Source organism: Macrobrachium rosenbergii, chromosome 2 (assembly GCF_040412425.1).
Source record: "Macrobrachium rosenbergii isolate ZJJX-2024 chromosome 2, ASM4041242v1, whole genome shotgun sequence".
Classification (NCBI taxonomy): Eukaryota; Metazoa; Arthropoda; class Malacostraca; order Decapoda; family Palaemonidae; genus Macrobrachium; species Macrobrachium rosenbergii.
Window position 1 is genome coordinate 22,385,819 of NC_089742.1, and position 65,000 is coordinate 22,450,818.

General features: G+C 36.8%; 4 protein-coding genes across 4 annotated transcripts; 2 read left to right on the forward strand and 2 right to left on the reverse strand.

Annotated features, from left to right (window-relative positions):
* The first annotated feature begins 7,174 nt into the window (after positions 1 to 7,174).
* On the forward strand, positions 7,175 to 13,210 carry LOC136849602 (zinc finger protein PLAG1-like). Its single transcript, XM_067122918.1, has 2 exons — positions 7,175 to 8,500; positions 12,119 to 13,210. Exons 1-2 carry the CDS (start codon positions 7,447 to 7,449, stop codon positions 13,096 to 13,098), a joined length of 2,034 nt encoding a protein of 677 aa, XP_066979019.1. The 5' UTR covers positions 7,175 to 7,446; the 3' UTR covers positions 13,099 to 13,210.
* Positions 13,211 to 17,040: 3,830 nt separating this feature from the next.
* LOC136844041 (uncharacterized) lies at positions 17,041 to 28,470 on the reverse strand. The gene is made up of 2 exons (XM_067113058.1): positions 28,322 to 28,470; positions 17,041 to 18,197 (listed from the first exon to the last, which is right to left on the reverse strand). Exon 2 carries the CDS (start codon positions 18,174 to 18,176, stop codon positions 17,304 to 17,306), a length of 873 nt encoding a protein of 290 aa, XP_066969159.1. The 5' UTR covers positions 18,177 to 18,197; positions 28,322 to 28,470; the 3' UTR covers positions 17,041 to 17,303.
* Positions 28,471 to 30,814: 2,344 nt separating this feature from the next.
* LOC136844048 (E3 ubiquitin-protein ligase MARCHF5-like) lies at positions 30,815 to 50,785 on the reverse strand. Its single transcript, XM_067113066.1, has 7 exons — positions 50,258 to 50,785; positions 45,667 to 45,760; positions 44,873 to 44,987; positions 40,557 to 40,687; positions 38,651 to 38,841; positions 37,788 to 37,947; positions 30,815 to 33,088 (listed from the first exon to the last, which is right to left on the reverse strand). The coding sequence occupies exons 1-7, from the start codon at positions 50,311 to 50,313 to the stop codon at positions 32,759 to 32,761; spliced, it is 1,077 nt and encodes a 358-aa protein (XP_066969167.1). The 5' UTR covers positions 50,314 to 50,785; the 3' UTR covers positions 30,815 to 32,758.
* A 3,372-nt stretch (positions 50,786 to 54,157) lies between these two features.
* LOC136842581 (uncharacterized) lies at positions 54,158 to 56,342 on the forward strand. Its single transcript, XM_067110125.1, has 3 exons — positions 54,158 to 54,975; positions 55,184 to 55,804; positions 56,063 to 56,342. Exons 1-3 carry the CDS (start codon positions 54,158 to 54,160, stop codon positions 56,340 to 56,342), a joined length of 1,719 nt encoding a protein of 572 aa, XP_066966226.1.
* The last annotated feature ends 8,658 nt before the right edge of the window (positions 56,343 to 65,000 follow it).

The window sequence follows — 65,000 nt, forward strand, 5'->3', positions numbered from 1 at the left end:
TTTCGTTCCACGTGCTTACTGAAAGTCGATGTCTTTGGGAGAAAATGAAAATAGAATCAGAGGAAGATCCTCGAAATTCTATAAGGGAGTTATCCCGACGCTTTTGCCTATCCCAAACTCTGTCCCACCCCGACACTTCCACGGAATACTATTTATTTGGTTTCAACACCTGATAAATCTTCGACCATAGCATGCGATAGTCTAGCTAATTGGGCGAGTGGCTTGGGCGGTGGTATTCCGCTAGGGGATAATGGTAGCTTGCTTTGTTTCTGTGACTGTGGGAAACACAGCGTTGGTTTATGGAATATTTCCAGCAGCTCTCAATATAATTACAACAAATGAAATTCTCACGTTTCACTGAGAGAATTAGTCATGTATTGCAAATATATTGGCAATAATTCAACAAGTTGATGTAATATATCCTCCATAATTTAAATGCAAAACAATCACATATTCTCTCCCATTGACTAAAACGAGGCCACACTCTGCCTCTCCCGACATCAGCAGTAAAACTTTGAAATATACAAAGATACCATTTCATATATGGAGATTCACTTACTGGTTGCAATACAAGGCAAGTATGAGTGTGTGTGTGTGTGTGTGTGTATGTTTTATTCAGGTCGTCGTTGTACCCAACATTTCTAAATATAATGGGGGGGGGATACATCAGATTTGTCTTCGTGTTATATGTTGTTAACAAAAAGATTCTGGGAACCATTTTGTAAATTTTTAAGTCCAGTACCCTTGCTATTTCAGTGATCGATCCACCTCTGAACACGTCAAAGAGAAACCTTTTAAAATGACTAGACAACTGCTTCATATGCTCAGCCACCTCAGGAGAACTGAAAAGCCACTACCGGTTTTCATTTATAGTCCTCTCTTTACACCTTTCCCCAAAGGGCACCCTTGATACCCACATCTCTTTGGTGTTGTGGTTCCTCGAACGAGCACATATTTCTGGAGCCACACGGTGCCTAAAATTCTTCTCAAGGGCGAGATTCCTAATCTTAGCACAAGACCTATCTTGCGTCTTCTTTCCTTGGAAAGTCTTCCTATTGTCAGCGTGAAATATCAAAGCTATTCGTGAATTTGACACTAGTTCTTTTATCTGACTATCATCTTAAGACTTTGGTTTTCCATAAAGAAAGAAAGAAAGAACATATTACTAGTTTCTTATTGACTTTTCTAACATATTATCAACAGGGCAACATTTCTCTTTCTTCGTATTCTTCTCATTATTATTGACTATACACACTTGCTTTTGTCAACTATTTATTGGTCAGCACCAGCTTTATTTTCGCTTTACAGTCGATCTCCATCCCATATGGTTCGCTTGCTTCTGAAAATACACTTTCTTCGCGTATTAGATTTAGTTTAAAGTGCATTTCCAAATGGCTTCTCTAATCCGGTATTTTCTGTGGTTCAGTACAGTGTACTTTTCTACTTCTGTTCCTTATCACTTTCCATGATTTGTTTAACATTAATGATGCTTACTTAATATGTTATAGAATGATTATTTTATTCCTTTTGATTAATCAACTATGATAAATGGGTAATATTAATTTAAAGCCATGGTTTTTTTTTTTTCTATGGATAGTTTAGATTTTTCATTGATTGTATCTTTTACTTTCATGTCTACAAAGCCTGATTTTATTTTTTCCTAATAGAATTGAATACGCGCCTAAGCATTAGCCCTGCTCTCACTTTGAATTCTTCCTGAGAAGCCACAAGATGGCATTACAGTAGTTTTCCTGCAGATACTAATTCATTCATGTTTTGTTTTGACATTCCTTCCCTCTCTAACGGTCTGCTAACATTTGCCATATCACTGTAGTTATTTGCAAAAGGGTTTTCATACTCTCTTCACAACAAGACCCGAGTTCATTTCCACGGAGAAAAACAACTTGGGCTCATTTCCTGAAAAATTACCCCACAGTTGAACTATGTCTCAGGTGGTTCGTCGACAGTGATGGTCTCAACCAAAGTGGAGAAGTGCGTTGGGCTAGCAACCGAATTCTAAAAGTATTGCTAGGAAACAGAAAGTTAACCAACACTCTCTGGAGCCAACCTTACTGGGGAAAAGTGTATCGTGCACCCACATACATATATGCATACATGCACACACACACACACACACACACACACATATATATATATATATATATATATATATATATATATATATATATAAATATATATATATATATAAAACTCACACTCTAATGTCAATGAGTTAAGGATGAATCCACAGTGTAAACAACTTCCCAGCATTGGTTTGTTTCATTTATCTATAAATAGGTTTTATCAGCAGTGTTGTCAGTTCCCAGTCACACGCTGAATTATAGATCCTTTTTCACCAGCCTATTATCCTCCATTCTCTGCACGTGACCAGACCACCTAAAAAAACTTAAATAGGTTTTCCCATTTGATATCAATTTTACCATATATATACATATATGTACACACACACATATAAATACATATACATATGTGTGTGTATGTATACATACACGCCTGAAAAAACCACCAACCATTAAAAAGACGAAGGGGAGAAAAGGAAGGAATAAAGTAGCGCCTACGGAAGCCATAGCTCAGTGCTTAAAAGGATTATCGAGCCAGCTGGCCTTCGTGGAAGTGGATGCTGAATGTGAGGTGAGGAAAAATAAAGGACTGAAGCTGCTTTAATGAGTTCTTTGGCAGTATCTCTTAAACAAGAGGGATTGAAATGATGAGAAATGTATATTTATATACACGTATATACACATATATTCATACATACGTGTATATAAATATAAATATACAAATATGTATATATATACTGTATATATACAGTATATATGTACATATATAATTACATATATATCAATACACACACATTATATATACAGTATATATATACATACACACATATATATATATATATATATATATATATATATATATATATATATATACATATGTATATATATATATACAGTATATATATATATATATATATATATATATATATATATATATATATAGTTCCTCATATATATATATATATATATCTATATATGCTATTATATACAGTATATATACTGTATGATATATACAATGAAGAATTAGAGAAATATATTTATATGATAGAAATTAATATATCGTCATAATATATCGGATTATACAATAAATTTATTTATATAAATATGGTTATAGCCATGTAATATAAATGTGTATTGATATATATGCTCCTAGAGAGCTGTATAATCATAGTGGTATATATAAACAAAGATATATATATATATATCAATACACATATACACACATATAATGTGTATATATTGATATATATATATATATATATATATATATATATATATATATATATATATATATATACATATATTTCCATGGTACCCATACATACTCCTCAGACCCACAACATCATCCTGAAAGGTGTATCAATTTTACTCTGCTTCCGTGTACACTAATGGCTCCAGGTAAGGATAAAAACAAGCTAATTACTCATTGCCTATTTGTGGCCAAACAAGCAGCAATTAGCTTCCTGTTATGCGGATGTTTTGAGGATGGGGATATTGACCTCAACAGCAGATAGGTTAGGGTCACGACCAATGAAGCATTTCATATTGACGTTTCTGAGAATTTATTTTCATGAATTAGATTCTTGGATGGGCCTCCAACAGTACTAACAAATACTAACAAATAGATTATCCGTAATGCAAAAAGTTATAATAGACTGGATGTATTTTTGCCTGCTAAATATTTCATAGGCTTACGCCCGAGTCATGTTTCTGCGTTCTGAATAATTAATCGTAGAAATTCGACCTGCAAATAATGAATGTCGATTATGAATGAGTGTCACTAGGGTCTAAATTAATACAATTGAGTTCATGGAACACAGTCTATCACGAGAAATTGGGAATTTTCTGGCGTTACAACTATCTAGGTCACTGATGTTTGTAATAAAGATGCGAGAGACATTTTTATAAGACTGTAGTCAGCCTTTAACCAAAGAAATAAACCTAGTTTTATTAAAGGAGAAAAATTAGAAACAAAAACATTGTTAGCCTGCTCTTAATTCCAAGAAAGTTATAACATCAATTCTAGATATATAGTACATTATTCTTATTTTTCTTCCCATTTATTTCCTCTCAAAGAGAGAGAGAGAGAGAGAGAGAGAGAGAGAGAGAGAGAGAGAGAGAGAGAGAGAATGTGAAAGTCGTGAGAGAATGATACAGGAAGAAACATTAGTGAGTAAATAGCTAAGCAACCATGACAGTCATCGCAAGTACGAACTTCCGGAAGCAGCAAGAGGTTGATAGTACTACTCCAAAGCCACAGAGACGGACCACTGTAACCGTTCAGTGCGAACTGGCCAAGGCACACAGGATTTGCCAAGCTTATCCAAACATATATAACCCGATAACCTGTAAAATTAAAGAAAAAAACTTCGACTCTCGAAAACCGTAAGGTCCGACGTCACGACTTATCTGCCTGACATTCCCACACTTTGGGCGTTTTCAGCGCGAATCGTAATGCCGCTGATCACTACCGGAGGGAAGCGCAACCGCTTATTTTCAGATTAGCTCTTAAAATACTACAGAAATCCCGCTCTGTCCCGAGGGATTGATAGGTGTGAGAAAGTCGGCGGTAGGAGCACGGGCTTAGAGATATGTATATAATTTTTTTCATATCTGTGGGAGAGCCATTAGTGAGTTGCAAAAGGCGTTAGCATCTTTATTTTTTTTTTTTATATCCGTTAGTACGAGGTCTGTCACGTTCGTTTCATTTTGCGCAAGTAAACGAAAATAAACCATTGGATGAAAAGCGGCTTGTGACTGTGTTCCACGAATCGTTGTGCTTTAAGAAATGCCATTAAAATGCTTTTAACTTATTTCAGTACATTCATTCAAAATAAAGAAAATAAGTGCAAAGAAATGATGCGGTTATATACATACATTTATTATTTATGCGCGAACGTATTATTATTATTATTATTATTATTATTATTATTATTATTATTATTATTATTATTATTATTATTTATTAATTATTATATATAAATATATATATACATATATATATATATATATATATATATATATATATATATATATATATACAAGCATACACACATATATATATACGAGTATATATATTATTTAAATAAGACAAAATCCACGAAGGGAAGGGAAACAATGGAGCACTGCAAGGCCTTTCGACTTCTTGTCCTTTACTTAGCAGACTGAAGAAATATAAAAATAAGTTTACAAAGACAGCTCGTATAAATGACAGATGGGGATTACGAAGGAAAAAATACGTTTACCTGGAATCCAACACAACTGAAGAATTAGTAGACATGCCAAAACAGGGTTAAAAATTTCAGAGGTTTTACAAAGGATTAGGATCAACAGCTCGGAAGCATAGACAGGACAATTAAAAGATTATACAATGATGGTGACTGACCACCAAAAAATGGTATGAAAATGCAACGCAGTAATTCTCCTTTTGGTAAACAATAAAAATTTTTGCAAGGTGAAAATTTTTCCAAAAAAATATTAAACCTGCGAATACACAGAAAATATGTATAAAGTAATTAATTTTTAATTAAGTCCGTGAGAGAGAGAGAGAGAGAGAGAGAGAGAGAGAGAGAGAGAGAGAGAGAGAGAGAGAGAGGGTGTTTAACACCGAGTAATTAATTAACATTTATGAATTTTGGTTACGGTCAAAGATTTTGCCGACGGAGGTCAACTGGCGTGTCAGGTCGAAGGGAACTTCAAAGAGAGAACAGATGAGGTCACGAAGCGTCCAAACAAAAGCCAATGATGTGTGGTGAATGAGGAGCCGACGGTGGTAACAAAGCATCCATGCAGGGCATAGGATTACTCTTCTTCCGAATTACGGTTGCTTGCTGTTTAGAGATTTCGTTATTCTTACTAAGCACACGCGCACACAAACGTGTATATATATATATATATATATATATATATATATATATATATATATATATATATATATATATATATATATATAAATAAACACACACTCACATATATATACACACAGATATCTATATATATGTATATATATATATATATATATATATACTGTATATATATATATATATATATATATATATATATATATATATATATATATATATATATATATATAAATATATATATATATATATATATATATATATATATATATATATATATATATAGTATATATATATATATTCTTCAGAGCTAAATGCCAAAGAAAAACAAGACAATAGATTTTGATGTATTCACCTTTCAAATACATACACACATACATAATACATTCAAATACATACACACATACATAATACATACATATATATATATATATATATATATATATATATATGTATATATATATATATATATATATATATATATATATATATATATATATATATATATATATATATATATATATATATATATATATATATATATATATATATATACGTGTGGCGTTTCATTGTGACATATTTTGGCATTATCCAAAGCATTACATTTATTTCTAGGGAGCAGTTTTGTCGTGTTTATAGCTATAATGATAAAATAGAAATTTTCACTTCTGTCAAGCAGCGATTTTGGCGAGCCGGTCAACGAAAAGCTTTTAGTTTTTATATGCCACTAATGATCATTTTTTTCTCATGACCATCATCATGAGATTCGAAAATGGGTTTGAAGCGCAGCTAATTTCCATCAAACTCAAACGCATAAGGCAACCCAATAATTTGCTTTTGGGTGCACGCATCACGACGTAATTGGCTGTGTGCCTCCCTCGCAGGACAGCCAATCACGATGGCTCGGTTTCGACATGAAGCGTTGACCAAATGGCTCCTTTGCCATCAGGAGAGGATAATTGGCGTTCATGCAAACTGCACTGCAATGGATGGGCTCTAGCAAAAGCTCATTGTTGTGCTGTGTAGACATGGCATGCGCGTGCAACATTTCTGTGTGTACGTATGGCTTCGTGTACGCGCAGTTGCGTGCGACCCATGTAAGTTTAGCTTTGTGCATCTCCCGGTGAGCGTGTGCCTGAGAGCAATGGCGTGTGACTCGGAAATCTGTGACGGTGTGTGACGGATCCCGCAGGACACACGCGCGCGCGCCCCAGGACACTCACTACGGAACAGCCTTCGCTCTAGGACACTACCCCGGCCTCGCTCGCGTACACACTCCATCAAATCAGTGACTGGGGCCTCCCCCGCCGGTCTCGAGCTCTCATTGCGCACTTCGACTCGCAAGCGTGCTTGAGGTTTACTCGTAAGAGGCCCGAGGTCCTGAATACTGGATCGAAGTACTAATCTAGCGGGTGCCAATGGCATGAAGAGAACTGTACGTGCATAGAGTATATACTGAAGGACATATGACATCTCCTTGGGGTAGTCTGCCATAAGATTTCCACATGAAGTCTGTGTTTGAAATCAGTGACGTCATCGAAGTGCCATACAAGCGCCGTCGAATAGATACTGTGAAGCAAAGCTCTGTCATTAGTGCCTTCGTCATGAGTACCTCCGAAGAAGGTGACAAGTCCTCCGAAGTGCCTCAGAGGGGGAGTATGTCTCCAGAGTCATGCAGTGAAGGGGAAGATGGAAAATCAAAAGTTTTCTCCTGCTCAATGTGTTCTTACCGCACAGATCGCAAAAACAACTTGAAGCGTCACACCTTGACGATGCACGAGTTATCGCAGGCCCTTCTCGAGTGCTGTAACCTACGGTTTCTCAACAAAGCCGAGCTTAGGATGCACACGCAGAAGTATCACGCCGATGGTTACTACTGTGAGGTCTGCGACAGGAACTTTTGCAGGAAAGCACTGTTGAAACGCCACTTTTCCGTTCACTCAGGGTACAAGGAGTTCTCCTGCCATTTTTGTGGTTACGAAACCAGTCACAAAAGTAACCTGGAACGCCACATGAGGGTGCACAGAAAAACCTCTATGCCCACAGCCGGGACTTTAAGTCACGGAGGGTTCCTCCCAAAACTACCAACTACCTGTGCAAGCCATTTACCTCCTTCAGTTGCTTTCCGAGCTAGTCTTATGTCCAGTCAATCTCATCCGATTCTGCCGTCAACTCAAAGTCACCCAACGGTTTTCCCTCTAGTGGTAGGACAGCATCCACATTTACACCCACCCCTCGGGAGCTCATGGCCCGTCCTCCACCATCCTCCTCTTGTACCAGGAAGGCCTCTCGCATTACCGATGTCAGACGACTCGCTCGGCGAAAACCCGTTCCTGAAGGCGCAGCAACCTGTCAAGAGCCTCACCGCGACAGACGACCTGAAAGAGGATGCCTCGTCTACGTCGATTGCCCCGAAGAAGAAGAAGGGCGGGCCACGAAGAGATTTTAGCGTTTCGGCTCTGTTGGGGGAAGATTTTCCGATAGGAGAGCCGGAAGAGACGGAAGGAGGGAATTCAGCCACAATATCATCGACTCACCTTCAGTATAATACGCTAAAGGGTTAGTTTTCTCTGTGTACAGGTCTCAAAATAAAAATTTGGCCCGTCTCTAAATATGGAATATTATCATTAATACAATGGTTTGCTATATATTTTATCCATATTTTGCTTCTCTCTCTCTCTCTCTCTCTCTCTCTCTCTCTCTCTCTCTCTCTCTCTCTCTCTCTCTCTCTCTCCAACTTCGAAATTACTTTCGGTTCTCTGATTAATTATTATATGTTCTCAATTTTTTTAGATTTTTATAATATTTGATATTTTCATACTCATCATTAATAAATATTCATATTCATGTATTTATTCATCAACTTGTTTATTATATGAACAGTTCTCTTTTTTCATTTAGTCATCAGCTTTAAAAGGCAAATTTTGTTGATAATGATGCCTTTCTGATTATTAAAATTTTAGTGCACACCGCATCAAAGGTTAATTCCGTCTTTTAGATAATCAAAATCTTCATTATTTTTAATTAAAACAATCAAGAAAGACATAACATGAAGATCACTACATCATTTTGTTATCTTTAGATAAACCCTCTGGTTCTCTTAGAAAATGCCATTACTAAAATTATTTCTCCCATTCTGAATGTCAGCTATTTATAACGTGTTTATTTTCGAATTAAAACACACAAAAAGGTATCAGCTTAGCCAGAAAGTGAAGAGCAGAAGGAAAAAATAAAAGAAGGATAAAGGACAGCGAAATATTAACAGCTTTCCATATAAGTTCAAGTTCTTAATAATTTCCCAGGTTCATTGGTCATGAGATCATAAATAAGTTTTAACAATGGGTAGACATTTACAAAACCTGGAAGTGAGACCTAGAAAGTTATTTAGCAACGGAACGGCAGCCCAGTGTCCATAAAATCAAATACTAAACTTCGGTTAGCGGTGCAGCGGTCATAAAACCGAAAAATATGCTTTGGACAGTAATTCATTGCAGTCTTAAAATCATGAAATAAGTTTGATGTAGCGGGATGGGATCAGAGAGCAGTGAGTAGTCTGGCAGTCACGACGTTGAGTACTGGTGGCGATTAATATTAAAATAGTCCACTATTTTCATTTATTGTTATTATCTATTAACAGATGAAATCTAAATTTTTGACCACCTTACATGTTTATGGAAAGTCAGGAATTTTCTCTCTCTCTCTCTCTCTCTCTCTCTCTCTCTCTCTCTCTTAGAGGGCTTGTTAGTCCGAAGTAGAACAGAACAGTGATACTACACTAGCATTAGTGACAATTTGGGCAAGCAACATTGCAACGCCACCGTGGAATATAATATTAACAGACCTCAAGTCAATCTTATTGCAATAGTTCCGTCTTTCAGCTTCTAATTCAAAAGTTTATTTAGACGAATAAGCGGAACAGTGACAATAAATGTCCTGTCGCACGATGCTATTTAAAATGCATTATCATTCACCCATACTTACGCCATTTTCCTGATGAACAGCTATGCGGTCTTATTGCTTCAGTTTATTTAGAAACAACTGTACGCTAGCTTTGAAAATGCAGAGAACATCCGTTTAAAAGATAAGGCCACTTTTCCGAGGTCTTGATATTGTTTCTTGAGCGTTTTATTTTTCAGATTAGCGTTCATTGAGGGAAAAATGTACCGGTAGGTAATTTTGCTTTTACGTAAAAATGAAACCAGGTTTTTGAAGTACCTTCAGAAACTTCCGCGATCAGCGACGTAACATCAATAGTTTGTGGAGTTTTCCTTTCTTTTCTCGGTGACAATTCACAACCCATTATATGCAATAACATATGCCATATAACCATGGATAAATATACATTACAAATGCAATGATATTTTAATTTTTTTCTGCTATTCAGTCTTTAGGTGTTTGGTTATCTCAACATTTGTTTAGTTTGAAAAAAACTGTTCCTCTCTAGCGATGGAATTTAGCGGCTAATTTTTTTTGGAAGATTATATACTTAAAACATTGTTGTCTGGAAGAAAGTAGGTATGTATATATATATATATATATATATATATATATATATATATATATATATATATATATACATACATAGTATATACACAGTAAATATATATATATATATATATATATATATATATATGTATGTATACAATTGTTTGCTTACTTTATCCCTCCATTTTAAAAAAGATTATACTTCTTTTACTTTTCTAAAAAAAAAAAAAAAAGTTATGAATATCATTCACTTCCCTAATGTGTAGCATTTGACATAATTACTTTAATTTGAACAGTTTTATGGGTTTGAAGTTTCTATATATATTATATATATATATATATATATATATATATATATATAGTATATATATATATATATATATATATATATATATATATATATACTGTATATATATATATATATATATTTATATATATATATAATGCATATAAATTTTATTATAAATACTCCACCCCACAGTATAAAGAAATAAACAATTATCTGGATGTGCATTAAAGTGCGTCTTCTTCTTTGATTATTCAAAGAGCACAGTTGAAGAAAATTGATAATAGTAATCACCTCGAATAACTGTTGTTTTAGAAGTCTCTTAATTATAGTCCTAGATTCCTTTTTTTATTCCGTTACCGGTCACTACGCGCAGGCACGCAAATACCAGGCCAGATGTGCCGGTTGCAAAGGGGGGAAAAAATGGCGACCTTTCCGCCATTTTCTTTGCCTCCCAGTTCGTGTTGCGCAGATAATATATGCATGGCAGACGACGCTTAAACCGATGTCCTCCCTTTCTCCTCTACTTACTTTCTTTCTATGCTTGAGGTACTTTTCTCAATGAGGTTACTTTCACGAGAAATTTGCTTTAGCCTCAGTCTTCGTATTGTTGGGGAACCGAATGAATGGAATACCAGTTGCTTCATTTATTCGGTATTTTTGAGTTATTTCGGTCTACATCTTTGACATCCGTTCAGCTTGCGTTCATAATTATCATATTTTTGGCCCATCCGTGGCATTAAATTTACTACGGTTCATCCTTTCAGATATTGTACAACATTACAAAGTTCCATTAATGCACTACATGTTGTTGTTTCAGATTTAGCTGGCCTTGTGCCAGCACGGGCTCTTGCTCCTAGAGCAGCCCGTAATGTAATACATGCATATGTGATACAGGCTTCACTCAGTTACACTTGTTATTTTTCATAGTGACTTATGTTTCCTATTTTTCATTATTTTTCATTTTACATCTACAGTATGCTCAATTTTTATTTGTATTAAAGTTTGTATTATTCTTTCTCATTTTGAATATGAAATTATTTTAGCTCGCCGTTCGTTTGGAATCAGTTTTTGTATTTATCAGTTCCCATTAACAAAATCGGAAGGTGAATTACTCAATAGACATCTTCCATTTCAGAAATCCCACACTAATTTGACAGTTTTGAAAGTTACTGAATATCATATATTTCATCATGAAGTCCTGACTTTAAGAGAACAGGTTTTCTATCATTCTCGCTGTTTAGTTAATCATTCCACGCCTGATATCCCGCCTTATTTTACGGACTATTCATCTGTAAGTTAGGTTATGGTAGACTATTTAATTTTAATATGAGATTAAACTTTATCATTTTTGTTGTGATTTGTTTTTTCTGTCTATTTACGTATTTATTGTTTTCTGTTCACAGATTCTCATGCTGATTTGGGACTCCCGAAGTCCTCCTTGGCATCGTCAATTAATCACACCCCGGCCAAAATTCAGAGACCCACGCCCATTCACCCAAGGCCCTTCCCCTATTCGAGTGCCATGACCTACGCCTCCTCCTACATAGCGGGATCTCTTCAGACCCCAACTTACCCACAACCAACTCTTTCCATCCCGAGAAACAGTCAGGTTATGGAAAAGGGATCTCAAGGTTCCTCCAGCGTTCCATCACCTACTAATGCGCCATCTCTTCCAGCTGTTCCTCAACCCTCGAGGGCGTTCGCCAGTTTCCACGCCCCTGCAGTGCCGCCTGAAAGTGAGCGCCCAGCCGAAGAGGACATCCATTTGTCCCTGTCTACCAGTCGCCTTTGTAATCAAGCCCTCGACGCAACCAGCACTTCAAAATTACCAGGCAGTCGTATGGGCGACAGTGGCCCTTCCCAAAATTATTTCGTTGAAGCTTCCATAACGATGCCCACTATTGGGTCTCTGGGCGTTACTCTCTCGCCTCCAACTAATCAGCTTCAACGCATATGGGTCTTCCCCTTCTTACTCATCCTTATCCTTTTCATCCTGCCATGCATGCCCCTATCCGACCTCACACCCCGAAGAACGACATTCACGATTCCGGTGCTTCGTCTGGGTACGGGTCACCGGGTTTGGAAGACTCTCCGAGATTTAAAGGGCAAAGCGTTGCCAATGGTTCAAGAAAGCAGATTATACAAGAAGAATACGAGGACTTCCCAAGCCAGTCGGCCATCGCCAGCATTCTTTGCCAAAGGGAAGAGAGCGGGGAAGAACGAGAGGTTGACCAGTGCCCCGAACTTATGGAGACTGATCAAGAAGAGTATATCCCGAAAAAGCTACGGGCCTCCAAGAAATTTCAGGCCACCCAGTGACACCAAGCATGTTACTGTTCTTCTTCTTCTCTTGTCACGTGTGACGCGTACTGCATTTCCATGAAAGTCCTATGTACTCAATTTTATCATTTGTAAATATGTATGAAAGAGCGTGTATTGTTGTTGCTGAAAAATCAAATAAAGATTTTCGTATTTTTGAACAACGTCGTCCACAGTAATCCATTACAAAACGAATCAATGGGCATTTTTGTACCATACGAAACCTCAAATCTTAAAAAATTCTTTATCTGATAACAAAGAGCGGTTCAAACAACACATAAATATTTTTTTATTTTCAAAGAAGTCCGAACAGGTAAAATAAAATGGAAGATAAAAAATTAAGGGTTTACATCGAACATATAAAAAAATATATTATAACACGCAGTTGGTGTAGGAAAAAATGACTTAGGATATGTAGAAGGAAAAGTGCATAACACAGACAAAAGTCTGTTTTGCTCTTTTTTTCTTCGTAAGTTTATGGTTATCAGCTTCTATTTTATGATTTAGAAAAGCGGGGGCAGCTGTCAGAGCAACAGGAGGTCAACAAAATCCATCTGAGGTTAAAAGTGGAGTGTGACCAAAAGGATTTTAGTTTTCTGTAAAAGAAGGCTATTGAGATGGCTTTGTCTGTCCGTCCGCACTTTTTCTGTCCGCCCTCAGATCTTAAAAACTACTGAGGCAAGAGGGCTGCAAATTGGTATGTTGATCATCCACCCCCCAATTATCAAAAACAACAAATTGCAGCCTTGTAGCCTCAGTAGTTTTTATTTTATTTAAGGTTAAAGTTAGCCATGATCGTGCGTCTGGCAACGCTATAGGACTGGCCACCACCGGTGAAAGTTTCATGGGCCGCGGCTCATACAGCATTATGCGTTGTACAGAAAACTCGATTGCGCCGAAGAAACTTCGGTGCATTTTTTTACTAGTTTAAAATTGTTTTCATAAGCAGTGAAAAAATAGGGAAGCTTTAAAAAAAGTTGAAGGAACCATAATAACGTAACATGGATTACAAAATGCCATAAAAGAAATGGCCAACCACATCAGATAAAATCTAAAAAATAATGAACCGGGAATAGGGATGGCATATTAATGATTTAGCTTACAGTAAAATAACTTCAGTTAAATCAGAGAAAAGATAAAAGTCAAGTATTAGTGACTTGGACATTTAAAATACGTGATATCCTGAATGAAGAAAATAAAAGCCGGTTTCGAAAGATTAAAATAGAAGGCACTCTTGAGATAATAGATAAATAGCCTGGAGATAGAAAAATAGATAATAAGATAACAGTCAAACACAATAAACAGAAGAATAAGATTAACTCTTACCAATAAACATCATCTGTATTTCCTCTTGAAGAGCGAAGTGGTCATTTACCACACAAAGGGTTAATTTTTAGTTACACGTTGCAGCAAAAGTATAATCATATATAGACAGTAAAATATGATTCATCCCATAATAAGAGAAACAGCTGTGATGAAAAGCCATTAAAAGATAAGCAGCAAAGAAAATAACATTAAAAATAGTGAAGTTACAACTCAGAAAGCTGCGATGACACAGAAGGCTGCCATGGTTCTAGGAAAAAACACCGGGTACCATCAATGAGATTCTAAATTCATAGGCCTAATCCTTTGCTGTCTTTGGTCGAAAACTAGTTAGAAAAAGTGCACCTGAAACTCAAAATGTATCGAGTTTAAGCTGGACCTACATAAGACAGCTTATTGACTGAATATATTTATATTGTCATCGTCAGGATCGGATCGACAAAAAAGTAGCTTATTGATTAAACATATTTAACCGATGCTCCAAAGCAGGCTTGCAACGCTCGAATGACTGCACCGCTGGTGACGTCACACATTCAGCTCGGGATCTGATTGGCTGTTGAGAGTCACAGTGAAAACATCCCCAGCAAATTATGCGCTGACCATAGCTTCCCGAGAGGCTTAATTGGCTGTTTGTCCAAGGACTCGACCGAGAGGTAAGTTGTGATTGGTTGACGTAAAACTCGGTCAACGGAGCGCAATTGGTTGATGACTCCAGCGTCACGTCTTCGTGGTCATCAGCGACAGCTGACGATGAATAAATTACTGTTCTTTTTATTCTGTTACCGGGAGGGTATTGGCACATGTCTAGACTGTTTACTTATCAACATTGTTAGATTATCAATATAACCGGATGAGCCAAAATTAAATTAACGTTAATTATTATTGGTTTCCCCAAACCGCCAAAAATCACTGTGCTATAAAAGAGGATAAAGCCGGATAAGGCTACCCGTGGCCGACCCGAGGTTAGTGGTGGAAATGACACAAGAAAAATAATATTTGGATACAGATTGCAGTTTATATGGAAGTTGGAGAAAACATTAAGACATTAACTTGCAAAACAAACTTCCAGTGGATGTATTAAAACGAGCAGGAGGGAAATGAAAAAGAAATAGATAATTACATCTAAGAGATTGTATGCCTCATTCAAATTCAGCAGCAGTTATATATATATATATATATATATATATATATATATATATATATATATATATATATATATATATATATATATATATATATACAGTATATATATATACACATATATATATATACATATATATGTATCTGTATATGTATATATACAGTATATATATATATATAAACCCAGTTCCCTTTTCCTTTCAGAGGTGTGGCTCTGGGAAATGTTACCTTTCCCACTCTCTGCTGAATTAAGGATAAAAATCAGGGCAAAAAACTTCCTTGGCATCATCTGCCCCACCATCCTTGCACGAAAGGCCAACAACAGCACGTCGATTGCTCCTCCACTAGTCCAAGTGTAAGTGGTCGGGTAGACGTAGCTTACTGTTGACAGATAGTAGATAGCCCCTTTGAACATTATTTATCCAATGCTTTGTAGTTTACTTCAACAAAACTAGCCACACAGAGTTTAGAAGTTTTAAAGGTACAATTAATTTCCTGTGTATAAGCATCCAATTGCCAATCCCATTAAATGCTTCTCCTTACTTTCTCTTCTATCTTTTACGGTTTAACAGCAAAAGTCTCTAATGGTCGTGAAATGTTCTTTTTTATCGCTAAAAAAGAGAAAACACTTCGCTTACTTTCCTTGCCAATACTCCATCCTAAATGGTACTAGAGTTAATCATCTTAAATGATACTATAATTTATCATCTTAAATAGTACTAGAATTTATAATCTTAAATGGTACTAGATTTTATCATCTTAAATAGTACTAGAATTTATCTTAATCTTAAATAGTACTAGAATTTATCATCTTAAATGGTACCAGAATTTATCATCTTAAATAGTACTAGAATTTATCATCTTAAATGATACTAGAATTTATCATTCCATCCTCTACTTTTTCCAATTTATTATGATGGAGAACGTAACGCCCAAAGGGGTTTTTAACCCTACTGGCCTTCCAACCTTCCCCCCCTTTTTTTGTTGATAACCACCCAGTTATCTTTCCCATGAAAAAAATAATCACTTACAGCCGGCTCGAATGAGCAAACGACAACAACAACAACAACAACAGCAAAATGTTGGTTCTTCTGGGTTGTTCGTCTGGACAAGATCCCGCGCTCTCAAAAGATCCAGTTAATATAATAACGTAAACTCTGGTTGCACTTCCTTCCCGAAATAGCCCGAAGTGTTTAGACAAAGCAATTGTCTGAATGGCTTAGCGGCAGAAAAACAGTTTACCTGAACTTCTGAAGTCTAGGATTTTATTGCCAGTTTAAAAAAAGAAAGTCAGTTACGCAGAATTAATGCCAAATTCCGAGGCACTCTGGATATATATATATATATATATATATATGTATGTATATATATATCATTTATTTATATAAACAAATATATATATGTATTTAAAGTTATATTTATATATACTGGAAACTAATAAACTATTGTAAACGTTATTCATTTTCATTTATTTATATAAACAAAGACTTATAATATGCAAAAAGTTATCTTTCGGATCTACGGAAACTAATGAAACTATTAGTAAACTTTATTCATTTTTCTTTATTTATAAAACATAATGACTTATAATATCGCAAAACAGTCATAAAATATCCACAAATAATTCTTAACAAACAACTGAACTGAAACTCTCTTTATCAGTTATATATACATACATACATACATACATACATACATACATATATATATATACACACACATATATATATATATATATATGTGTGTGTGTGTGTGTGTGTGTTATTGAATGTGTTCGTTTGTATATGTATCAGGTAGACTTGTACTTCACTTGGACGAATAAGCATCAACAACATCTTGCTTCATCTTCTTCATTAGTTTGAGAACGACTTTGTTACTTTCGTAGTGGTGACAATGCTGACATAGCATCCGAATGATGCAATACATTGGACCTTGGAACGGTGACCCTATGAACTTCACTTTAATGTAATATTTTTCAGCATTTTCGTGCAGTCTCAGATGCAGATCGTAAAGTAAATAGCATCCTAACTCAAGGTAATTATTGTAGAGACAGCACGACAGGAAATACACGGAGAAGAACAGAATGTACAGTATCAAATCGACGACAGGCTTCGGCAAGAGATTTGCGAGGAATGGCCTGGCCCACTCGCAGCCTCCGTGAGTGATTGGGGTGGAACTTTTCACATTAAGTACTGACGACCCGTATCTGAATTCCTCCCAAATATTGACGAGGACTTCCCTGTCGAGTTTTTGATGTTGCCGCCCATCGAAGTTCTCTTCGGGTCCCGGCAGTGAATCAGTATTATTCCTGCACGCTTCTGCAGCAGCCAGAGGGATTTTTGCACTTCCCCTACCCTTTTTGCCAAAGTTTTTTGGACCCTTAGTGAAATGACCGTAAAGTTTTGCTAAACGTAAAGCTTCTTTGATTCGGAAATGTCTGTGGAGACGATGCTCTTGAATGAGAGGCGGTGGTATCCTTCTCTCATGCAGGGAATGGTGTTCAAAATTTATAGTAGGGGCTTTGGGAGACATTTTCCTAAGAATAACCACAGGATTGCCCAGTGTCTCTCCACTCTCAGTGTCTCTTTGAAGTCTGCCATCTTCCCCTTGCTGTTCAGAGTCAGACATAAATCCCAGCTGACTTTCCCTCTGATGCCATCCTCTGCTTATCATCGCCATCTTATGGACTCATCGAACAAACTGAAAAAACAAAAGATGAACTTGTAAGTAAAAGTCTTTATTTTTTTACTTAATATCTAAATTTCACTGTTACTCCTGTCAACTCTCATCTAATTTTCTGATATTTTTCTCAAAGCTTCTTTTATCACAAAGTAATGCAAACAAGGAAACAATTGTTTTTGTCAACATTAAGTTCTATTAAAAAGCGAAGCATATTTCGTATATCAAAGTAGAATCAACTGGTTTGGTGCAAAAAAGAACATGAGAGAGAGAGAGAGAGAGAGAGAGAGAGAGAGAGAGAGAGAGAGAGAGAGAGAGAGAGAGATATGAATGATCATGATTATTAATAAAGAATTCTAGAACTGTCATTTTAAAAACAAACTGTTTGGAATTCCTGATTATTAGTTGATCTGAAAAAAGAAATTACAAGAAATTTCAAAATTCAAAGGTTTATCCCATCAGCTAAGGCCTGACAGCATCTGGCAATTAGTTATGCAAGTGATTTATTTCCTTGGTAATAAAGTACTGAGCAACTCAGCGTAAAGAGGGAAGCAAAATTGCAAACAAATTTTTAGATCAGGAGATCATGTCTTTAACCTTGCACAATTCGATCGAGTTGTCATAAGTTCAGAACTTGAAAGCAGACGGTACTTTATTGTAAAATAAACTTGAATGTACTAAGAATTTTAGCAAACCCGTTCCTTTTGTTTTCTTATTAACTAGCAAGATTTCAGGCGATAAATACTTATAATTGCCATATTTATTAATACAAAAAAAAAAAATCAAATTAATTCTGAGAAACAATACTGGTATATTAGAATTCAATAATCAGCTCATAAAAATTTTTCATGTTTTTAAATAAATAAGTAACGTTCCATGCCCTCTCGTAATCACACGTTTGTAGCAGACAACTGAGAACAGAATTTATGAATGAAGTTAGAACGAGAGGAGAAATGAATTAAAACAGATAAAGTAAGGAAAATAATGAGGAGTGTGCAATAAATGGGAAAATTTGAAGAGTCTGTTGAGCCCACTCTTTTTCAAGAGCTTGGCCAGTCTTTCAGCAACACACACACACACACACACACACGCAACAAATTAGTAAAACAGCAACGCAAAACACCAAGTAACCGGTAGTTCAGGAGAAAATATACAGTGCGTTTCGGTTGACTGATAACAACTGTAACTCGAATTCTGATTGGTAGTCGTATACGGGTTACCATGGCAACCTGATGTTTACACAGAGCACTGAAATAAAAAACTATCTAATTTTTAAAAAAGTATAAAAAATAATAAACTTTTCAAAATATATATATATAGAAACGATATAAAACTATTCTTTTTTATATTAAAAGATGAGAGGAGATTTCATGAATACCATCACCAAAATATTTCTTCAATAGTTTACTTTTAGCATACTGGCGATACTGCTAAGTTTCGTCTGTTTTTTGTACACATTGCCTCAAGCTATGGAAACAATGGTCTCTCTTGTAAACAAACTTCCTTTAATGCTTTTCTACTTATGTAAAGGAAACTATGACTCACCTGAAAGCATCAAAATTGTAAGCTACTTCGATAGTTTTATAAATTTAATTTGTGGACGGATAAATTTAGTGGATAATTGCAGAAGAAAGTTGCAAGATAGTGACATCTGACAACTATTTCGTAGTAGTAAAATGCCACTAGCCCTTTGATTTACTACTCACAGCAGGAGTAAATAATAAAAGGCAGACAACGACCTGTCGTGTTTAACATAATGGCAACGTGAAATTAAGCCAACTATATAACATTGCATACAGTAATAATGACTTGGTACGAATATCAAATTCATGAGAGGAAAGTTTGTTTACAAGGTGTCATTGTTCTCCTAACTTGAGGTAACGTATAAGAACACCAGACGACTTTTAGCAGTATCGCCAAAACTTATAAAAATAACCCTTTACAGAAATGTTTTAATGATGGTAATCAGTAGGATGTTTCTTAGCTGTTTAATATTAAAAATAACGTAAAATATGTGAACATTTCATTTTTACATAAAAAATAAATTTATTAAGTAATCTATTTTAACAGTACAATAGTTTTTCCCTTGAAATAAACCTGTAAACAACGGTTACCAAGGTAACGACTACGAGACAACCAATCAGAACAAGAGTTAGAGTAATTTCATTGACCAATAGAAACATAGTATGTATTTCCCGCCTAAACTAACAGTACATCGTAAGCTCCTCTCACTTTATGCGTTGCTGTTTGAAAGAAACATTTTGACCCTAGATATTTACCAGTAGTAAGTTGCAACATATTTAAAAAAATTAAGGCGATTCTTAATGCATTTACCCTGTAAATATATACAATTGTGCAATTTCATTAGTAAAATGAATGAATGTAGGTGACTTGACTCCACAGAAATTACAATCATCAGAAACCCAAAAAATCTTTTAATGAGACATGTCCCTGTGTGGGTGGCCTTCTCTCTCAGGTGTTATCAGTAATGACATATATTTTTGTGGTTCGTCTTATATTTTGTAATGAACTGAAATTCTTTTGAAGTTCTGAATAGTACAAGGAAATATCCTGTTATATATTCTTAATTTCCTTTAATAAAATGTTTCGCCATGAGAATAATCATGAATTGGTTTTGAAGAATCCTTACACATACACTCTAAGGGATAAAAAAAACATCAAATAGAAGTTTTTTACTCATATTCGGGCCAAAATTTGCGAATTTCATTTTTCTCCAAATAGCACCACATAAATAAGAGGAACTCTCGATATACTGTTAGTTTCGGCGGGAAATATTTACTGTCTTTTGATTGGCTGCTAAAAACAAGCATATCACGAATTCTTATTGGTTGTTCCATTCTTGTTTACCAACAGCCTCTACTTCATTCATAAAAATTACAGACATGCAGGAATCCCAACAGTTTTATGCCCTGCTGTTGGAAAACCCTTGTATATTTTTGAGTTTAGAGAAGGAACTGTTTAATTGTGAATGATTGCAAGACTTTTGCAATATCAGATTCTCTTGATGAGTTCATTTATCTAAGGTTACAAATACGAAAATGAAAAGAGTTTATTGCAATTTTATTCAGTGCTATGGAATCTTGCTGTTGTGTAAATTTACATTTTCTTATATTTATTTTCAACAATTTGGAGCTTTCCTCTGTTTTTCGAACTACACTGAGAATTTTACAGAAATAAGACTGAATGAGGAAATAAAAACAGTTTTACTCTCTTTATAACAGAAAAAATATTTCTGACACAAGGAGATTACAATAAATAATGGAATTTTTAACATTATATAAAACGTCTTTTACCATTAATGATATTGCAAACTACTGTCATTAAGTTCAAATGATCAACATAGATCCTAAAAAATTAGTAAAAAGAAAAAATCCCAAAGTGGGCTCAAAATTTGCGACTACCATTTTTTTTAAACAGCAACACATAAGTAAGAGGACCTCTCGATATACAATTAGTTTAGGCGGGAAATTATATACTGCGTTTTGACTGGCTGCTAAATACAAGTACTATAACACGAATTCTTATTGGTAGTCCTGTAGTTGTTTCCATGGGGACCATTGTTTACAAACAAGCTCCTTACTTCATTCATAAAAATTATGGACATGCAGAAATCCCTCCAGTTTTATGGGTTGCTGTTGGAAACCCTTGTAAACACAAAGGGAATTTTGTTCTTTCTGTTATTGTACTTTTATGTTAATATTTTTGGGTTCAGAGGAGGAACTGTAAAAGAATCTAGTCATTGTAATAATTCTGATTGTCTGCAATGTTTTTGCAACATATCAGTTTCTAAACTTCTGTAAATAAAAAGTGCTATCTGAGGTTAAAAATACAAAAATGAAATGCGTTATTGCAGTTTTATTCATTGGTCACAAATCTCGTTGCAAAAAGCTTGCAATATATATGGAAGGTCCTCTGGCAAATTCTCAGCAATGCAAAATAACCCTCAAGAGCTATTTTATAAATTTACATTTTTTTTATAATAATCCTTGACAGTATTCCTTATTTGGCGTTTCACTGTATATTTCTAAACTGGAAATATATTTACATTAAGAATTTGCAGTGAGTTGAAATTCTGTTTCCTTTCCTTTCTTTCTTTGAAGCTTGCTGAAACCCCAACTAGACAGAGTCAACAGGTTATAAACCCCAAAGGGCTCTTACGGGAAATCAGCCAGCAGAGGAAGACAAGCTATTGGAAAAGTTGATAAATGAGTAAATATGAGGGAATAGAAAATAAAACCAACACACCTGAAATTAAGGAGACGTCAGCAGAAAGCAGGAATGAATTTGCTCTTCGCTTAAAAATTTGGATGTCAAAAGATTCCACAACTGCAATAAGCAAACTATTCCACATTTTAGCTGTAGCCAAGATAAAACTTCTAGCAAGCTAAACAGTATTAAACCTGATGCTAAAAAAACCAGTTAAGTCAGTAAAGAAGAGTGCAGAGGATGTTTATCATTATAGTACGTATTATGCAACAAACATAATAAACTCACTTTACGTCTATGTCACAAGTCAACAGTGAGAGTTGGCAAAATAAGCTTGACTGGTGACATAACCCTGCCCAAGAGCTGGGATGAGCGTCAGCACAGAAGACCACGTTGGAGAACAATATTCCAAAAAGGGAAGAAGAAAATTAAAACACTTAGATATAATAGCTTCATCCCGAAACATTATAAAGCATTTCTGCAAGAAACCAACTACTTGAGAACAGAGGAAGCAATACTGTGTACATGCTTCTCAAAAGTAAATTTCTTATCAAAATTTACATCCAGTTTCTTAAAAGAGTCAATGACATTTAAAATTATACCATTTGGATGTAAATCAGGATGCAAAGGCAAAAGTGTTTTGTATCGAATAACTAGTATACTTTGAGATTTAGAAGGGTCAAGCTTCGTGCCCCAAATCCTACTCCATTCATGAATACGTGCCAGATCTCTATTCAAGGATTGTGCAACCACAGAACTAAGGCGCGGAGAAGGAACAGCTGCTAGTAGAGTAATCATCGGCATATGCAATCAATTTGTTCTCCAGACCTTGCCGTATGTCACTAGTGTAGATAAAAATAGCAAAGGTCCACTGCTTTGAAGAACACCTGAAATAATATTACGAAAGCTACTATGCTGGCCATTAAGACAGACCCTTTGGGTAGAACCCATTAAGAATTCGTTCAAAATATCAGTAAAAGACCCACCAATTCCCAATAATCTTAGCTTTTAGATAAGTGCTTCACGATTCACACGGTTAATGGCTGCACTAAAATATAAGCCGAGCATGCGTGCCTCTGCACCCTCATGAAGAGCACTCTGCAAGACGGTAGATATTGACACGATTGCATCACAAGTACCAAGGCCTTCACGAAACCTAAACTGTAATGCTGGTAACAGATAATAATAATATCTTCAACAAACCTACAAAGACGCTCAAAGAGCGCCTTCTTAATTACCTTAGATAAAACAGGGAAACTGAAATTGACTTACATTCTTAGAGGCATGAAAACGGACTTCAGTCCTTTAGCCCCTTCTCCAAACGAAAGAAAAACTAACTAAGTCCGACTGATCGTCTGAAAATAGTAGTAATCTTAGGAGCAATGAAATCAGCAGTCTTTTTAAAAAAGATGGGGAAGATCACATTAGGGCCTGTGCCACCATAACTATCAAGGACCAGAAGTAAAGTTTTGACTTCTCTAGACCTGAAGAACATTGAGCACAACTAAGACTCTGGAAAATACGGCTGGAGAACACCATGGACTCACTACTCACTGCACTTGAGCCAAAAGCTTTGCCTTCTGCTTAGGGCAATGTACAGCAGTTCCATCAACTCCTACAAGGGAAGGCATGCCTGAATGAACTCCTCGCCCTCCCCCACTAAAAAAAAAAAAGAACTGAATGAGGCACTAAAAACCCAACTGGATTCATTTTTAAATGTCAAAATATTTCTGACATACAGAAATTGCAATAAATAACAGAATTATTAATTCTTTTGTCTTCAATTTATCAGTCTTTTCTTTGATATGAAGTTGCTCTGACGGCGTTCTTTAGTATTTACTGAAAATTAAGATAAAAGACCATAATCAACGTGTCTTACCTCCGAAGATGGAAAAGCATATGGTATCCAGATTTCTAAATTTTGGTTATAACTTTGCAAATTACTGTCAATGGGCCTCTGAAGTCATAAACCCAACAAAAATAGTTAGCTTAGGCGGGAAATACATTCTGCCCTTCTGTCATTTCAGCCATATTGCAGGGTGCCCAGAAATGTCCCGAATGATAAGGCTACAGCCTTGAGTGTTTTGGGGGTCAAACGGACTTTTCTTTCAAACTGAAAAAAATGCATCCTAATGAAAAGCAATTGATCACTATGCATGGAAAATGGCCACATTTGCACAACTGGTTGCAATTGATCACTATTCGGGCCATTTTTGGACACTCCTGCAATATGGCCAAATTGCAGTCAATTGTGCAAATGTAGCCAATTTCCATGCATAGTGATCAATTGCTTGCCATCAGGCTTTATTTTTATCTGTTTGAAGGAAAGTCCGCTTGACCCCCAAAAAGCATCCATTCTGGCCATTTTTGGGCACCCCTGCAATATGGCCGAATTGCAGTCGATTGTGCAAATGCGGCCATTTTTCATGCATAGTGATCAATTGCTTGCCATTAGGCAGTATTCTTCTCAACAAGCGTAACTCCAATTCTTATTGGTTGTTCCATAGTTGTTTCCATGGTAACCATTGTTTACAAACAGCCCTATACTTCATTTCTTAAAAATTACGGACTACTGAAAAACCCTCTAGTCGTATGAGCTGCTGTTGGAAACCTTCATAAACCCTGTGCTTCTGGATGTTTTAGGGTTTTAAAGAAGAAGAGTAAAATACCACAATATCTCATGGCTAGTTCAATCATTTAAACTTATTTGAAAATAAAAAAAGTGGCATCTGGATTTAAAAACTGAAAAACGATTACTGCAGGATGACTCAGCGGTGTTGACTCATTTGCGCTGCGAAAAAATTGCAATGTGAGGAAGAACCTCGAGCATACTCGAAGCCATGGACCTCAGGCTATGAATTCCTGGTGTTGAGGAATGGAAGAAGCTCATATACACAAAAACAAATTAATGAAGACGGAACGAAAAGAGAACTAAATAAAAATAAATGAAGGGAGGCAGCAAGGGATTAAATGAACTTTAAAATGGGGACGATTGATTCCAGAGGCTAATTAGGAATATTTAACGGGATTGTTGAGTCCACTCTTCTTCACGGGAGTGAAGCCTTGAAGTGAATGTAAATGAAAGAAAATATTTACAACTACTGATGTAAATGTTCCTACACGTAAAGTTAGAAGGTTCGAGAGGGGAGAGTTGGCAAGAATCTGTAAAAAAAAAAGTTAGAGTTTGTGAAAAGATATGCAGAGCAGGTGTTAATGTGGTTTGTTCATGTAAAGAAAATGGGCGAATGTAGAATGGCCAGCGCTTACAGTATTTTAACGTATGTATACAGAGGAAGATGAGGGACTTTATATGAAGAAGAACGAGAAAATAATAATCTCGCTAGACCACAGTTTTAAACTTGAGTGAAACAGGCCTTTTGTCTAAACATTAAAAACTTTGATGAACGTGTAGTCTCACACTAGCAGTCTTGTAAATACGCTTAAAATTGTAATTATAGGTTATATATATATATATATATATATATATATATATATATTATATATATATATATATATATATATATATATATATATATATATATATATATATATATATATATATATATATCTTTCTGGTAATTCATAGTGTGTTAGCCTTTTGGTATATAATTAATGTAGTCAAGAAAGAAAGCCTTTTGATGGAAAGGAATTATCAACACCTTGGCACAGCCTTGTTATAAAAGTACAAAAACAAACACATACACACATATATATACATATATATACATATATATATATATATATATATATATATATATATATATATATATATATATATATATATATATATATATATATATATTATACATGTGTGTGTATTTGTTTGTGCGTTTATGAAAAGGCAATGCCAAGGTGTTGATAATTCCTTTCCTTCAAAAGGCTTTCTTTTCTTGACTACATTAGTTATGTCAATTATATACCAAAGGACACTGGGCACGCGCGGTGCGATGCATACGCTGTAGTGAATTACCGAAGAAATTAAAAGGAACATCAAAGGCACAGCTACTTTGATCGAGAACAATCTACCATTCTGCAAAATTCTCACAGATTAAAAAAAAATAATAATAATAATGGCCAATGTACCACGATCCTTTGAAGGAAAAAACATTTAGTTCAGGGAAAGTGAAGGTTATCATCTCTCAGCTGAGATTAGTTACTGCGTTTGCCGAGAGCAACCAGATCCGCTGAACAGCAGCACCAATACGCAGTAGATGTGCCTCGCTGTCGAACCTCTCAGCTCCAGAGGTCCTTTATTCCTCACACCGTTGGGCTGTGGAACAGCCTCCCAGAGGATTGTCGTGCAATTGGAACTTTAGAAGTTAAAGCGAAAATGCAGTGTATTACTACCATAATACTATTCTTCTTGCATTTGAATACATTTTTATATATTTATCTATTTATTAATTAATTTTTTTCCTTTTTTAATAAGTTGGGTCTCTTCTTTCTGTATTTCCCTTTACTTCCTCTTACTTCTTCCCAGTGAACACCATATTCTTTGGAAGCTTGAATTTCAAGTTAATGGTCTCTGTGGGCTTGTTCCATATGAATAGGGCTCAGCTACTGCGTAATAATAATAATAATAATAATAATAATAATAATAATAATAATAAAGGTCCGTTAAAAAAAAGACGACTACTAAGGTTGTACAAAACAAGGTCTAGAGAATGTTTGGTTGTACATATCCTACCAGTATGAAAGCTCTGTGAAAACGTTTTTATAGATTTTAAGAGCAGGCAAGATCCACCATAACCTTGCGACTAGTTATACCCATAAAAATAACATTCGAGCAGGTCTAAAGTTATATCAAAACAATAAAAACGTTTGTAAAGATCTAAGTATTACGACATGGAAAGATTTTAAAAGAAAATGTGTTACGTAACGTATAAAACATGTGTTTCTTTTCTTCCATACGTGCTGAATCCTAATTTCGTTTAGCCTTGGTCCACAGAGAAGCTAATGGTATTTCTTGGTGTCAACTGAATTGTTAATGAATAACAGTCTTGGCCTTGAACATTTAGAGAGAGAGAGAGAGAGAGAGAGAGAGAGAGAGAGAGAGAGAGAGAGAGAGAGAGAGAGAGAGAGAGAGAGAGCTTTAAACAGGAAGAAGTAACAGTTTTCCGTGATCTTAAATCTACCTAATATCGAAAACATTACATGAGAAGAACTTGGACGTATTTTGAAGGAAGAAAATACAACATGAGAATAAACATTCACACTAGAAATGAGAATGGGCTCCGTGTGTGTGAAATTGACCTTGAGATGATTCCTGCCCTCACCACAACGGTACGCGCAAGGCACTACATTACAGTATATATAGCAACAATTATTAATCTCTATTTCTGGTATTTCGTCTAACAAATTTTCATCAGTTTATTTTTGCTTTTATAATCTCGATATTTCGTCTTTTACTATTTATACATAGATTCTTTAGACTTTATTTTGTTTACTTCTAATTGAAAGTATAAGTACCGTAGTTCTTAAAAGACAGACTGTCTATGACACAGCAAGTGGAGGAAAAGAATTAAATACCAGATGGGAAAATCCTGATGAATAAATTCGGGTAAGAAGTCCAGTAAGCCTGGGAGCTTATGATGCAACTCTATCGTTTCTTATCAGCTTTGCGTTGGTGTTCGACGTTTAAATGGAAAAACATGGCCCAACTTTTACTGAATTCACTAAATTACCCAAGGAATTAAATAAATCAGCACTTTTCCATGAATTCCTGACGCTGAGAATGATTTTTAGGCATTTCCATAACTTATTGAAGAGTAAGAACTGTGAAATGTTCCAAGTTACGATGAAGTTTGAACAAGAAGAGAAGCAGAGATTAATAATCTTCATGCGCAAACCCGGGTTTGCCTTCATTTTCGTCACGACACCCTTTCAGCAGCAACTGGTAACGTGTATCTATCACTTACGGTGAACGTAAGCCGTCGAAAAATAATCCTGAAGCATGACCAAACTCAAATCCCGGACAACACCAGAGAGTTTCACCACCGGCAACGTAGTAGGCAACACTGCTAGGCTCGGTTGTCACGCAGTCGACTTTTCTCGACGTCACTGGGCGTCCTTTACTTCAGATTATCATCCTGAGCCGACGGAGATAAAACACATTTGCTTATCTCGTAATCTGTATTTTAGTGTAGTAATCATATTTATGACATCCACTTATCACTGTAGATATAGACAGAAGTTTCCAAGTACAAAGTCTTCGATTATTTTTATTTTACTAGTATTTACTTTTGGAAGTCGCGTCGAAGGCTCTCACACGATTATATGGGTCATGCCTATAATGCTACTTTTATTGCGCCTCGATTGACTTGGTAGTTAGACGACTATGTGGGAAGCCCTGTAATTGGTAATGTATGTATATAAATACACTGTGAGTGATTTGTTTGTATGTATTTTATATATATATATACACACACACACACACACATATATATATATAATATATAATATATATATATATATATATATATATATATATATGCATATATATATATATATATATATATATATATATATATATATATATATATATATATATATATACATAATGTAACAATGACCTTCCTAGACTACCTTGTCGGCTTATGTAAGTAAAATTACTGGAGTTTGAAACTGCATGTTGCTTTGAATAGCAATATCATTATTGATCTGTCAGTTCCCCAAGTTGTATTGGAGAACCTTATCATTTAATGGATTTTTTCCCTTTGGCTTTTATACATGCAATGGTGTGCCTTCCTCTTAAAGTATGTATTAAAATTTAAACTCAAAAACTCTACAGTTTGGCAGATAGATATCTGATTGTCTCGTTTTCAGATCAATGTAAAGTCTATTCCCAATTGATATTCTACAGGAGGACTTCGATACTAAACATTTATCATTATATAGACCTGCTGTTTCGAAATTTGTAATTTCAGACTCAGTTCTTTGTTCATATTCAAGAAAGTATTCATCAAGATTGTGTTCGTTGTTAATATACTGTATATTTGGTGAACTATCTGCCCAATGTACGTTATGGCATGCATTACTAAGTCATGTTTGACCTATTAATTTTTCTAAAATTTTGCAAAATTTTCATCATCGCGGTGTTGTGTTTTGCTTGTGACATTCTTTCCATTAACTTATTTTTCCTGCCCTTTAGTTATGGATGGATGTTGATATTTAGGGCAAAGGCCCAGGCATGCCATTCAGCGCCGTAATGGAAAGAAAATAAATTATGTTAAAGTTAGAATTCATGAAGGAAATGATTAATAAATAAAATGAAGTGATGTGTTTGAATGACTATATACATAAAAAAAAATTAATCATTTTCGTGATGTAAAATTTTGCAAAATTAAATATCGTTAAAAATTTTAATCACTTTAAAAAAGAGATGTAGCAGAAATATTTACATCTCCCAAAATATCGGACAGGGATTTACCCTGAAAATATCTCATCTCTTTAATTAACTTATTTTTCCACTGTTAGTGTCTAGTGATTCTGGAGGGCCTTCCTTCAAAAATAAACTGATTATGCTATACCCTCGTTAAAATAACTGGTCTGTGCTGGAATTGTACATTATCCCTAATATTTCTATATTTTATTATGACATAAATACTGGTCTGTGCTTTGATGACATCGTTAAATTTGTGGTACAGTGTAATATGATCTTTCACCTATGAGACGGCAAGATTTCTAAAAAGTTGCCTTTTCCTTATACGACGTTTGTGATAAATTAGTTGACAATTTTTCAGACCACAATGGGCATCGGCAATTTAATTTGCGATGCTTTTAGATGTATCTTAAAAGATAAGGTCGAATTTTTCCATTGATAAAGTTGAATATTTTCCAGTTTTTTCGTTTGTATTATACTGTGAGATGGAAGTGGCTGACTTGGCAGGCAAATAAGATAGTAATTATTATGCCACTCAAATTTGTTGACTATAGTACTGACCACAGAGATGTCAACGATGAAATAAAACTATGAGTGTTAGGAAAATGTGGTTGCATCATTTTCGTTTAAGCAACTTACATGTATCAGTCAAATGTTCCATTTTTGTGACCAATCTGTCAAACACTATGTAATTTGAATCCTCTGCGGGGTACGTGCACTGAAGTCAAAAAGCAGCATTTTGTAAAAGTCACTGACAGAAGAGGCAAAACTTATCGTTGGAAATGTCAAGTGTAGGATCAGTGGTTATCGACAGAAGAGTTAAGTTCAAGATCACTGAAGATAATTATCAGCAGAATTACAGGATTACTGAGGATAACCTAAGATTACAGTACAATGAATAAGAAACCTCAGCTTGGAAATCATAGATTTCTGGCTATTCTGAATGGTTTGTTTTCTCAGCCTTTGACAGATGAGAAACAAAATATTTCAGTTCTTATTTGTGTGGGACCAAAGGACATGAACCGACAAATTTATATTTCTGAAAAGGTTTTATTATATACTGAGAGTTACACTTACATTCACTCTAAATATTTTTACATAATATACATTATTCTAAATTACTATGAAATAAATGTAAGATGTAAAGAACTCCAAACTAATAATTCTAGGTTACAAAACAAAACCTTAACAATTATTCTTTAGGTCAAAATATGAGCCTAATTCCAAATAGTATTTTCATTTTTACATTCCAAATGCCTGTACATGTGAGGATCACTTATCACAGTTTTCTCTTTTTATTCGATTCTCCAGTGAGAATTCCGTATCACTCTCAGTCACTTCCGTAACAACAGTTCAATGTAACCTCACCATTAGCTTTACACTGCAAATTAACATATTTACAAAAAAAAATGGTAAGTTGTATAGTCGTCACTGAAGTTACAGTAACAGTCATCATCTAATCTTTAAAACAGCATTGTAAATACAACTAAAACTAAAATCTAAGAGAGACGATACTAAATTCTAATTGATATTATGAAACTGAGAGGGGAAAAATGAAAAACACTAAAAAACATACCCTTCAATACTCTACATATTCTGCAATAACCTGGGACATTCAAAAGATAATAAAAAGACACTACAAATTCTGCAATAACCAGGGATATTCAAAAGATAATAAAAGGCAAACACTTGGTCTTATCAAAATAATGACAGCTTTACTAAAACACAAAACCAACCTTACTGGTTATCTACTATGTAATAAAATCAACAGGGGGTAATCTTTCTATAATCCATCCCAAGGACATTTTCACCACTCAAAGCCAGTCAGGCTGCTAGAGTTCTAGTTTAAGAAAAACTACAATTATGAAAGAATATTACCTCAAGTACATTTAATTTTTTACATGTTTTTTAGGGATATATCAAAACCAACTTCTATTGAAAATACTGTACTTATAAAACAATATTCATGACCATATCTAGCCTGACTTAGAAAATATCAAGCATTAGTAATTAGCATTTCCACAACAATGTTGGAAAAAGGCTTATACCATCACAAAATAATTTGATTTTACTTTCTTGACTTTGTGAAATCCTAATAAATCATCAGTAACTACTTTAAATGTGTGTGGCATAAAAATTATACAGAAAATGCTTCACAGTGAAGTAGAGATGCAATGGCAAAGTAAGAATTGCAGACTTAAATTATCAAAACAACAATATAAGTGCCTTGCATTACTCAAAATTAGTATTCCAGAACTGTACATTCCTTCTTCATTAGGAAGGCATCTTTATATTAATGAGTTTGTTTTCTGACAGGACACTTGCCCAGTTTATTTGAAAAACAGCTTGCAACACCTGGAATTAAAATCAAAACAAATAAAAATGTATTTCTGTTTCCTAGTGAAGTTATACACATGGAGTACATGGAATGGTATAATCTGTCTGCTGACCCTCCAAAATTCAAGAGCCTTTCTCATTCTGCGACTAAGAATTAATGGATCAACAAAAACTAAGTACAATAACCAGTATGAACTTTGAAAAACCTGTTTGAAGGGCAAACCACCCATAGTACAAAAGTACAAATATTGTGGGGGAAAAATTAAAAACAATTGCACTATTTCAGTCATTTTGTTACCATGGAATAAAAACTAGCATTGTCCAAATGAAGCAAAACCAAGATATTCCTGGTGCTGTTAGTTTTAGAGGTCATTGTAACCTATATAAAAACATTTCTATACCATAATGACATACACAATTGTAGGAAATGCCAGCAAAGTCTTGCTAACTCTAAGACCCATCTGTCTTGCATACAAATATAAATAACAGTTTTCATATAAACCAAGTACCAAGAGATGCACACACATACAATCACATTCATCAACTAACTATTCAAGGTCTCTGGCAAGATAAAAAGTAAACATTTTGTAATATATATTTATGTATATGATGTGTGTATTTTCAATATGTAATTCTATTACTGTTGTTGCTGACGCAGGTACTGTTCACAGTGATGGCTAGATAGAGGGTGACCTAAGATAGAAGAAGACTGGGTAGACGAAGAAGAATCCTGAGAAGATGTTTCTACAGACTGACAGTCAGGTGTGGGAGAAGACGAAGGTTCTTGGGGGCTTACTGAAGGTGATGCATGAGAAGCTGCTGCTCCCCCTGTACTACTACTTAGGGGAACCTGTGTCGACGAGTCCTGAGGATAGTCAATAATCTTGCGTCTGCTTTGCATAACATGCTGCTGTTGCTTGTAGTAAACTTTGAACAGACCTTTAACCAAAAGGAATGATGCACCACCCTAGAATAATAAGATAAAATAATTTCCAAAAATTGATTGACGTCTTTTATAAAATAAATTAATCTGGCTATTAACATTCTGGGTATAGGTTACAAGTTAAGTCTGTGGAAAACTATTCCCTTTTATTAGAAAGACAATGACTGAAGGTCAAAGGATTCTATAATGGGACATTAAAACTTGCAATCATTTTCATATCACTTGATCCAAAAATTCATCCGACAATAAGGTCTATTATCCAGTGGCTAGAGAAAAATAATTCCATATTTACCATAACCTACCCTTGGGGTATAAGTGGGAAATAGAGTTAATATAGTATTAGATGATATAATCAGACCACTGAGCTAATATTTTAACTTTTTTGACATTTCATTGGGGTTCCACAAGGCCATGGCAAGATTTTTTTCTTTCTTTCTGTACATTTACTTTTCACCATATGATACTGGTTATAAAAGCTCGATACTTGGATTCTGTTTCATTTTCAAAAATGAAATTCAATAAAAAGTCAAAATGAAAACTTTAGTAAAAAATTATCTATAGATGATATCATTTGAAGTCATCAGAATGTTAAGGGTTGACAACTGACATGACTGCAAATGAAATCATCAGAATCTCACAGGGTTAATACTGTACTTATGAGCCTCGTGCAAAGTGTTTCTTCTTAAAAAAAAAAAAAAAAAAAAAAAAAAATTAGATATTAGTAAATTATACTAGCTAGTGAGGAGAGCTACCCTAAAGATGTGGAGATGAGACAATCATATCTTCCTATTTACTTAAGCTCACTCTTCTGCTGTTATAGGTAAATTTCTTAAATTAAAATTTAGAGGATTTCTATCATTGAAAACATATATGGAGAAACCACTGGCCAACCTATCACAGCCAAAACCTCGTCAATAATATCATCAAGTCTCAAGGAAGTAATGACTGAAGTGCATTACCTCATGGACACTGGCATATATTAAAGCATGAGATTTAGAGCAATACTAACAAAAAGACTGCATGACAATTAAGCCTCCTATGCCAAAATGAAACGAACCTCCTTGAGATTTGTTTCCTAAGGGAACCTTAGGAGGAGGTGGAATGTGAACTTTCTATTAACTATGGGGTGGGGAGGACAGTGAGTTTTGCCGCTTGCTTCCCTCCTGGATAAAAATATCTTTCATGAAATTTTTTTGCAATTAAATGACTTTTCTAATTTTCTTGAAAAAATATGCAAATTAAAACATCTTCAGAATCTTCAAAGTACTCCCTTGAGTTTGCAATCAGCAACCGGCCTCTTGCTAGGGGTGATGCCTGTTTTCACCTTGGAGTAAGGGCAGGCAAACCAAACCGGCTTTAGAGAGGAGAGAAAGAACAACACATCCTCTCTCAGAGATGGTAAAAGAGTAACTGGTGAAGTCACGGAGTACTGCTTGGGTTGTGGGTGGTCCCACTTGACTCATGACTAAGGACAGATGTCATTAGTCCCTTGCATATACAATTTTACTGATTCTACCGGATTTCAGCTGGTGCTAGAAGATTTATCCTAATGTTAAGACCAAAGGTTTGTTTTGTATATGAACAACCAAGGTTGATGAGATTGACTCTGCTGTGACTGCTACCCAGGATACTGATGATGACATCAAAAATGATGCTCTTTCCAGTTTTAACAAGGTTCAATTCGTATTTGATGTCCTTTGAATCAAATGAGCATTAAAACATGACATGGGATGGTTAAATACTGGTTTAATCAACTTTTTCATAATAATAAGGCTAATATAAAATGTTTCAGCAGTGACACTCCTTCTGCTAGAATTACCTCTATGATTTATTTATGCTGTTCTCTCATAGCATCATCTAAATCATCCAGTAACCATGTGTACTGTGTCAGAACTACAAGCCAATTCATCTGCCAATGTTCCAATGTCACAAACCTCACCCTCTTCATTTGCTTCTGCTGAGTCATTGGACATGTCCCTGCTAATGCCATCACACCTGCTGCTCCTACACCTTGCCAGGGCTGACATAAGGTTTTTTGCAAGCAATAAGTACGCTGTCTCTTCAATTAACCGTAGAACTTCTACATGCATAAGCACAGATACATGAATTGGTAAGTGTTAAAATTATTTTCCAAGGGTATTGTACTAAATGATGTATGAATGAGAGAACTAGAATGAGAAAAGTAAATAATGACTGTAACATTTCACTTTAACTGCCAAATTTAAAAAAAAAATTTCATGAGTACTTGGTAAAACTGTCTGTAGTGTAGAGGCAGAGAGAACAATAATGTTGTTAGGTATTTTGTATACAAATGTACATATGGTACACTTGTGATAAGTCTGCACCAACATTCACTCAACAGACAGTTGAATAGAGAAGGTGTCACCTCTTACTTGCAACTCATATTTCAATTTGGAGCTAGTCTATCATAGTGCAGTTACATTTATATTGGTCTGGTAGTTATGTTTAGATTATTTTTCTGTTACGTGTACAAGGCATTCATTACCTTTTAATAGTACAGTGCGAAAAATGCATATGGAACACTTATTTGGTGAGACAGTTACTTAGTGATGAAGATCTTCAGTGAGACATGTTACTGTATTCTTGCTAAAGACCAGCAATGAGTTCACTGCTTTACATCCAAATCAGAGGAAGAGCTCTTAGAAACATTTAAAAGATGAGACTGGAATGAAGAAGAGCGAACTGAAAATCAATCAATGTAAGAAAAATAGAGCTTATGATAACTAAAAAATAAGCTAAATAAAGATTATTTTGGAATAGGACCATACTGAAGCAGTGGGAGAGGTGTGGGAGTGTACTGGTACTGCAGTAACATTTCACACGCAATATTACAAGATGCCAATAACTGCAAAATACACGAGTAAGAGGTTTTCAATACTAAATGTTTAGCAAGGAAAGAGGGGAAGAGGAGAAACATCAAGCTGTAGTCAAAGAATAGGCCACACTGGACTGAGAAGCAGGTACAAGAGTATTAGTAAAGTTGAAACATTTTTTAGGCTTGCATAAGGCCTGTACTACTTTATGCAGCAGAAACAAGACAACTACCAAGAAAGCTGAGTTGATTTTTAAGAAGAGTAACTACAAAATTATGATACTCACAGCAAGACTGCAATGGGAAGATCAAAACTAATGAGGAAATTACGAAGAAATGAAGTGTTCAGCGGTTGGAAAATAGATTGAGATTTTAAGGATTATAATAATTATCACAGATGATAAGGGGTGAGGAGCAATTAGTCTAAAAAGTATTACATATGGAAATGGCAGGTTAAAGACCAGTAGAAAAGTCCAAACAATCACGGAAAAAAGGGCCAGGATGAAAATGAAGACTTTAAGTGCAGAAAGTGGACAGGACAAAGAACCAGAAAAGAGAACTCATTTCGAGTTTAACCTTGTGCAGGGAAAATATGATGCCAAAATGTTACAGATGAGAAGGGGCTTTATAGCTATATACTCTTGGTAGTTTTAATGAAATCCTTGACATAAAATTTCCATTTTTATTCTAAAATTCTATAGGCTGTTTTGTCAATGTTTTTGAGATATTTCTAATAATTACCTCATTTATTTCCAAGCCTTGGTTCATTTATGCAGAAATAAGCACTTTCTTGTGATTTTGTTCCTTTGCCTATTATTCAGTTATATGTAGTAATCTAGTCCAGTAGCTACTTCTCCAAGAATTTATGTAGGACTTCACTACCTTTGCAGAGTGTAGTTCTTATTTCAGAAGCATCTCTTCTTACAACATTTGTCTCACCAAATTAGAACCAAAGGCTTTTAGTCTCATAAATGGACCAGGTCTTACATCCAATTTGAATTTACTTTAATTCTGACATATCGTTGCTTGAGCCCACCCTTATGAGTGTTGTATAATTAGTTTCTTTCAGTTTTTGCATAAATGCTAAAGGGTTGCTTTGCTGAGAGTTTAGGATTCACGACCTCTTAGTATCTGCATTATGCATTTACTTTAAGCTTTATTACTATTGTTATTAGTGTCATTATCATAGTTTGTATCATTATTATATTGTTGTTGGGTTTATACTGTACATTCTATTATCTCAGTGCAAGTGGGTTATTTCGGGGAGAGGTGTTTAAGGAATGTAATGTTAGCATTTTAGTTATGATGACCTCTTGCTTTTCTGAGGCATTCAGTCAACCCCCCCCTCCTTGTGTTGTAAACTTGTACATAGTGACAAAGACATATTGTATTAATATAGTAAGCTTCTTTTTATAATAATTGGTACAGTGGCTTCCTTACTCATTTACTAACCTGGGGAGTAGTCATTACATTAGGAATTATTCTCAGGAGCATTTTGACTCATGTTGCCTCCTACCTATCATCCTCATACATGATAAGCTTTCCAAGCCCTGACTCTGTGTTGATTTCATACACAAGACAAGCAACTAATTAGATAAATTCTTCATGCCACTCATTGTAATTAAAGAATAAAGAACAGTCTCCCTCTGCATTTCATGAATCACTGAGCTGTCTCTTTTTTTAAGAGGTGGGATTGCCATTACTTACATGGAGAAGTCCATTACCTAATATTTTTCCAGCAGGGGAGGGCAGGACTTGTCTGAAAGAGCTTCTCAGTCATGGTCTCTTTTCTCCTCAAAAGAATCAATGATAAACTTTTTCTTTTTTCTATTAAATAAAATAAGGGTCCACAATATGCCAATAGCACTACAAATAATCATATGCACTTACTAAAAGAGTTCTGTTCAAGTTATCTTGTGCTGATGGGAAGAAAAGGCGTCCAGCAATGGTTGCTATGGTAGGAAGGGATAATGCGCCACACAAAACCCTTGTGGCATTTACCGGATCACTTATGACTGCTGTAGTACTGACTCCTGTTGCTTCTTCATACCTACAAAAAAATTTAAGAAAAAATGTATACAATTTGGTCAGTTACTTTATTTTCTTATTCATGCATTATACTTGCAGAATTTTAGCTACTTACACCTACAAGTCAGAATAGCCCAAGCAACCATCTAAAAGGTACCTTCTTTAAAGTTACATTCAAACCTCTTACAAAATCCAATTGTTTGTCAAGTCACATGGGCCACCATTTGGTATATAAAAAAAAAATACACACAACCTTTTGTGTAATTCTGCTAACAACCAAACAGACAAACAAACCAAACCAAACAAAACTTCTATAAATTTGTTGGCTGAAATAATAATAGTTAAGAGGAATTAAAAAAATGAATATAAATGCCAGAAATAATCTACACAGATAAACACATAGCAATGATTTTTATATAAAAAATAAATCAATACAACTTCTAAAGATCTGTATGATTAACAATATTGACAAATTTTCATGCAAGAATTTATGTAATAAGTTTTATATTCTTTGCAATTCAAAATAAGGTCAAACTACCTAATGATGATATGCAGTACAGTATATAAAATCAATCTTGTAAGAGAGCATAATTACTAATGTCTAATGATGCAAAATCAAACAAATGTTAAAAACTATAATAACCAATTTACATACAGGGAAATATTTTGCATATTCCACACATATATGTACTGACTACAATTTTAATAAAAATTTAAAATCTTACCTAAAGGCTGGAAGTAAGTACTTTAAAAAAGGAAGCCGTTGTACTGATGCTCGTATAAGTCTCAAAACTTTGTCTTCCCAACGAACCATCTTTCCGAGTATTAAGAAGATGGGAATAGTTGGCAATCCCACCAGTAATACAAGGGGATCAGCTTGTTCCATTAATGCCATACCCTCCTGGTAACCAACAACCTGTGAAATCAATTACTTTTATCATTCCTAATTATCTTTTAAAATTGATATACTGTACTGTACAAATAATAAAAATAGGGGATTGCCTGAAAACCTTCCATCCCCTTATGATCTTTGGCTTCTAAATTTCACTAAGTTCAGTACTGACACTCAACAGAATTGTAATAAAGTGCATTAACTGTAATCTCACAATTAGATTTTGTACCCCTCACCCAAAGGATATAAATTCAAATAAAACACATGCGAAACATACTGCAATTTGCACAATTACTATGAAAAATCTTCTCTAATAGAAGCCATTGGTATGGATGCTTAGCAGTTATTAAGAGACAGGTACACTTTTATAGGCTGGCATGTTAATAACAACACCTATCCATGGATAAAAAATAAACAAATTTGTAAGAATTTGGGAAAATTATGCATATATCAGTAAAATGGATAAATTTACAACTCCCTAAAGAAAACAGGATGAAGCAAGATCACATGACAACACAGGAGAAGCAAGGTGTTGCTTCCCTGAAAAATACACAAAGAATGACTGAACTATTGCTATTATCACCAGAGGCACTGAGGAGCTGCTAACAGCAAGATTAAGCACATTAAAACATTGAGTGACTGAACCATCTTTATTACCATCAAAGGCACTGGTACGCTGCTAACAAGATTAGGAACATTAAAATAAATGGGTGCCAAGTAATCTGCCAAAATCATGGCTATTCAACTGAAAATGACTGGCATCCATTTGCTTTAAGACCATCTAATTATGGCCTCTTACCATACCCAAGTTTGCCTGATAGCAGGTAGTCTATTATCTAGGAAATTCAGGTAGTGAGGGTAGAGGTTCACACTGACGATGTGCTGCTTTTGTAGCACAAGCAACAAACACACTAAAGGACATCTGTAAAAAGGAGGTCCAATTACAGAATACCCATACTGGTATAGGTATTCCATAATATTAATGTGCAGCAGTTCATGTTCTTCAAGTATAATTTGAGTTTTACCACCATCTTTGCTTGTGAACTCTGGTAGATAATGGAATACTCAAATGGTAAAATTCATATCATTCCAAGGTATTCGTGCTTTATTGTATCAACAGAATAGAATCATATATAGGTATATCACACATTTCTGAAACTGTACAGGTTTTGTGTTGTCGTAAAAAGCTCAGTACAGTAAAATAAAAAGTACTTGCAGAAGTAGGCAACTATTTTTACTCACTCTAAATGTAATACAATATTGGATTTTGAATGCACCCATAAATAATTCTATTCCTTTAACCATCAATACCTTGGAATGATAGGAATTCTACCACCTAACTTGTTTTGAGCTCTGACAGCTCAGTAGATTGGAAAGGTGGTTAGGTAATGAAATGTGACATGCATCAGAGTGTGACAAATTCAAGAGGAGACTCAGGCTGTTGTTTTGGATCAATGTGCTGTTGCCATACATATCATTATCCAGTACCAGACACTCATCTTTACTACTATATGAAAACATGGAGTTAGAAGGTTAAACCCAAATTTTTAAGGTCTATCTTAGTATTCCCAAAGGAAAATGACTTCTCATGAAATGGGTAGGTTTTGAAGGATGAGGAAGTAGTAGTAGCAACTTACTGACCCAGAAAACAACCAGTATCTTCATTGTTGGATTATAGTAGCTATACCAAATGACAACAAGAAATATAAAAACTTCCAACAGCCAGCATAACACCTTACCTGCATGACAGTTATTGCTCCATAGGTAACAGCTGTCCAGTAAATAGATCCTACAACTACACCCGCAGCAACAAAAGGACATACTTTATATATGAAAGCATCAACTCTATCTAGAAACAGCATTAGCTGACCTGTAAAGAACAAAGGACTATTACCATCACAGTAAAGAAAAATTTCCATGATTGCAAAGACAAATTTGAAATGTACTGTACTTTAATATAAAATGTAACCTGATAAATTTGTACATACAATGATGGCCACCTAAGGCTGGGCAGAATACTTTAATACTACTGTATATGAACCTATACAAAAAAATGGAAGTTTTCAAACAAATTTATTTCCTTAGAATTTTTTTTTTTCAAATTTAGTTAACCATATATAGACCTAAATTGTGTTGCCTGGACAGATTTTAATGGAGCCCAAAATTATCAACATTGCAAAAATTCTGGATGTTCATGTGGGACTGGTTTCCCAAACACATTTAAACCAACTCTGAATTTTCAGATCATCTCCAAACAGTAACGGCCAATTTAATGCATTGATAAACTAATGTGGTATCCTTATTCAATAATATCCTACTAGATATGGTACTCAAAACCAGCAGATTAAATGGGGATAAACATGCTCAGCCCCAAAATACCAGTGGGTAAAATATGCAAATTAAACATACCTTGTCACAGATGCCCTTTTAGTTTTGAGAACAAAATATAAAAACAAAAATCTGGTGTAGCAACAGGTTCCTCTATTTTCCCTACATAGTATATTGTATTTTTCAAGTTTTTATTGCCTGGCATTTACATATTTGGTATCAAACTAATCTTATGGAAATGGTTACGAAGATTTTTACCTAACTGAAAGTACAGAACAAAGAATTTCTAATTTCATTTTTATTATTAAGTAGTCTAACCAGACCATTGAGCTAATTTAACTCACAGGGCTGGCCTGAAGGATTGGTCTTTGAGTGCCACCTAAAGAATAGATTTTATTTATTAAATTTCAGTTTAAAAATGTCATAACTGAGTTACTTGAAAATAATGGAGAATCTGACATTATTTCTCTCAATGATTTGTTTTTAAAATGTGACTTTAGTTGCTAATAACATTTTGGACATTCACAAAAAAATGTTTACTCATAGTGTTCCTCTAGTCTGTACATATAAGTATTTGATCAAAAGGACCATTCATCATACAGCAATACCTAGATCTTATGTGATTCGAGTTGTGCAAATTCACAGACACGCAAACTTTTCATTGGAACCTAACTTAATTGGCATACGCGATTTTTTCAGACACACAATATTTGCGAAATCCTCGAGGAACCCTGCAGAAGTGTTTAAGTTTAATTTTTGAAGGATTTTATAATTTTCATAGTTTTATGTGTAAAATCTGTATGAAAAATGTATTATCTTTATTTTTGTACATGCATAAATATGATACAAAAGGTAATTACAGCGTGTACAGTTAGTTTACTTTTGCAAGATGCGATACCGATTTGCAAAGTTACCGCACTTTTCAAAGATGATACCCCTGCAGAAAGTTTGTTTAATTTTTGAAGTATATTTATAAGTTTTCATGCTTTTAAGTGTAAAATTGGTATGGAAGATTTGTATTATTTATATTTTTGTACATAAACATGATACAAAGGCAGTCCAGTTACTGTATTATGCCCATTCGCAAAGTCTTTGTCACTAGGACCTCACTTGATGTCGAGATGAGGTTCTTCAGTCACGCTGGTTTGATCAAATGATTTCGTTGACGTACTAAAACATATCAGAGACATAACTAAGAGTTGTATTAGTGTCGTTCTGTGAAAATTACTTTGTTAACTCGGAGAAAAGTGCTGGTGCAATCTGTATCACACTACATGTAATCACAGCACGTACAGTTAGTGTACTTTTACCAGATGTGATACCCAGTTGCAAAGTTACTGCACTTTTCGAAGATGATACCCTGCAGAAAGGGTTTGTTTAATTTTTGAAGTATTTTTTTTTTTAAGTTTTTATGCTTTTAAGTGTAAACATTAGTATGGAAAATTTGTATTACAGTTTAATATTTTTAATGTGCATATGTATTTCTCTCTCTCATTCGTAGTTAGCACTCACACATATTTTTACAACTTATTATTTCTCTATACATCTTTGCCTGTACAGTACATAATTTTGAATTGACTGAATTTTACCTTTACCCTCTACGAACATTACGTACATGTTTTCTTTATATTATTGATTTGTGTACCTTTGTTATGACTATGACTTCTGAAGTTTACCTAGTGACACAAAGAAAATGTCTTTTACTCTGTGAGTGATAAAGAAAATGGCATCCTATGAATTAGGGATACAGTATATGCATGTACCTACTGTAAATGCACTAGTGTGGCAAATACAGTACCCATTACGATGCTGAACTCCACTTTTATGTCAACCACTTATTTCCTTTCAAGGGTAACGTATTAAACTAACTTTTAAATGAAATTACAGTAACTATAACTTCATTTAAATTAATTTAATACTATGGGAGCATGATTAGGGTCATATTTAGTGTTTAAACTCTAGAAATACGCATTTATTAGCATTTTTAGTGACTGCACCAAACTTACGCAGAACCCTCACCTTGCACGAGGGGTTCTGGAACCTAACCTTGTGTAAGTTTGAGGTACGAATTACTGTACTGTATTTTCATGAGTCAAACGAAAGCGACCATTCTAAGGACCAGCCAAAATTGCTTGTCTGCCGTTCCTTTTGATATGACGAATTCCATATTGCAAGACCAGGCTTGATCTGTTTTAATTTGTTACACCCATGTTCACTATTTCATATATTCTGCCAATTATTTATTATACAGTAATAGGTTTTGATAACGTTATATAGTAATCACAAATAGGAAAATCTATGTGATTTGTCATAACAGTTGCAGCTTTGGCTGCTAAGGCTTCTTCACTCAATTGCCTTCATGAGCAAGAATCCAATACACTTCAACAAAATTCACACTGCAAAAGATATCCCTTTTCAGACGTATCCAGAGAAATAACTCAGGTGGGTTTCTAATCTAATATATTCCATAAAACCAGGCCTACAAATTCCTACATTCACTATTTTTCACACCATAATGCTCACAAAAAGAAGCAGTAACAAGTCTTTTCTTGAGAGCCCACAGATTTTGTGACCTCTTATAAAAAGACAGATTTCATAAATACATGTTCCCACGATTTAGTCTATCTTAAAATTTCTGGCAATGCTTTCAAATATGCAAAAGGCATTCAACATTCAAACAACAAAGATTGAAAGTAGCTAACAGAAAGTGAGAACATTTTATTTAACTTTTTCAAAAGCATCTTTAAATCCTTTTATAAAATCAAAGTTGTGAAAATGAATGAAAAATATAAAACTGGGGTATACATCATCTATGACAACTGCGTTTATGTGGGAAAGACTCGCAGAAATCTTAAAAAACGTACCAAGGAACACAAAAGAGCAGTTAATATTATTCACAGAAACAATGCAACAGCCACAAATTGTTGGAATCTCGACCATAGAATGAATTATAAGGATAGTAAACTTTTAGGCAGAAGCAATAATGTAAATTGCCACAAGGTTGTGGAGATGGTCCTCATTAACTCAAAACCAAGAGTGGCTGGAAACAAATATTTTAATGCTTTAGATACGATAAACATCAGCCATGTCCTTAGAGAAACTAAGCTCTCCAGATTCATCAAGGAACCTGATAATCCATACTTCTCCCCTGAACTGGTGAGAAGCCAAATACCTAACCTCAATGACCCACACCCAAGATCAATGTCTCCAACATGAGCAACATAACCAAAACGAACCAGAATGCTCAAGTAACTAAAAGAAACAAAGAATTAGTATAAATAATCTGTCCTTATAAAAATTTTGATCTAATTTCATTCCCTCTGGTGATGAGGACAGTAGTCCTTGTAATGCTTAAGGATATGAAGAAAAGGGTCTTGCTGTATATTCAACTTTAGAGAATGCGATAGCTCTTCACAGACTCCATTAACAATAACAGTAAGGTATTACAGTAAATAACAATAACAAGTTGGTGATTTATAATGGTCAGCTTATGGGAGGATCTGTATTTGCTATGATACAGAGAAATCTTCTTAGTAATTTTGTCGAGGAAAACATACCATTACATACTATGCACCATCAAATAAGCTAATACTGTATTAAAAAACTGTAAAACACCATGGAGTACACACTATAATTAAACTGTACTATGCTGCAGTTAATTTTACCTATAGGTTTTACAGGGAAGTAGCCAATCCATAATGAATGCAACCATAAACTCATAACTTACCCATATTAGGAAAAGCAATAAAATATTCTACTCCACATTGTGGACAATTAACCTTCACTGTTGAATTTCCCTTCTGTTTTTCATCTACCCAACGTTGTAGACATGACTGGTGTACCTGAAGAGGAAACAATCAAATATTAACAGGATCTTTATGGTAGTTACACTTTACTTAAAATGTGCTGTCACAAATATAAGAGGATTAAAATACTGCATCTCATTTCAATAGGCAGAGTGAGGTATCATAACTGATATAATTAGCTACTTTAAACATTTAAAACAATATTTCTTCAGGGTTCATTAATTTTTCATTTCACTTTACTTCTCTTGTTCTTGTCATGGCTTGGCATGAAGAAAATACGGTAAATCTGGCAAAAACTGTACAAGATAAAAAAAACAAATACGACTAAGATACAAGAGCATAAGTTACATCCATAAGTCATAACTCATGTATGATACTTGGCAACACCACCTGTGCGCTATTTGAAACTGGCAACACCACCTGTGTGCTATTTGAAACAACATCAAGACCCCTCTTTAAATGCGGTTCTAATTTCTTGAACAAGTACGAGTATAGGGGTACTATAAGTTAGTGGTTCAATGCAATTGTTCAAAATTATTCCTAAAAAAATAATAAAATACAGCCAACAACAATACAAAATGGTTATAATGAAAAATTCTGACCTGTAATTATCCTGAATACTGATGTGACAATTAGGTTGAAATCTATCGTACAAAATACTACATGATGTCAGAAACACGAGTCAATTACAGAGAAAAGGAAAACACATTCTTACCCATTTTGTTGTGCCTCTACATCTGCATGGTTTAACCCACGGGGCTGTTTCATCATCTTCATCTGTTGCATAACAGACCCAGCAATAACGTTTACTATAAAAAAAAAAAAAGATAAGGCCATTAAAATACAATACCCAGTATTTGTAATTTTAGTTCTAATATTCAAACATAACTTGACAGAGGCAACTCTAACAGCACAAATAATTAAAGTTGAATGACACTTTACCATCATACTGTATACTTCTATTAAAAGGCATTCATTTCTTTAAATCAATATTTCTTCACAGTGACAGCAACAAAAACTTTTAAAGATCTTGCAAATAAGCATAATTAAATTAGAAAAATTATATACATTGGTAAATACACAATACACAGGTATTTATAAAAATTCTGGGCAATGAATCTAGGATATTACTTTGTTATATACAGTGAGGCATGAGCATAATGTTTGCAAAAATCAGATCAAACTTCCATTGTACACTCACTCCAAGATTTGCTTTGCACAATTACCACTGTCAATCTAACTGCAAATCTATTAGTCTCCACTAAATTCATCATATTATAACTTTTAATTAGTTAGTTAAATAAATGGCTATATGGCGGTAGTGACCTAAGCCATGAAGTTGACTTTCCTAACCGAAATCCATACTGACAATATTGCCTCCATCTTGAAGGCTGCCTGTTGAAAGAGCTTACCTCCAGCCTCCTAACACCATAGGCCTCACAAACATCATGGATTCACTGAATTTCAAATCCAGACAGTGGTTCTCTAATGGCCCCAAACCCACGAAAAGTGGCTGAATCTGGTGAAAGGCCTACTATGTGTAGTCAGTAGCACCCATGGGGGGGGGGGGAGACACTTGGACACGTGGCCCCCTCTCTAAGCGGGGGTGAAAAAAAATAATACGTGTGAGAGAGAGAGAGAGAGAGAGAGAGAGAGAGAGAGAGAGAGAGAGAGAGAGAGAGAGAGAGAGAGAGAGAGAGAATGATCTGAGTGAGTGCATCGATGAGTACTTATCTGAAAAAATATCAGACAGAATAAGAAAAGCAAGTTTTTCCTCTCATTGCCGACGAAAGTACCGACAATCAGAGAAAGGAACAACTCTCTATCAGTGTACGATATATAGATAACAATAAGATAAGAGAGGATTTCATTGGTTTTTATGAAATCAGAGACTTGACTGGGCGTGGTATTGCTGAAACCCTTTTAGAAAAATTAGCTGTCCCCAAGATAGATTCTTTTTATATGATAGGCTAAGATTACTGTACATGGTACATGTGCAATGAGTGGAGAATTTAAGGGATGTCAAGTCATCATGAGGAAGCAAAGTCCTGCAGCAGTTTATGTTCATTGTGCTGCACATTCTTTACATTTGGTAATTTCCAAGTCTAGTCAGGTTGCTGAGATTCGTGACTGTTGGAGTGATGTATCTGAGGTTGTTAACTTTTTTCTTGTCTCTCCACAATGAACAAATGTATGTTGTTAGTGAACAAACTAGCAAGTGAGACTCAAACAAGTCAGTGATATGAGATGGGTAGAAAGACATGATGCCACCATAATATTCAATAGAATGTTGCCATGCATTGTTAAAGCGGTTCTGGAAGTAGCCACTTGGAAATCACCAAATAATGTTAGAAATTTGCTCAAGAAATCAGATTTTGAATTTGTTGTATCTCTTTGCATATTAGAAGCAGTTCTTACTGAAACTAAACCCGTCTCCCAACAATTGCAAACAGCACAAACTGATATGCTTGAGTACTCAACCCAGATCAAAGTTACAGAGCAGAATGTTATTGAAACATGAGCTAAAACAGAGGCTTACAAAAATGTTTTGAATCTGCCACAGAAATTTCAAATACCTTAAATATTAAAGTTAAAATGCCCAGAGTATCTATCAGTCAGCTATACATATCTAACTCCCCATATAGTAGTGTAGAAGAATTTCATAGGAAGGCCATTATTTTGTCATTTTTGGATTTCATCATTGCTCAATTTCATGATAGATCACTGTGCTCATTGATGCCAAGTTATTTCAGTCGCACCACATTCCAGGACTTGGTTCCTGCACTGAATATGTATAAAAATTATATACTTGACCAGATAACCGATGATACTTGACCAGATAACTGATGATAAAGAATATGAAGTTGAACACAAACTTTTGAGAGGAAGGTGGGATACAGTTGAAAAGGCCTCTCCCCTTGTCAGTGTGCAAGATTTTAGAAAGGCGTTCTGAAAATTATCCAGTAACTAAAAGGCTGTTCAAAATATATGCATACAGTATATGCATCTTTGCCTGTTTCTTTTGCATTTGCCAGAGGAGCTTTTCTACCCTCACTCTCATAAAGAGTTATAGAAGAGCAACAATGAGACACGATCGACTGAATGGTCTTGCCAAATTATATATTCACCATGCCTTATTAGGAAATCATCAGGAAATTATTTCTTCTGTTACCCATATATTTTCTAGAAAGGCCAAGAGGCGACTTGACTTTATATTGTAGTTAAACAGTTTGTCTTCCATGATAATCTAAGATTAATCAAAGGCACTACAGGACTTATAAAATTTCAAAAGAAAGATCTAATTCATAAACCATTTTGATTTTTGTATCATTCAATAATAATTTGGTATTTTTTTATTGCAAAATTAATGTTGCTTCATTTGTAATAATATCTGAAAATAAAGCAGTATTTAGATCTGCAGTGGCCCCCAGATCAAGTTTCTGCAGGTGCTACCGTGCGTAGTGACTGTTGGCCTACTCTTTAGCCTATATGGTTCAAGGAAGTCTTAGAACATTCTGCAGTATGAGAAAAACAAAATTTCAAAAACATATGCAACAGTATTCTAGGCATAACAAACAGTCAGTGTAGCACAATCACAATTGCTATAAATCACTATAAAACATAACACCTAGTTCTGAACAGGTATTGTCAACTGTTATTAACATGGAGTAGCCATCCCACAACTTGCATTTGTGTCCTACATAGGGCTATGTGACTAGGGATCCCCACCCCTCAATTTGGAAGCAGTGAATTGGAGAAGTATGAGGAAAATGGTCATCATAGTGCAACATAGCCAATATAATACTTAAATAGATCCATTTTTATATGTAATTTCCCATGAAATAAACTCTAAAATAACAAAAAACACAAAACAGATAGGGTTGGTGTTAGGAAGGGCATCTACTGAATGTGTAAAACTGTTATGAACATCATCAAAAACAGCAACTCAACTAGGGATTAAGCTAAGAATAAGAAATGGCAAAGAAACTTGTGAGTTAAATGGAGCAAAAATGGAACCCCATTTATAAATTTTTATCAGGAATAGGCCAAAACTTAAAAATGCAAAATTCATAAAAAATGTGGCAATGATAATTACATGGATACATCCTAACCAAAGGAGCTACACCCTACCTGTCAGGTAGGGATGGGAGCCATTCTCTGGTTATTTTTACCTAAATATTACATTAGAAGTGATTACAGGAATAGCCATTTATCTTCACCTAACCCTCCACAAATGACTGGTAGCAAAAACTTAGACATTAATCTTGGCTACAGGCATATGAAGATTAAGATAATCTAGTAACAAGGCTATAAAGTCAATTTTGTTGGAAAGAAGGGGCAAGTATAATTCAGACACCTCCATTTTGTCCCATTTCATATTTCAGTAGATCAGCTTGGACAGTGCTAGCCTAACCTCTAGGTTAGCCTAACCTGGATAGGACCTAGGATGATTAGGCTAGAATTGCCTATTGCTTATTATGCACCACAACCATAGCCTACTACAGTATGCTAGGAAAATCTTTTACTTCTTCTTTCACTACATCTTTCCCCACTTCTATGTGGGGCTGATGTTTCTGACAGCTTTTCTCCACCTATCTCGGTCAAGCACATTGCCCTCTGACAAGTGTTTGTCTCTCAGATCTTCTCTAACAACATCCATCCACCTTCACTTCGGTCACTTTCCCACTAATGTGCTAGGCAATTAGGCAGACCTAGGGTGGGCTTATGCTATTTGTAAGCTAGATTGTATGCATACTGCCTGCAATTCAACACAGACATAGGCTAATACCGTATGTTTGGGCACAAGGAAGTGAAAGGCCAACAGTGGCCTACAAGGTCAATTTGGCAGACCTAGGCTGGGCTAACACTTTCAGTTAGGCTATACAGGGTAGGCTAGGCTAACATTATGTAACATAAGGTATCCTAACATGTGTCAAATGGTCATATTTTTGGTTAACCTAAATTTCGTACCATGACCAGGCCCGGGGCCAACACAGGCTAGTACGACAAGCCTCTAGGTCACTCAACTTCGACGGCAGAGTATTGAGGCCCACCGTACGCCAGACCCTCGCCTGACTTAGGCTAGGCCCAAGACCTGGCCTGCATTCCAACAAGATCCACCGTAAAAGAAATTGCCCTAAACCATTTATTTGACTGAAGCACCTCTGTTTATGGTCCTGAGGGACAGACTTGGTAAATTCTTGGCAGAATCAATCAAGGCCAAGACGACTCGACAAGCAGGTCGTCGCCTCAGCTGCAAAACAATAACCAATCATTACTGAAAAAAAGGCCAAAATGCTTCTTACTTCTCTTCATCATCAGGCTGACTACTGACTTCTGTTTGCTGGGGTTCATCTGCCATTCTTCCTTCGTGTGTAATGCGTAGTCTTCATTGACGTGATTCACAAATTCACAATACGACAAAACACAACGACTTGGGTCATAAGGAAGAATGGGTTTATTTTGACTGCATGTTCGCGTGCCTAAAGTAATATTTAAACTAACGAGTTAACATTTCTTGTATTGAATAAAGTCAGGTAAATATAGTAATTAAACATTAAATTCATAAGTATTGACATTTGGGCAATCTGAATTCTAATTTTATATACGCTCGTAAGCATCAGAGATCTAGAGTGCAATCCGTAATTCTGAAATCTCATCACGAAGAATTATTTTACTTTCAGTCACCTTTCTATAAAATCATGACAATTTTTATTCATAAATATTATATTTCGTTCAATAATTAGCTATTATCATCAGGTTACCACATTACTCGATAAAACCTAACAGTTGCTATTGGAAATGCAACGAGAGGGTAGTCTTGCTATGACGACATGGTGGCAAAGCATTCTAGAACTGACTGCGCTGACTTTATGTTCGCTGTCGAGCCACGCACAGCCGTTCATATCTCATTTCCTTGTGGTGCTTTTGCAGTATGGTTTTTCATTTACAGTAGTTCGGCGCATTCAACCGGTTTCCTTCATGCAAACAGCTATAGTGTGCATGTTTCTAAGTTAAATATCTTTATCCATAGTGCAAGACAAATAATAATACCACTATAGGCTTCTTACAACAACACATCTCAATCTTTTTAATTAAACAAATTATGTCAGTCTGTTGGTTATAAGCTCCCAGGGCAACAATTTCGTACCACTTTATTGCATGCAACAAGTTCACTATTCTTTTTTTTCTATCTTAAGCTTTTCCTGTTAAAGACGTTGTATGATTTAGTCAGGGTGACTATAGTCTCAAATAAGCTAGACTACCGAAAGCTGATGTGATTTACGATTACCTAAAATGACCCCTTAACTTAAAAGGTAACAAGTGTAGCTCTCTCTCTCTCTCTCTCTCTCTCTCTCTCTCTCTCTCTCTCTCTCTCTCTCTCTCTCTCTCTCTCTCTCTCTCTCTAAGCAGTGTGAATGTTGCATAGGAGTGAAAATAAACAGATTGGAGGTGATAAGATGAACTGCTTGCATAGTATATGTGGAATGAGGAAGATTGTAAGGGTGAAGTGCATTGGTTAAATGTAGTAGTGGTAAAATTATTAGCGTATGTGAAAAGGTGGATCAGAGGATACTGGTTGTATGAAGAGAATGTAGGATGACAAGCGGGTGATTAGTACTTCATAATTTTGAAGTATGAGGAAAAAGGAAAGTAAGACCTAGAAAGTGCTTGACAGATGGAATGGAAGAGGAACTAGAATAGAAGGGCATTAATACTGTATGAGGGAAGCAAGAGAATGTGTGCCAGATTGAGCTGAATTACGTAGTGTTTGTAAGGGGTTCGAATGTCTTTGGATAGTTCTTTTGTGTGAGCGTATGCATCAAGATATGTTACGGAAATTTCAAGCACAATGTGTTTATTTTTGATTAACCAAATGAAATATGTTCTCTCTCTCTCTCTCTGAGGGCAGCTCCTGTTAGGGGAAACGGCTTGTTTATCATCTGTGGACTGCCAAAGGAAGGGACAATGGTATTCAGGTACAATTATCATGTAAAGGCAAAGGAGCACCTACAAAGAGAGTGGACTTCTTGGTGGGAGGGAATGCCTCTAAATAGCAGACTAGCCTCCCTGCACAAGGCCACTGGAAAATAATTGCGTTCTCGCTAACCTGTATGGCGTGAAAGTCACCAAACAGCAGGGGTAGTGAGGTTTGCAGCCCTACACCCTGTTTTCGTATGCAAAATCACCAGGAAGATATAAGACAGAACATCTTGAGGTTTTTAATGAGATAGTGCAGATGGTGAGAAATCGCATGATAAATGACTTGTTTATGGAGAGGAAATTGTATGTTTTGAAGCTGAGGGAAGAGCAGTATGTATGCAGGAATGAAAAGGAAAAAGGGTGACTTTGGCTTGGGTAGTTAAAAGGTGTACCACTAGGGAATACCATTTGAAAGACAGTTCCAAATCCTCATTATAGCGGACGCTACATGACATTTAATTGTTTTAAACGAGATATCATTGCCCTGTAGAGTCATGCCAATAAAACTTCTAGCAGTAACATACTGTATTTATTATTGAGTCTATGAGCCAGTTGGACAAAAGATTTAAGAAAACACTGCCTGAAGAAACTGATGTCCCACAGGCTGTACATGAATAAGATTAATGTTGACCAATTCACTGTATTCAATGCAAAGAAAATAGAGCTTGCTCTTGGACATTATTCATTTTACTAGTATCAGTTCTTATGTATCAGTCCCTTACAATCTTAAGAAAGATTTTTGAATTACAATTATTTACTAGAGATAAAATGGATAGCAAAATCATTAGATTTTTTCTATAAATATAGAAAAAAATATTTCATCATTTTCGTTAGGCCATGAACCTAATGCAAAAAAAAGAAACACAGGCACGCACACAAACACACACAAGCTGGATTGCTGGCCGTGCTAAGAAAATATCGTCTGCAAATTCATCTTCAGAGAAACTGAAATGTTTAAGTAAGGATAACCTTCCTCTGTAGCGATATATACGTCCAGGTTACTCAAATCAATGAAGAGAAAGTGACCAAATAGTAAGGACTTTAAACATGGGAGAAAAGTCCTCATTCAGCCGTGCTCTTCGGCAAGTAAGAACACTTTCAAAAGCGTTGCACTTTGACGAAGAGAGGGTTCTGACTTATAAACATCATGGGGACCGTCAATCATTCAATTACACTTAATTTCCCATTTATCTTTGTTGAGCTCATATATATTACAGATATTACGAACATCAAAACTTGAGTGCAGGATAAGTCAGTAATCACAAATCTCATTTTATACCTTTGAGAAGGAATTCAAAATTAAATGCAAATGATTACGTCAGTGATCTGCAAGAGTTTTCACAACACGTTAGACAACACTAAAAGATTTTGGTGTGCTTTCACAACATAATAATAGCAACGTTATAAGGTCCTGGCTTCATTACATGGTAGGGAAGATTGAAAAGTTCCTATGTATTTTCACCGCACTGTGGTCACTCTTTCAAGATTTTGGTGTGATTTTACAAGATGATAAGTAGCCTAACTTTATTAGGTTTTGTATAGTTTCACAACAAGGTAGGTAGTTTTTGGCATGTTTATCCTCATCAGTCTGTTTGTTGACATAGACTGACTGTATGAAAGTGACTGGCAACGTGAAAAGGCTTTAGAGGTTTTAAAAATATGATTTCATAACATGATTGGCAATGGAAAAAGGTGTAAAGTCCCCGCTGAGCCAGTTTTCTGTGATGAACAACCACCCGTTTTCTTCAATACCGCTCCTATAGGATCGGGTCAAGCAGAATCAGCCATATTTTTCCTGTATAAATCTGTATCTATTACTAATTCATTTGTATCTGCTTCTTTTGCACATGTGTTAGAAGGTTGTTATGTCAATTCTTGTCAACTCACTTTTTACAGTACTTGTATTTATCCATTGTAATTATTGCTGAGAATAATTGACCTCAGGTCACCTAAATTCTATTGTATTCCTCTGTGTGATGTCCGCACGGTGCTTTATAAGCGGCCTGAGTTCTGAAAGTGGTGACCCCGGAGTGGTTCCCAGAGCCATTAGCGGACTCAGATGGCGACCTAGTCCATTACCCCACGCCTAACGGACTAAATACGGCGATGTAACCAGCGTTCGGGCGTGCTGACTCTCGTCCAATCACCAGAGGACAATACAGCGCGCTCCCAAGTATGCATTGACGCGGTATCCCACTCCAATTAAGAGGACAATAACGAGTATGGACGCGGACATTCCCTCCCATGTACAGTTGACCGTGAACTTCGCGGACTCAGACATCCACCTCGCGCATGTCCTGCCTGCGCCCTCCCCCACGCCAAGAATCACGCGCTCCTCCACGCCGCTACCCGTGCCCCGCATGCTGCCCATCCCGGCGGAACAGACTAAATCCACCCTCGCCATAAAGCTGCCGCCCTTCACGCACAGCAACCCATCATCATGGCTCTACAGGGTCGAGGGACAGTTCAGACTGGCGGGACTCACTGACGAGATGCTGCAAGCCGACGCTGTGATCAATGCCCTACCGGAGGAGGTCTACAGAAAGCTCATCCTGTGGGTGCCTGCCGCATGCCCCATCACCTACCAGCATCTAAAATCCTCTCTCAACGAGACCTGGTCCCTGCCGGTCTCCGAGAGGGCCGCCCGCGCCACTGACCTCGTCAACAACCCGCGGCATGACCAGAACATCCTGGAGACTCGGGGCATGATCCAGGACCTCCTCACCCTTCCCGAGACGGACAGCAGCAGTAGGCAGTCAGAGATTAGCCTATCAAGGGAGATCCTCCTCTGTCAGCTCCTCCCGGGTGTCCGAACCCAGATCCTTGACCCTTACACCATGCCGCTTGAGGACCTGATCAGGACGGAGCAGCAGCTGACGGACTCCGCAAGGGCAGCAAAGCGGGCATCCACACCCGCACACCCCATCAGTTCCCTCCAGCTGGAGGATAACACAGAGGAGGAGATAAGCGCCGTCACCAGAAAGCGGCCAGCATACCACCACAAGAAAAACCCACCGGGGCCTTGCTACTACTACCAGCGGTATGGCAAGGATGCCTGGAACTGCCAACCCCCCTCCTCTTTCGCCATTCCAAAAAACAGGGAGGCAGCGGCCAACAGAACAGGCCGCCATGGCAGCAGAGGAACCCAGGAGCCCAAAACCATTAGGCTTCTATGTCCGCGACACCGTCTCCGGCAGGATGATGTTGGTTGACACCGTGGCCATTTGATCAGTGTTTCCACCATCCAGGGAGGACCGCAAACACCCGCCGGACCCGGCTGCCTTCCTGACTGCCACCAACAGGTCCCCCGTCCTCTCCTGCGGCACCAGGCTCCTGTCGATCTTCATCCTTGGCCAGAGATATACGTGGAACTTTATCTTAGCGGACTTAAGGACCCCACTCCTGGGCACGGATTTCCTCGCCCACTTTGGGCTGGCAGTCGACGTCGGTCGCAAGCGTCTCCTAGACACCGACTCCAGCAAGTCCCTCCCCCTGACACCAGGACCCACTGTGCCTACCATCTGCTTCATTGCCCCACACCAGTACGCCCAGCTGCTGGAGTTCCCTGACGTTTTCAAGCCCGAGCTGCACCAGGTATCCAGGACCCCAGTAAAGGACAGAATCTACTACCACATTAAGATGAAGGGCCCCCAACACATGCAAAGTTCCGGAGGCTTCCCCTCGGTGCCTTCAGGAGGCCAGGGATGCTTTCGCCGAGATGGAGCGGATGGGCGTATGCAAGAAGGCCTCCAGCCCATGGGCCTCTCCCCTCCACATGGTGAGAAACTGGATGGCTCTTGGAGACCCTGCAGCAACTACAGGCGGCTCACCCTCGCAACTGAACCTGATCGCTACCCTCTACCAAACATGCAAGATCTTACGGCCTCCTTTCATGGGGCCAAAATATTCTCTAAACTAGACCTTTTGAAATCTTACTTCCAGGTACCAGTTGCTCCAGAAGATATCCCCAAAACTGCCATCATCACACCCTTCAGGTCCTATGTCTTTGCCTTCTTCACCTTCGGCCTGAGGAATGCGGGGGCAACCTTCCAGAGGCTGATGGACAGCATCCTGGGGGACCTGAACTTCTGCGTCTACTACGTGGACGATATTCTAATTTTTTCCAGATCCCCCAAAGAGCACCTGCAACACATCCGGATGGCCATGCAGTGCCTGCAGGAGAACGGCCTCGTCGTCAGGTTCGACAAATGCACCTTCGGCGTCGAAAAAGCTGACTTCCTGGGCCACAAGATATCCCTGGAGGGCATCCGTCCACTCGCATCAAAGGTCGCAGCCGACACCAGGTTCCCCACCCCTACCTCCGTCAAGGCCGTACAGGAATTCCTCGGGATGGTCAACTACTACAGGAGGTTCATCCCCGGGCTGCACACACCATGGCCCCTCTGACGGAAATCCTGAAGGGCCAACCGAAGTCCTTAATTTGGGGACCCAGCCAGCAGCAGGCCTTCTCCCTGATGAAGGCCGCCCTCGCCGAGGCAATGGCCTTGGCCCACCAGGACCCCAATGCCCCCCTCCAGTTGATGACGGATGCCAGCAACGTCGCCTGTGGGGCCGTCCTGGAGCAGATCGTCGCCGGTGATCCCCAGCCCCTCGCCTTCTTCAGCAAAAAGTTCAGCCCTGTGGAGGCCTGCTACAGCACCTTCGATAGGGAACTCTGCACAGTATATCGGGCAGTACGTCACTTCAAGTTCCTCCTGGAGGGTACACCCTTCACAATCTGGACGGACCACCAGCCGCTGGTCCATGCCTTCACAAAGCAGGGGGACTCTTGGTCTTCCAGGCATCAGCGGCATCTCGCGGCCATTGCGGGGTTCACCTGCTCAATCAAGTACCTCCCCGGCAGGAAGAACCCTGTAGGAGACGCCCTCTCCAGAATCGAGCTCAGTGCGGTACAGCTCGGGATCAAATACAAGGACCTTGCCCGGGAGCAGACCGCCGACCCAGAGACTCCAGCCTACCGCACTGCCATCACGTCCCTCTAGTGGAAGGACGTGACCCTCGCCCTGGGGACCAAAACTGCTGTGCGACGTAAGCACTGGCCAGCCTTGCCCGCTGGTGCCCATCTCCCCCTGCCGTTGGCTGTTCGATGTCATCCACGGGCTGTCCCACCCCTCCGGCAGGACGACGGCTAAGCTGCTGGCAGAGAAGTTTGTCTGGCACGGGATGCGGAAGGACGCAACTTCCTGGGTGAGACAGTGCATCCAGTGCCAAACCAGCAAGATAGGGCGTCACACTGAGACAGGGGTAGGTGAGTTTCCCCAGCCAGGGAGGCAGTTTGGACACACACACATAGACGTCGTAGGCCCTCTTCCCACATCAGGTGGGGCCAGATACCTCCTGACGATCGTCGACTGCTTAACCAGGTGGCCCGAAGCGATGCCCATGCAGGAAGCCACCGCCAGTGCGTGCGCCGAGGCCCTCCTCTCCAGCTGGATCAGCCGGTTCGGTGTACCGGACCACATAACCAACGACAGGGGCCCGGCCTTCCTATCCGAGCTGTGGTCCGCCCTGGCACGCCTGCTGGGGACATCTCACCACATCACCACCGCCTACAACCCCGCAGCCAACGGTTTGGTGGAGAGATTCCACAGGTCCCTGAAGGCGTCCCTCATGGCCCGCTGCACCGACGAGGATTGGAAGTACCAGCTGCCTTGGGTCCTCCTCGGACTGAGAACCGCCCCCGGAGCCAACGGCGACCCGTATCGCAGCAGAGAAAATCTATGGGGAGCCCCTCGTAGTCCCGGGCGAACTCGTCACGGGAGATCGTCACAACCCATCAGTCCAGAGGCTCTGCTACATAGTCGGAAAGTTCGTCCCCTGCCAGCGGACGTATACCGATAGGTCAACAACCTTTACGCCTCCTGGCCTATCCTCCACCACCTACGTCTTCCTCAGGGATGACGCCGTTCGCCCCCCACTAACCAGACCCTGCAGGGGGCCCTTCCACGTGCTCGAGAGGAACACTAAAGCATTCCGCCTCGCCCTACACTGGAAGGACGACTGGGTGTCGGTCGACCGTCTCAAGCCCGCCCTGTTGGCGGAAACAGCAGACGGTAGCCTACCACGCAGCGCCCTCCTCGAGAACCGTCGCCTCTGCAGCCAAGCCACCCCAAAAGGAGGTCGCGTGGCCGCCCCCGAAAGCAACCAACTAAAACCACAGCCAGCCGCTCCCGCTCACTCCGCACCCCCTAGCTGACTTCGCGGAGCTGCGGCACTCTCCAACGTCCCAGCAGATACCTAGATTAATCAGACGTTACCCATGTCTTGTGGGGGGGGGAAGTTTTTGTAAAGTGCCCGCTGAGCGAGTTTTCTATGATGAACAACCCGTTTTCTTCAATACCGCGCCTATAGGATTGAGTCAAGCAGAATCAGCCATATTTTTCCTATATAAATTTGTATCTATTACTAATTTATTTGTATCTGCTTCTCTTGCACATGTGTTATGTCGATCCTTGTCAACTCACTTTTTACATTACTTGTAGTTATCCTGTAAGGACTGGGGTACGAGTGACAGCCTACTGGCTGGGTGTTTACTGGTTTATTGGTAGTTTCTTACTGAGATAAATGTACAGAATCTTCGAAGATGTTATTGACGCGTGCGAGCGGTAATGTAGCGTCTACACACAGACAGGTAAAACAGAGATAAAAGGTTCAGACATCTGTGTTTGTGGGCAGACAAACAGATGGCGATATCAAGAGACATGATTAACATACAGTGATGAAACATACATCAGTGGAAAGGCCAGGAAATTCTACATATGGCCAATTGCTTGAGATTCAAGACAGATTAATGGATACAATGCAGTAGCATAATAAATGTGAAATGGAGAGACATTTGGCGTCTTCACAAACAGAAACACACGTACAGTTTGATACAGAAGATTCGTTGGAACATTATGAGTACATGATTAGAATGCTTGCATGGCAGTGCAAGTAGTGGTGATTGTAGGCTAGGCTACATTAAGACAACAATGATTAGGGAGAAACAGACGGAAATATTGTATGGTTGAAATAGCGTTCCTGTAGAGAAAGAAAACGAGACGCTGGCTTTGTCCTGTCCACTTCGATGATGACGATTGACGAACACACAAACACACACGTGTTTGGAAGAGGCAGCGTCGGGGCTCTTACAATCCACTGTAATTATTGCCGAGAGTAATTGACCTCAGGTCACCGAAATTCTATTGTATTCCTCTGTGTGACGTCCGCACGGCGCTTTATAAGCGGCCTGCGTTCTGAATAAAGTAGCAATACCTTTCCTCCTGCTCATTATTTTGAACCTCTTAAAAAGGTTTTGATGTGTTTTTAAGACAAGGTTCGCACCATTATAAGATTTTGATGCTTTCACAACACGGTAGGAAATTTTATAGAGTTATTTTGTGATTTAACAAGACGGCAGGCAACGTTATAAAGTCATGATGTACGCGGGATTTTCTTACACACTCCGTGTAAGCTCTCCTGATTTAATAATATCTGCACAGGTGTCGAATGACTTTGGTTGTTTTAGGAGTTTGTTTACTAAAGTGTTTAGTTAGTTCATAACATCAGGTTACTGTTTTTCTATAAAAGTTATAATAATTCATAGAAAATATAATATAATGGCTAACTATGGTATATTTTGAAGGTCAGGATTACTCAGCACACATTTATACATTTAGATAATATATATAAACAGTACACACGCTGTCGATTAGCCAGAGCAGCCCCAATATTACACACACACACACACACAGATATATATATATATATATATATATATATATATATATATATATATATATATATATATATATATATATATATATATATATATATATATATATAGGTATTATTTCATAAGTTACACACACGCACACACGCACACACACACACACACACACAACATATATATATACACGATATGAAATTGTTATATAAACATTTTTGAAAAGAGCTATTCATTCTCGTTATTCTGAACCCCATAAACACTATACGCACTTGATGAATAGAAAAATTAATCAAATTACGACTTATAAGGTAAGGCAATACTGGTCCCCCCCTCCCTCTCCATAGCTAATAAGGCACAATTGTAACCAGTAAATACCCCTAAGTCACGTTAGGTTGGTATATTTAGGTTCTTTCATTTCCTAGTTATTTTTGCATGAAAAACCCAAAATGGTTTTTCATGCAAAAATGGCTGGCTAGAGTCATATTGGCAACTTATAAAATTTTACCTACATACATACATACACACACACACACACACACACACACACACACACACACATATATATATATATATATATATATATATATATATATACATACGAGTATATATATATGTGCGTGTGTGTGTGTGTGTGTTATATATATATATATATATATATATATATATATATATATATATATATATATATATATATATATAATATATCATGTTTGACTTGAATATACAATTTTCCTATGTTTTAATGTGGGCTTTGGACGTTTGAGATATTCGTTTCATTAGGAAATGTGTGCTCTACAGAGATAATGGACCTCACCTTATATCCAACAGATTAAGGGTCCACAGCGGGAAAGGAGGAATTTAATTTTGGTTGGAGAAAAACACAAAACGGGTGAAAAACAAGGACGTTAATCCCGTTAATTGTTCACATTCAGATTAAAGTAAGTTTATGGAACGTTTTCAAACCAATATCATGCACTACGGCAGGAACCTGGTACCATAGGTTAGGTTAAGTGTGGTTGATTATGTAATTTGCTAGCAAAACGAATGTCATAAATTCAATGCACACATTAAAACACGGGAAAATATTTTCAAGTCCCAAGTGCAATAATGGCTTAAAGTGAAATGTTACATATATATAATATACATACATACATTATATACAGTATATATATATATATATATATATATATATATATATATATATATATATATATATATATATATATTCATTTATGTATGTATGTATGTATGTATGTATGTATGTATAGAGTAACTGCATGCAGTGGAGTAACTAAAGGTTGGGGGGCGGGGGTGGGGGCACTCTGGCATCTTTTGAGCAGGTCTAGTCTGGCATAATTCTAGATTTTCTAGCAAATTTCGTCTGATCGAAACACTGAACAGCGATTTATCGACTCTGCTCTTAGACTGAGGAATTTTTGACAACGGCAACCCTGGTTAAATAAATGATTGAGATGTTAAGGCTTATATGTGCGTTTAGTTTTCACCACTTTAGTACTTTTAGCACGGGAATGGGGCCGCACTTTCAGAGTCCACCCTGGGCGCCACTTACGCTAGTTACGCCACTGAATTTGCATGCCCACAATTTGTAAATTTTCGTTATTTCATTCGGAGAAAACAGGCAAATTTTCATGTATGAATTAAAATTTTACAGGTTTTTTGTATCTATTAGTCAATCAACCACACTTCGTTTTACTATACACACACACACACACACACACACACACACACACATATATATATATATATATATATATATATTTATATAATGTAGGTATATTTATGTATGTATATATATACTGTATATATATATATATATATATATATATATATATATATATATATATATATATATATATATATATATATATATATATATATATATGTGTGTGTGTGTGTGTGTGTGTGTGTGTGTGTGTGCATGTTTGTGATAGCCTCCAGCTCCGAGTGAAGCAGAGGGCCACTGTTAAATTCCACCACTCATTTTTTCTGGTACTTAATCTTTCACAATTCTTTAATCATCTTCAGCCTCATTTCTCATTTTTTCATAGTTCTGATACAATTAGGTCTGGGTCTTTTAGTTCCTCTGTAACCCCCTGAAGTACGGTTGACACTGGTGTGCTACTTTTCCTAAATGTTGTGAGCAGGACTTGATTAAGCCACTTTCATCTCTTTTTCATCATTATCTCATTTACATACGGAACTTCCTTAATTTCCCTTATGTCATTTGATCACATAAGTACATGGACACAGCAATATACAGTATATATATATATATATATATATATATATATATATATATATATATATATATATATATATATATTATATTTTTCCTCCAAGAATCCTAGCCATCAAATGCTTCATTTAAAGCTGGAAAATATAACAGTGCATTTTGGGCACTGCCTGACAAGGAAGAGCAAAAGGAGTATAGACCCCTCCCTTAATCTTTTAATCGCCTTTCAACTTTCTTTTCTCGAACATATGACTGCGGGAAACTTTTGTTTTACACAGACACGAGGTTGTGAGGAGCCTAAAGAGCTGGAGATGGCGATTAAGAGAAAAGAACAGCTGGCATGCACACCTGAGACTGAGTCATAAATGACCCAGCTACCTGTGGATAACCTACTGACCCCGGACCGAAGTCATATAAGGGTCTCACCGAAGGAACAAGAGACACACTGCTGGATACGAGTGAGACACATCTCCCCCTTCCATTTTCTCTTCAGAGAGCCATGCCCTACCACGCGGTCATATCTTGTAGGGACCTTTAGTCTTCTTACCAGTGAAGCTCTCAGCCCTTCCTCCGCCTTCATTTTCCCTCACTGAATCCACCTCTTCTACAAGGTAAAGTGATCTGTTGCAAATGTTCTTCCTGTCAGTCACACTGTTTTAATTCTCGTACTAAACTTCCTATTTCCATTTCTAAGTGCCAGTATTTCCATATGAACCTTGCCTTGTTAGGTCAGTGTTACGTAAATGCCTGTGTTTAAATAATTACATAAAATCGTGTGTTCAGGGCTTCTTGTCACTCTCTGTGCTCGCCTTGTCCTATGTATATTTTACTGCACCCTTACTGGCTTTTAATTCGTGAATCCCTCCCTTTACAGAGGGTTTGTTAGCCGTGGAAATCTCTCTTGACTGTGCCTTGTGTCGGCATCGTCACACCGACTGATGTACTTTCAAGTTTTCCCAGTTATAATTAACCTCTTAGGCCTTGCATGCCTGATTAGTTCATTTCATCTTCTGATATTTCATTTCATGTAAATACACGTAATTTTAAACTTACCCTAACGTGTTTACTTACAAATACCTTGTGAGTAGAGCTCTGAGCTCAGATAAATTCCCCCTTTTTCCTTGTTTTTACGATTTCCTGAATCAACAGCAGTCAGACTTTATACAAAAATAGAGGTAAATAATGAAATAATTCATTTAGAGTCTATAACTGGCTCATGGTAAGCATTTCTCCAGGAAAAATCGTAAAAATATGTATATATATATAATGTATATATATATATATATATATATATATATATATATATATATATATATATATATATATATATATATATATATATATATATATATATATATATGTATAACTGAATCACGAAAATATGGAACGTGATGAACATATGAATAAGATAAAATCTTTTTCCTTCGTGGATTTTGTCTTTAGCGGTAAAGCACTAAACCTGCTACTGTAAGGTCTGTAATAGGCACCTGGTTTATCACTAATGGTCGTCCTATCTATGAACAGGTATCGGCGTCAGCTGGGAGTCCATAAAAGGAGTGGCGTTAACAACCTTATCTTTAAAGATTGATAAGTGGGATATTCTACTGTTGTGGTATATGCCAACCCCCTCCCCATCCTCTAGCCCCCTCCCCTTCAACTTCGTCTTCCTGGAAAGGATTTTACTCCCTAAATTAGCCGGTTTCCGGTGCGACAGTAAGTGAATAATTACATTTACATACATTCCTTATAAAATCCTGCAATGCCTAAAATTGCAAAGTTCTCTGAACATTGTTATGGGCTGTGAATAGGGAAAGGGATGTATTTTCATCACATATTAGCAGTGAACCATCGATTGAAATTAAATGCCCAGTATATGTTAAGTCTTCGAAAAAAAAAATGAAACTTCGAGTTTAACCCAAATATTATCATACCAAAGTCTGCCTAAAACTGAGCCCGATCCATATATATATATATTTTTTTATGTACCTGAGACAATCAGTGAGGAACGATAAGACTGTTATTAAATTCATAATTGCTGTGCTCTTGATGGAACTTTTAAAAGGCATTTCAGTCTGTAGTAACATTTTCTCTTTCGCTTTGCTTTACTCTTCACTCCTTTCCTCTCTCGCTTTCGTAAGAAGATTGGAAAGTGTCTGATTTCGTTTGCCTTCCTTGACTCATTTAATCTTCTCTTTTACTCAAGGGGAATTTTTTTTTTTAGTCAAATAGAACTGAACTTGTTGTGGGCAGACTTGTTCATCACAAAAAAAAAAAAAAAAATGTTGCGCCGTCAACCATATTTGAAAACCTAAGTCAGAAATGAACTTCCTTTCCCAAGTTATGTGATTATTAGCACCCTATTGAAGTCTTAATCTGCTAATTATTAATTTTCCAGTTATCTTGTTGTGAGAGGGCTCCATGTTTATCGGAATGCAGTGCGTGGAAATTCTTGACAGCAATTTGTATATGAGGATGCTTTCTTCAATAGCTTATGCTCTCTCTCTCTCTCTCTCTCTCTCTCTCTCTCTCTCTCTCTCTCTCTCTCTCTCTCTCTCTCTCTCAGAATGTACTTGCATTGCGTACTTATGGCTGTTGCATTATTTTCCATAGTGTGCTTATTCTCGGCAGTAATGTATCATACATTCCAATACATCTGATCAATATGACAGTGCGGAAAAATCCTCTTTTGACAAACAACGGAATATGTCTGTCCTCTTTAGTCCTAGCATGGACGAAAACAAATTATCTTTTAGCCAGAGGAGAACTGAACTCATGGCACGTTAAATTTCCATCGTTCGTTAATTGGTTTGGCGGTGAAATTTGTTTACTTTGAACTAAAGTAATTTCCTTGATTCAATGAACCATCGACCCCAAAAGCCAGCAATGCGAGCATTGTGACACTTTCTCCTCCCGGTGTGACGTGAGGGTGCAATAACCGTTAGGAATTCCTCCATTACTGAGGAATTAGTTTCCTCCTCTGATGGGTTTTGTTCCCCTTATCGCTGCTGTGCACAAAAGCGGGTGAGGGTCATTTGATGTAGCGTTCGAAATCCTCGGGTCAACCATCTTAACTGATGTACGT

Excerpts from the sequence above, each read along its gene's own strand:
- LOC136849602 (XM_067122918.1), top strand. The coding sequence starts at position 7,447 with ATGAAGTCTGTGTTTGAAATCAGTGACGTCATCGAAGTGCCATACAAG. Across the intron at positions 8,501-12,118 it reads TCAGTATAATACGCTAAAGG|ATTCTCATGCTGATTTGGGA; the intron begins GTTAGTTTTCTC and ends TTCTGTTCACAG.
- LOC136844041 (XM_067113058.1), bottom strand. The coding sequence starts at position 18,176 with ATGGCGATGATAAGCAGAGGATGGCATCAGAGGGAAAGTCAGCTGGGA.
- LOC136844048 (XM_067113066.1), bottom strand. The coding sequence starts at position 50,313 with ATGGCAGATGAACCCCAGCAAACAGAAGTCAGTAGTCAGCCTGATGAT. Across the intron at positions 38,842-40,556 it reads GAGCAATAACTGTCATGCAG|GTTGTTGGTTACCAGGAGGG; the intron begins GTAAGGTGTTAT and ends TTGATTTCACAG. Across the intron at positions 37,948-38,650 it reads TACTTACTTCCAGCCTTTAG|GTATGAAGAAGCAACAGGAG; the intron begins GTAAGATTTTAA and ends ATTTTTTTGTAG.
- LOC136842581 (XM_067110125.1), top strand. The coding sequence starts at position 54,158 with ATGGACGCGGACATTCCCTCCCATGTACAGTTGACCGTGAACTTCGCG. Across the intron at positions 54,976-55,183 it reads CCTTGCTACTACTACCAGCG|GGAGGACCGCAAACACCCGC; the intron begins GTATGGCAAGGA and ends TCCACCATCCAG. Across the intron at positions 55,805-56,062 it reads CGCTACCCTCTACCAAACAT|ATCCCCCAAAGAGCACCTGC; the intron begins GCAAGATCTTAC and ends AATTTTTTCCAG.